General features: G+C 31.9%; 1 protein-coding gene and 1 long non-coding RNA gene across 2 annotated transcripts; one reads left to right on the plus strand and one right to left on the minus strand.

Moving 5' to 3' along the window:
- The first annotated feature begins 35968 nt into the window (after window positions 1–35968).
- Window positions 35969–50212, plus strand: LOC120359731. Its single transcript, XR_005576505.1, has 5 exons — window positions 35969–36211; window positions 36497–36658; window positions 46223–46515; window positions 46997–47152; window positions 48562–50212. It is a non-coding gene; the product is annotated as an uncharacterized LOC120359731 (long non-coding RNA).
- Window positions 40506–44169, minus strand: LOC120359730. The gene is made up of 3 exons (XM_039458531.1): window positions 43870–44169; window positions 40865–41029; window positions 40506–40785 (listed from the first exon to the last, which is right to left on the minus strand). The coding sequence occupies exons 1-3, from the start codon at window positions 44095–44097 to the stop codon at window positions 40549–40551; spliced, it is 630 nt and encodes a 209-aa protein (XP_039314465.1). The 5' UTR covers window positions 44098–44169; the 3' UTR covers window positions 40506–40548.
- Window positions 50213–60948: the final 10736 nt, after the last annotated feature.

Below are 60948 nucleotides of genomic sequence, written 5' to 3' on the forward strand. Positions count from 1 at the left end.
ATATCACTTTCAAAAGAAATTTTTTACATTTTCCTCAGTGTGTGTGTGTGTGTGTGTGTGTGTGTGTGTGTGTGTGTGTGTGTTGCGTGTTTAAATTTATCAATTTAAAACAGAAATGTTTTCACTCTTTTCGAGCGATGTCCTTGCGGACCAAAATAAATATTTGCACTCTTTTCGAGCACCCCCCTGACAGTACAGAAAACTAAAAAAAAATTTCTTTGAAATTCAAGTTGATATCATCAATTTTGAGTCCATTTTGACATGCAAAAAGCTATTTCTGAAAAGTCAGAAAAAGAAATCTTTTTGCGTCACAAAATAAATTCAGAATTAATGACAAACCTGAATTCTTTTTGCATTCTGTATGTTATCTAGAATATCGTTACGGACAGTTTCTTTTACGCACTCTGTTCGGGTATTGTCCTGACAGAAGAAGATGTTATGAAAATATACTATTTTTACGGACAAGGTTTTTTATTAACTTTTTTGAAATTAAAGGAATGTTTACATTTTCTGTTTAAAAAATATGTGTATAAGGGATAAAATAAGAGGACAGTAATATTTATTTTAATATTTTCTATTCATTTATTTAATACGTAAATGTAATTGATATGTCCCCCATCCCTTCCTCTTCCTCCTTCTCTCCTTCACCTTCCTTCTTCGCCCCTTCCTCTTCCTCCTACCTTGCCTCTTTCTCCTTCTCTTCTTGCTCTTCTTATTTCTCCTTTTCCTCTTCTACCTTCATCTCTTCCTTTTCCACCTCTATCCCTGTATGGCTGGTACAGACCTCTCTGTCTGTACCAGCGGGCACGCGCACGCCCATGCCCTAGTCCATTACGCCGGACTAAAAATAAATATAAATAAATATAATAACATTTTATACATATATACATATAAATATTGTAATGAATATTATTGTTACTTTGCTGACGCTCCTGTTGCGGTTGTTGTTACAACTGTTGCTCCTGCTGCTGCTGCAGATGCTCCTGCTGCTGCTGCAGTTGCTCCTGCTACTGCTGCTGTTGCCCCTGCTGCTGCTGCATTTCCTGCCAGCCTTGCACCAGCATGTTTAATATACCCTCCACTTGAGCCTTTGTTGGACTAATGCTGGTCCTTGTCTGTTAAGACTTATGGTCTTTTGATTTTGTTCATCTAAAAAATATGTAAATAATAATAATAATTAACGAAAATATATAAATATATTATGTAGTAATAAAAACACACACACACACACACACACATACTAAGAGCAAAGTTGGCGTAAAATATAAAAAATTTCGTTTAAATAATTTACTTATTATACAAGTAGATAATGCAAGCTATGTAAATTGTTATAAATTAAATAACAGTACAGAAAGTTATAACGGACTAAAATTATTAATATATATCCCAGAGAGAAATGACTTGTCAAATCGATGTCGAATGGACATGGATTCAATATAAAAATCGTTTTAACGTTTATTTAATTAGCTCGCTGAGATTTTAATAGTGATGAAATAAAAACATATAACATGCCAAAGAACTCAAAAAGAATTAAAAAAATATATTTATGTCAATTTTCAGTTTATTTTACGATGTAAAAAGATTTTTGTTTTGGACTGCTTAGAAAAATAAATCTTTTTGCATTTCAAAATAAAATCAGAAATGATGACATAAACCTGTTTTTTCTTAATTCTTTTTAAATTCACTGATATAAAATTTGTATTTATTATATATAAAAATCATATTTCAGCAAGAAGAAATAATAAACTCGATGTCAAAACGAAAATTTGTACATCAAATCAATGTCCATTAGACATCGTTGAATTCGAGTTATTTCTCTCTGGAAAATATTAATAACTTTAGTTCGTCATAACTTTCTGTATTGTTATTCAATTTATAAAAATTTACATAACTTGATACTATCTATTTGTAAAAGATTTGTTTGACATGTACAGGTATACATAACCCCTCTTGATTTATTTTCCTATTCTTTAAATTATTGTACGGCACAACCTTGCCTACAAGAAGTACTTATCAATATAGATTGAACGTATCTAATTGTGTTGATGTTCAATTGTTAAATAATATAATAAAATATTTATAACTAACCTGCCATATCGCTGTTTATTCTTGTCTGTCGTTGTCGCAGAAACTTAAACAATGATAGTGGAGACGCGGATCATCGATAAACGCGCGGTCCGCACGTGTTTTTACCAACGTAACAGTGAGACGCGGCCTAAATGTGGCATCACTGCTCTGAAATATTGTTCTTCAATTGTTTTTTATGCGCTATGGTCATTCTTATCTGTTTGGTCGCAACATCTTGCTGCTGATCAGAGCTGTCTTCAGCTGGCAAATAGATATTTACGGCCAAAAAGGTATTTTTGATTTTTACACAACACACACAACACACACTCTCTCATACACATACATATTTGGTAAGAGAAAAGGCTTTAGTCGATAAATACTGTGGGAGTGACGAACCACAGGATCCTGATCTCTTTCTGTGACATACACCTTCAATATTTATATATATTATTTTTTTATATATATTATTTATACATATTATTTATATATATTATTTATCTCTATTGGAAATGTCCGACAAATCGATCAAAAAAGGAAAGAGAAGCTTCTCAGAAGCTTGGCTTTCTGATGATCGATATAAATTTTGGATACGCGAAGTTCCGTCCGACAGTTCTCTCTACCATTGCACTATATGCAATAAAAATTTGTCATGCAATTCAGCACATTTTTCCCAGACATGCAGATTCTGTGGGTCATAAAAATAAACTTAAAAGAAATTTATTAAATAATAATAATGATAAATTACAACCAACGTGTAGAACATTTCAGCCAAAATGGTTAGAAATTGATGAATATAAATGTTGGTTACGCGAAGTGGCACACGATAAAAGTTTATTTTTATGTTCAATTTGCGATACATATGGAAGTATATCAGGTGGATTATCGCATATTGAACGACACGCAGAATCAAAAACTCATTTAAATAAATGTAAAGATTTGGAAAAGAATAAATCCGATAAAGAATCATGTGTATTAAATAATGAATTACCATTTGAACAACGTATAAAAGAAGCTGAAATGAAATATGCAGCATTAATCGCTAATCTAAATATTCCTTTTTATAATGCAAAACACATTCTCGAATTTTTCCAAAAGTTATCAGATGATCCACATGTGTTGAAACAAATGACAATGGGTCGTACAAAATGCAAGAATGTTGTTACAAATGCACTATACCCAATGATGAGAGAACGTGTCGTGAACAGCATTCAGAACCAGAAATTTAGCATATACATAGATGAAACGTCTGACATTACAAATGAGAAATGGATGACTTTCCTCGTAAGATACGTAGATTTTGAGACATTAGATGTTCGTACGCAACTAGTAAAATTAATTGATATAGATGCCAAAGATTCCAGCGCGGAAAAGTTAACTAACGCATTCAAATGTGAAATGTGGCGATTACAAATACCATTTTTAAATATTGTTGCCTTGTCATGCGACAATGCGTCTGTCATGACTGGGAAACAGAAATCGTTCAAAACAAAATTGGAAGAATTGTGTCCAAATTTATTAACATTTTCGTGTCCTTGCCATTCCGCAGCGTTAGCAGCTCGTGCTGCATGTAAAATGATACCCGATTATTGCGACGATTTTATAAAAGGAATTGCTAAATATGTTAACAGCAGTCCAAAACGTACGGGTATTTTCCGCGAATTTTGTCTGAACTTTGAAAATAAATATATAAAATTAAAAAAATTATGTGAAACACGCTGGCTTTCCCATTATCAATGCGTAGATAGACTTTTGGAATCTTGGCATACAATTGAACTTTTCCTAGTTGAACAAATTTTCAGTGAAAAAAGTAAAACTGGAGAAGAACTGTTAGCCATAATGGGCAAAGCAGATGCAAAAGCTTATTTTTTATTTTTAAAATATATTTTACATGAATTTAATGCTTTCAATGCATTCTTTCAAGCAGTAGAGACGCGAATACATGTATTGCAATCAAAATCGATCCAATTTCTTTTTAAAATATGTAAAAATTTTTTGAAAGATGAACTTATGAAATCTTTTACAGAAAACCTTATGAACATAATATTTTCTGAAAAAGAAAATCATAAAGTTTCTGATGAAATAACTTTTGGACCTGATTGCGATGAGTACCTTACCGAAATAACAATGCAGGGTCACGAAGACGATGTTGCAACAGTTCGTAAGAACTGTTTGTCGTTTTATGTGACTGCTGCAGAAGAAATTCGGAAAAGGTTACCAGTAAACAATATATTTTTATCAAAGTTAAATGTCTTCAGACCATATGTAACTTTATTTAATACAGAAAGAGAAACATCATTCAAAGATGTTTCTTTCATAGCAAAAACTATTGGTGGTTTTGAAGAAGATGGTTTAAAGAAAGAATGGATTGCATTACCATTAGATTTTACGAATGAGGAAAAACATACTCTTTCAACAGAAACATTTGACGAAATGTGGAAAAAAATTTTGCAATGTCAGGACTCGAACAATAAAGCTAAATATCCAAATTTAAAAAGTGTTCTGAATGCTGTTCGGTGTCTTCCAAATTCAAATGCCGATGCAGAGAGAATGTTTTCTTTTTTAACTGTCGTGAAAACGAATATTCGTAACAAACTTTCACCGGCAACCGTTAATGCCATTTGCGTTATTAAATCGGCATTAAAAGCAAGAAACGAAACTTGCATAAAAATGAATATAAAGGAAAGAGATTTATCTCTTATGTCGCCAGACAAATTATATGCAAGCAGCGTTAAAAAAAACCAGACTTCATCATTACATGTAATGAATGTTAATGATATTGATGGTCCATCGTGGGCAGATTGAAATTAAATGTAACAGTTAAAATATCAAAACTTTGATACTTTTAATTTCATATTTATGTAATTAAATTGCATATCATGTCCGCAAGGACATCGCTCGAAAAGAGTGCAAATATTTTTTTTTTTGGTCCGTAAGGACATCGCTCGAAAAGAGTGCAAATATTTTTTTTTATCCGCAAGGACATCGCTCGAAAAGAGTGCAAATATTTTTTTTTGGTCCGCAAGGACATCGCTCCAAAAGAGTGCAATTATTTTTTTTTGGTCCGCAAGGACATCGCTCCAAAAGAGTGCAATTATTTTTTTTTGGTCCGCAAGGACATCGCTCCAAAAGAGTGCAATTATTTTTTTTGGTCCGCAAGGACATCGCTCGAAAAGAGTGCAATTATTTTTTTTTGGTCCGCAAGGACATCGCTCCAAAAGAGTGCAATTATTTTTTTTTGGTCCGCAAGGACATCGCTCGAAAAGAGTGCAAATATTTTTTTTTGGTCCGCAAGGACATCGCTCGAAAAGAGTGCAAATATTTTTTTTTTGGTCCGTAAGGACATCGCCCAAAAAGAGTGAAAATTTTTGTTTTAAATTGATAAATTTAAACACGCAAACACACTCACACACACACACACATACACACACACACACACACTGAGGAAAATGTAAAAAATTTATTTTGAAAGTGATATTTAATCAGTTACATTATTTTGCAATATTATCTAATTCCATTTCTTATGTGACTAGTTAATATTGTAAAACAACATAGCTGATTAAATATTAATTTCAATTCTTATGATTATTACTGTCAAATAGATAAAAATTTTGTACATTTTCCTCCTGACGGAAGAGACCACCACCTTCTCGCGGTTTCCGTTGAGCAACACTATGTACGTTTTGTGTAAATCAAATAAATGAAACAGGTAATACATAGAAAAAAATAATTTCAGTAATAGTCGATATTTATTTCATTAAAAAAAGTGGACATAATTTTTTGTAACTTGACAGATATTTATTTTTACATATAAATAAAAAACGCGCATGGTGGCCAAGAGTGGAGTTAAATATATTAACATGTTTTAATTGCTGTATTAAGTTAGTGCGAGTAAATTATATATTACTTAAAAGCTTGCAGAAAAATAACCGATTCTTAATGACGTCGCCAGAATTACATTGAAGAATTTCGAGATTCGCAATCATGTTACAGCAACAGTAACAGCTGTATGTGATTTCAGATCTGGAGTTGTCAAATTGACGAATGCGGCGCGCGACATTTCCCGATAGGATAATATTTATTAAATTACAAGACGGAATCTTGCATAAATATTGTAATGAGCAATTATGTAGTTGACCTTTTATAAAATAGATAATTGTTCAATTAATTTCAAAACAGTACCTCTATATCTGTTTTTGTAAATGGACTTATATAAGTGCTTATTAAAATTTTTATGCAAGATTTCGTCATATAATTTAATAAATGTATTTTAATGAGATTTTCCTAATAACTTATATATATATATATATATATATATATATATATATTTTATGTATAATTCTAGGTTTATTAATAATTATACATCGCAAATAATTTTTTCTACAATTATTCATATTCATATATATATATATATACATATATATATATATACATATATATATATATATATATATATATATATATATATATCGCGCGTAGCCCCTGTGACTCTGCTCCGCGGCACAAAAATCTAAAATCGTGCAGCTAAACGCCAAGAGCTGTGCTTGTAATACGAGAGAAAGAGAACGCTCAGGTCAGAAGAGGGTAGGTCGAGAAGGAGAGAGACCGCTCGAGAGAGAAAGAGACAGAAGAAGTCCCCACTCGGCGCCTCGGCTGCTCGACGCAGGCCGATAAGTGGGGAGAAAGTGCCAACGGGTGCTCGCGAGTGCTGTTCTTTCTGGCAGCGGTGTGCTGCAAATCGGCGCATCAGCGGCAACTCTGCCCGCGGGTACATGAAATAAGCCGCGAATAAATAAATGAAATCAATACGCGCCGCAGTCCCGCCGGAGATTTCGCTCTCTCGCTGAGTGCCCGATCCGGTCTTACGCGCCTCCTTGCGCTATGCTCAGGCGGAGGACGAAGTGGCGAGGCAGATAAAATTGCCACGTCACATATATATATATATATATATATATATATATATATATCATATATATAAGAGATATATATGAGATAAAAAAATTTATTCTATTTAATCACAGTGACTGTCCATATTTTCTGCGACGTTGAAACTTTCCAAAGTTGTTTCAACATTGCTAGTGTAAGGGTATATATTGATAAATATGAACATTGAATACACATCAAACAAATTAAAATGTTACTTGAAGTAACATTTTAAAGCACTTTATTAGGTAAATATAATAGTGTATTTTTAAATTTTATTCTAATTTTTATAAAATCGTGATACAAGCCTGTTAAATGTCGAAATAAATTTATAAATACGATACACACTCACGTGTACGTACCTATATTTACGGAAACATATATTTTAAACACCCGAAATATTTTTACAATAAGTAGCCGACTTTACGGGACGTGATTCCGGCTGCTTAAATATTTGCGAGCTGAGCGACAGTCTCAAAGGGGCATGAAAGAACGTACGGAATTTAGTTATAATACAGTTTCAAGGTTTTAAGAAAGTATTTTTAGAATTCTTGAAACTCATTAAGGCGATGCTGGACCGGTTTTTATACGCGCATATTTTTGGACAGGCATTTTTCTTAATTGGCTTTATAGATCGCAAAATTCTTCTCCACAATTAAAGTAGTAACAAAAACATACACGGGAAACTATAATTTAATACGAAAAACGAAAGTAAATTAAAAAATTATAGTTTAATTATCAGCTTTTGCAGCCGATTCGTGACAACATGTGCCCCATATAAAAATTTTAGATTTTGTATGTATGAAATAAGTAGTTTACTGCGTATAAATTAAATACGAGGTGTGTTCAAAAAGTATCGCGAATTTTGAATTTTCGCGGGTTACGTATATTCGAATTTCGATCTTTTTGTGGCGTTATGTTGGTACTCATGTCTCTCACTTATGCCGACAAGCTCGGCCATTTTGAATGTTCACTTAATTGTTGACAGCTGCTTTGCTTGCACGTGTTTTGGATCGTCTTCGATTTTTACCTATTCAAAAAAATGGATCAAAGAACCTGTATCAAATTTTGTGTGAAAAACGAAATTAAGTCCGCGGATGCATTCCGAATGTTGACTGTGGCATACGGAGAAGCTACCTTGGACCGAAGCAACGTTTATCGGTGGTACAAAATGTTCTCAGAAGGCCGAGAAGATGTGAACGACGAAGAGCGTGCCGGACGCCCGAGCACTTCAACAACAGACGAAAAAATTAATGAAGTGGAGAAAATGGTATTGGCCAATCGTCGAATCACCGTTAGAGAAGTTGCTGAGGACCTAAACATATCGATTGGCTCGTGCCATTCGATTTTTATCAATGATTTGGGCATGAGACGGGTCGCCGCGAAATTCGTACCAAAATTGCTCAATTGCGACCAAAAACAGCATCGCATGAACATTGCTAATGAGATGTTGGACTCTGTCCGCGACGACCCAAATTTGCTCCAGAGGGTCATAACTGGTGACGAATCGTGGGTTTATGGTTATGACGTGGAAACCAAAGCTCAATCATCTCAATGGAAGCTGCCGCACGAACCAAGACCGAAAAAAGCGCGCCAAGTTCGGTCGAATGTGAAAGTTTTGCTGACAGTTTTCTTCGATTGCAGGGGCGTGGTGCATCATGAGTTCTTGTCACAGGGTAGAACGGTCAATAAGGAATATTACCTGCAAGTTATGCGCAATTTGCGCGAAGCAATCCGCCAGAAACGCCCGGATTTGTGGAAGAACAATAATTGGCTTTTGCACCACGATAACGCCCCTGCTCACACATCGTTGCTTGTGCGCGACTTTTTGGCCAAAAACAACACACTAATGATGCCGCAGCCACCGTATTCCCCAGATCTGGCCCCCTGTGACTTTTTCTTGTTCCCTAAACTGAAGAGGCCCATGAAAGGACGACGTTACGCTACGCTTGACGAGATAAAGACGGCATCGAAGGAGGAGCTGAACAAGATAAAAAAAAAAGATTTTTTGAAGTGCTTCGAAGATTGGAAAAACCGTTGGCACAAGTGTATAATATCTCATGGGGATTACTTTGAAGGGGACAAAATAGATATTCATGAATAAATAAATAATTTTTGAAAAAACACAAAATTCGCGATACTTTTTGAACACACCTCGTAAAAGAACAATACGGCGCTTGCAGAATGATCCTAGAGGCTCTAGTATGAGAGAAATGGATCTCTGCAAATTGTTTATGTAATTTGCACGTGGAATTGGTGCAGAAAGCTATAGTTTAGTTGCTTGATATTCCGAGAGCGGCGCTACAATCAAATTTGCAGTTTTTACGTGTCGATAAATCATGTTGTCACAAGTCGGCTGCAGAAGCCGATAATTAAACAATAATTTTTAATTTACTTTTGTTTTTTGTATAAAATTGTTTCCGGTTTTGTATTAAATTATAGTAATATAAATATTTAATGAAAATTATTGAATATTTATATAACCATATATGAAAGAATTTTAATCAAGTTGGAAATATTTTTTATATTACACTGTCCTTGAGTGATATTTCACTGTAAAGTTATTAACCTGAAGATTACGTGTAAACGATAGTAATTGCGACACAATACTAAATATATTACCATTTTTTAATTTTATGTACAGAATAAACAATTTTGTGTATCGTTTTTAGTGTTTTAAAAAAACAAAGTTTTAAAAAACTGTATATATAATTTATTTTCAAGTCATCTCTCTCTCTCTCTCTCTCTATAATTTTCCAATTTTTTTCGTTTTTATTATTCTTATATATAGCGTCCATTATACATTACTGTCTATACTTTAATTGTGGAAAAGGATTTTTAAATCTGTAAATGTAATTAGAAGAACGGCATGCCTAAAAATTAACGTTTGGTCGGTAAAAAAGGATGACTTTAGCATCCTCTTAACTCACGACGTACATGTGTGCATGCGACTTTGCGTGTGTGCAACAACAGAACACAAGCGCCGAGGGACACAATGATAATGCAGAGCTTAAATGGTAATGGAATTAAAAATATCGATATTATCGACATTTTTAATTCCACTTAGTAGATGGCGTAGGACCTTTGGAGTTTGTGACTACTACGTTGTCGTGGTGGCCAATCACTGACGTATTTCGACTGGCGGGAAATGGAGAGTTATAATGAATGTTTAAGCAGCTAGGCTTTACATAAAATAGTTTGCTTTATTAAAATTGCCAAGACAAATAAACCCCACGAGTATGTAGAAGTGATCGCGTGCTTACAGCTCGAGCCTCAACGGCTATGATTCGAGGTTAGCTCTCGGGAACTTATAGGCTTACTGTACAAGAGTAGTAGAGTCTACGCGAATATGGGTACAGGTTTCTGAGCCAACATCACAAATGATCCCGGAGGATTGATTAGGAAATAAATTAATCTTACCAAATAAAACTTAGGAAATATTACGCTATCGCTTGCGAACGTTCGCATCAGGTACGCCATGCACGGAGAAAGAGCGAGCGAGAAAGAGAGCGCACAAAAACGCTCTCAAACCAGTGCCGCCGCTAGCTGGAACAAACCAGCGCCGCCGCTAGCGCTCGTAACGCCACAAGTTCGACCGTTACTCCAGCATCGCCTTAGGCCCTGTTTCACAACTTTGGGTTTAACCCGAGCTTAGTTGAACTACCGTCAAGTTTAACGTCACGGTTAAACTTCTATCGCGTTTCACAACCAGATTTTAACTCTAAGTTACGTAAACCTATAATCTATGCGAAGAAACTTCAACAGACTTATCTTTCTTCTAGAACAAGTAGTGTGATTGGTTGTTACCGAAGAGTAAGGAATGAGATATTACAGGTTCTATACACCAAGGTAAAAAATAATGAACAAATTTAAAAGTTTTAAGGTTTTCTTCTTACATGTTTCCAAATCAGTTTGAACTAAACAATTAAATTCAATTGTTACTGTAAAAATTTACACTTTATTAAGTACATTAAACATTCGCGGACAAAATTAGAACTAATACACGTGAAACGTGACAGATTGACGATGAAATGTTATCGTGCATGTCATTTTGTTATTATGTGTTTCATTGTAAAAACATTACTTGTCTCGTATTTACCAAATTCGTAAAAATGGACCGCGAGTAAAGATTCTTTGAATTTTATACATTAAAGTACATTTTTCACTCCTTTTAATAGCTATCCGTGTGTTTTCCTGTCTGAATAGACGTCACTTTACGTGCTTTTTACGACTATTTACTGACTGCTAGGCGAAAAAAGGATAGTCGTGACCGATATTTAGAAGTGTTTTAAAGCCATCTGATTAGACTGTTTTATCCAAATTGGCATTTAGAAATGGCACGTCGGACAAAATTATGTGCCCATGTGTTTTCCTGTTTCAATTGCTTCACTTTACATGCTTTTTACAACTATTTACTGATTGTTAAGCGGAAAAAGGATAGTCGTGACCGATCCCTAGCAGCACAAAATATTGGTTCAATATTGGGAAATAATGTAAACCCAATATTCTATATTGGGTGTGAATTGATTTTCAGTATTGGTCCAATATTGCAGAGTATGATATCGACTCTTATGTAACCAATCTTGAAGTTGCAATATTGGTCCAATATTGAAAAATCATGTCAACCCAATATTATCTATTGGATGTGAATTGATTTTTAATATTGGTCCAATATTGCAAAGTATGATATCGACCCTTATTTAACCAATATTAAAAAAAAAAAATAAATACGATATTATATATTGGTTGTGCATTGGGTTTTCAACATTGGTCCAATATTAGAAGGTTGACACTTTAACCAATATTAGTCCAATTTTTTTTTTAACCCAAGCGGTCACCCATCCAAGTCGCGACTCCGGTGAACGTTGTTTGACCTGTGTGATCGCTGCGAACTGATCCTTCGTGATGACCTGTGAAAGCTTTGTGTTGATACTTGTATATAACTGGTAGATCAGGTCAATATACGTTATCAAAAAAATGGAATATGTATAATTAAAGCACATTATTTATATAAACAAATATAAAATTATAGTTTTTTTACAATTTCACAAATGCGGAATAGTATCTGGAATAACTTTTCTGTTATTTGTTTGAGTAAGAATGCAATTAGAAAATATATGTCAATATAATACAAATTAAATATAAAAAATTTTTATAAAAAATTTTTGTAAAAAAATTTTTTTAAACAATTGAAAAATATTGTTTGCTTATTGGAATGTAGATTGAGGTTTCTTCACTTATGGACCTATTTCGTTTATTGATAATATTTACAATACAATTATTGACTCGTAACATTGGCAGCACATTAATCTTTCTTTTATAACCAATATTCGCTTTAGATTTGGCAATCTTGACCAATAATGCGCTTCCAATATAAGTGCAATATTGTACCATTGTTAACTCGTAACATTGGCAGCACATTACCGTTTCTTTAAAAAACAATATTCGCTTTTGATTGGCAAATATTCGCCAATGCACTTCTAATGTAAGTGCAATATTGTACAATTATTGACTCGTAATATTGGCAGTACATTACCGTTTCTTCAATAAACAATATTCGCTTTACATTGGCAAATCTTGGCCAATGCAACTCCAATGTAAGAGCAATATTATAAAATTGTTGACTCGTAATATTGGCAGTACATTACTATTTCTTTAATAAACAATATTCGCTTTACATTGGCAAATCTTGGCCAATGCACCTCCAATGTAAGAGCAATATTGTAAAATTGTTGACTCGTAATATTGGTAAAACATTGTCATTTCTTTAATAAACAATATTCGCTTTACATTGGCAAATCTTGGCCAATGCATCTCCAATGTAAATGCAATATTGTTTATTAATTGGCGAGCAATATTACAAGTACATGTGCAATTGATTCTATGACCAATATTGGCTCTTTATTGGGAAATATTGGCCAATGTACTCCCAACATAACCAATGTTTCGCCAATGTTAACCAATGTAAAGCCAATGTACTGTGCTACTAGGGATATTTAGAAGTGTTTTAAAGTCATCTGCTTAGTTTGTTTTATCCAAATTGGCTTTATTTACAAATGGCATGTCGGACAAAATTACGTGTCATTTCACGCAATTTCTCGCTTCTGACGTCACGACTTCAATATGGCCGCGGCGAGTACTCAGGAACCTTAACCGCAGTTTAACAACGTTAACCGAGGTTTAAGACAGTTGTGGGACACAGTATTTACCGTAAACCAAGTTTAAAGGTTTAAACTCCGGTTAAACTAAGTTGTGAAACTGGCCCTTTTAATGTTCCTTTAACTCTTGTGTGCGCACCCGGTTACCCGGGTGCCCACCACTGCTCATTTTTGCATGTAAGTGGATTAAAAATGAAAATTTTGCTTTGTACGCCCGGATCGTCGTTATTTAACTCATTTTTAAGCAAATGGTGCATTTGGAGATTTTTAAGAATTTTTTTAAGCATAAATAATCTAGTTTAAAATATACATATGCCGCGGACGCACCCGGTTACTCGGGTATCCACCATAGAAAAATTCAGTTTTGAGTGAACTATTAGTTTTTTTTATTAATTTATTTGATTTATGCAGGTGAAATGAGTTGCGTAATAATAGAATACATGAAAATTTATGTAAAAAACAAAAAAACATTTATTTATTGCATTCTATGCACTTGGCAAAAGTTATCGCATGTTCATCGCAAATAGGCCTATCACATTCGGAGCAGGTCTTTCCTGTGTTTTCCTTCTCTTCTTAATTGTTTGTTTGTAACAAATATGGCAGGAACCGATAACTTTCTTTCTTCCTGATGCATTTCGTTGAACTGACGGACCTGGATCAGCCTCCACTGGATTTACTGGCCGACCGATTACACTTTCAATAGCGATCTTGGTGCTATAATTTCTCATTAATTTGCACGTTATGATATCGATCCTCAATCATTGGCGTTTCAAGTTCTTTGCTCAATTGGCGTAGAAATAACCGTCGCTGGTTGGTTTTTTTCGGCAGCATCTTATTATTTTCATAATAAATGAGGTAGGCAGCGAGTGAGGCAACGTCTAATATGTTGAAAAACATAACTACTACCGGCCATCTCAAAGTGCGACGTTGTGTAGTGTATCTACTAATCATTTGGTCCATCGTGTCGACGCCAGCTTTATATTTATTGTAATATGTGATAATATGAGGCTTCTTCTTAGCATCATCGTTCACAGCCATGTCGGAATGCATCGTTGATATTAGAATAACTGCTTTATTCTTCTTCGGTACGTAGGAGCACAGCGTTACTTTTTCGTGGAATCCAAACATAGTAGAGTATAGTTCTCTCGATTTATTCGGAGCCATCACACTTCGAATGTAAGGTTTATTTTTCTTCAAAGTGCCAACTAAAGTTAACTTCCATGAAAGTAAATGTTTGGCAAGTGGTAAGGTTGTAAAATAATTATCCATGGTAATATTTCTACCACTGCCTCGGTACGCGGCTGCAAGTTTTTTTACTATTCTTTCTCCTTGATGTTTCTCTCGAACATTACCTGTTTTGCCTGTGTAAATGATACCATGCAACGGATAGACATTTTCATCGTCGCAAATCCACTAAATCTTGATTTCATATTTGGCTGGTTTCGAAGGTATATACTGCGTAAACTTTGTGCGACCGCGAAAAGGATAAAGTTGTTCATCGATCGTTAAATTCTCCGTCGGCTTGTACATCTTAGATAAATTTGTACATTTTAGATAAATTTTAAAACTCCAAACAGCTAGCTGCCTGGCAGCCTTAGTAACCGCGCGCTACTTGCGTCGACCTCGAAAATCCTGTTTTCTCTTACCTTTGTACGATCTACAGCAGACCAATTTATTTACAAATGCTTCGGCCTCTCATTTTTTATGTTTATTTACTGAGATAAACGTTAAGGAAACCATTTCAATTGCATAAATATTGAAAAAATTGAAAAAATGAGAGGTGGGCACCGGGGTACCGGGTGCGTCCGAACGTTGGTAAAGTTGGGTGCGTACACAAGGGTTAAGCATTATTTTTTCATTTTTATAATTGATTTCTATACTTGTTTGTTCAATATCCTTTAAATCTTGTATAAGAATATCAAAAAGCTTTGACGTTCCAAGTCTCTTCAGATCTTTTTCATACATTAAAGAAACTAAATTAATTTGATTTATTTTAACACGTTGCCAAGCGGGGATATTTGCCAATGTAAACTCCAACAATTTCATGTTTTATCCTGGACGAACCTAAAGGGTTACAAATTTTGTATGCATCTTGATAAATTATAAATTGTAAAGCATTAAGATTTTGTTTAAAAAACTGTTATTTTTAAATAAATTTCCATCTGTTATATTAGAAAATATATTTTCTAAAAAAATCTCTTTGAAATCAAAATATTGATTGGAAAAATTGGAATTTTTGAAAAGATTAATTAAAGTTTTTTTTATTGGAGTGTAATAATATTTGCTATTGTTACTTAAAATAATACACTTAGGTTTAACGTAGTTGAAATTATTTATATAATATTTGTCTCTCGCAAACTTTGATCTAAAGTACCCATTTTGTGAATTATGTGCTATTTTAAATAAGTTATTTTCTAAAAGTGATTTATCAATATTTAAATTATTTAAAGTTAATTTGCTTTGACAAATATTGCACGTTTATTTTGTGGAAATCATTTATATTGTCAATTAAAATTTGCAAAGATTGGTTAGGTAATTGATACTGTGTTTCTAACGATAAATATAAAGAACCTAACAACTTCATACCTAAAGAATTTAAATCTTCATTGTAAATTTCATTTTTATTAGTTTCCTGGTGATAAGGGATTTCTTGTAAATATTCTTTGATTTTATTATTAATTATAGAAACATCATCATCTTTTGACATAAAATCTTTTTGACTTTTGTGAAATTGAGTTAAATGCTGAGCTAATGTATTCTTTTTTTTAAACAATAAAGTTGATTTACATACCTTAAAAAAAGGATATATAACTGGTGTTCCAGAAATTATATGGTTATTGTAGTGTTTAATTATAGCTTTTGAGTTGTTACAAATAAGAGCACAAATTTCACAGTTTATAGGTACTTCAGATACTTGGTTTTTTAACCTCATATTACTTTTATATGTTTTCGGAAAATGTGTTGTCTAAATGCACGATAAGTTTTAAAAGTTATTCTACAAGCACCAGTTAAATATCTATGCATTCTGTTTCGCACCATCACCATGTATAATCCGACATTTATAGTGGTATATTGAGAATAAATTTTAGTTAAAAAGATGTCAACAGAAAATACTGATGAAATACTGAATAATGATTGATGCGAAATAGAAATTGTACAGAAATTACATAATATACGTATTATCAACTTATTATTGAATAAAATTTTACAACTTTTAGTTCTGATGTATAGAAATAGATAAAATAATTTAAGTAACACATTTATAATATTTCTTTATCAGTATCATTGATTTGCCTTTTTATTAAAGTAAGTGGAGGTCCGATTATATTATTCGAAGATATTATAAAAAAATGTCTTAAAATTGTTTCATCAATTTTGTATGCTAAAAAATGTTGCCTATATTGCAACCTTTGTAACTTTTGACAAAAAAATAATACCTTATTGTTTTTAAACAAAATAATATCTAATATTAAGTATATTTCAACTTCAGTTTCAAAAGTTGCTATATAGTTGTTTTTAATATTGTACTCAACATCTTTATACTCAATGCGAGAATACAATTTGAAGTTCGTTTCATTAACATTTTGCATTTTTTTCATAATAATAGAACGATAATTACTTGATATTTCATACTTATTATTGCATTTAAAAGTTTTACTTGCCAGATTTGCAGTTTTCATTAATTGTTAATGCAAATTGTAATTGATACTTTTTACTTAATGTAAGACAAATGTTTTTTTGAGAAGTGATACAATGAGAGTATATTTTAAATTGACGATGCTTTGCTTCATATTTAAAACACCAGAATTTTCTTAAAGGTCCACATTGACGAATAATTGTTGGATAATGAATTAAATTATGAAATTTGGGCTTCAGTGTATCATTAAATAATGTAATGTAATCATTATGATGTTTTTTAATTTTGTTTTCTAATAAAATAATGTTTGCTTCGTCAATTTCAAAGCAAAGTATAATATCAATAATTTCAATAAAATTAATTAAAAAATGCCAGACTTCATCATCAGATGGAACTAAGTTTACAACCATTAGAGGAAAATGCATAATGAATGTCATCATTTTTGTAGCTGACACTTTTAAATGTTTTTTTTTTTTTTTTTTATTGTGATGATTTGATTTCTCCTGAAATATTTTCTTTTAATTTCTTTTGGTCCGTATTCAAAATTTTGTTTTCTTGAATTTAAAATTTGTTAGATCAAAATATTTCATTTTTATCGTGAAATAAGTCATTACATGGCATAAATTGTAATGGCAGACTCCCTCAAAAATATCATGCATAACGTCCACATAATAATTTTCAACTACATGAAATGATGGAATATCATTTAATAAAGAATTGTTTACAATTCCAGTGCTTTGTGAATTATTTAACTTTAAGTCATTATCGTAATTTGTAATTGTTCGCATCAATGCCTTATTTTCCGCGATTAGTTTTTGACAATTCATTTTTTCTACTTTACAAAGTCGACAGAAGAAGTTACTTGAAAACGATTTATTAAAGTTTAGAAATGAATTAAATTCCAAGTTGTCGCAAAGTACCAAACCCAAGATAAAATGAACGCGTAAATTAGAATTTTCATCGATTTTAATAGCTATACCATTTATTTCTAGATATTTTAATTTATTTAGAAGAGATTGAAAACATTTTTCATTTCTATTATTTTTTACATCGGTAGATTTTATAATTGCAGCAAAAAATACGTTTTTTCAATTTAGATTCTTCCACCGGAAAACACGGAAAAGAATAATAAACATTACAAATTGAATTAACCTTGGAGTGAGATCCAATAGTCCGGGAGGTAGCGACAGATTACGTGTCATTATTCCGCCAAGGCTGAAAATTTTTTATTTTAATTATATTTGGTAATTGATTATTTAAACAGCAGTCTTCCACCTCAATGTTACAACGCGGCATTATGGGACGATTTGAAAACCCGCAAAAATTATGGAAAAAAAACTTATACCGCCAAGCGTAAAACTTTTTTCTCTAATTATTTATAATGTTAACATAAAAATAAAACTCGTCTTCCATGTAGCAAACACAGCGTACCACGTCTTCCATCCATATAAACACCTCCAAAAAGGGATAAAATGGATTTATTCCGCCAAAACTGAAACTTTGTTAGTGCATAGTTTATTTTATGTACAAATGAAAATTCATAGTCTTCCAAGTATCAGGTACAACAATAGTCGTCTTCCAAGCATGTAAAGGTACCGCGCGCCGACCTGGCGCTTAGGCGCGCGTACGGCCGCAGCATACTTACTCGCTTGGAAGACGAGTATTGTTGTACTTGATATTTGGAAGACTTTTATTTTCGTATTTCCCATTGAATAAATATTCATCTATAAAAATATATACTTTGGCGGTATCATATTTATGATGTTTTTTCTATAGATCTATTGAACATGAAAAGGAGATATATGAAAATTGTATATAAATTTGTGATTTATTTTCTTAGCTTTCTCAACTACGATTTTAATTTTAAACAGAAAAAAATATTTTCGTCACACAATATTAAAAATCATTTTATTAATTGTTATATAAATAAAAGTTGTTCAATCATCCAAGGACAAAATCGATGAGGTATCAGTGTCGCATTCATCCATTTCATCACCGATATCATCGTCTGAAACGCGGTCATTGTAGGTGTCTTCATCGTCGTCATCTGAAGCTTGCTCTTCTCGCGTAACTGTTTCATCTAGAAATAGAAAAAAAAGATTGAAAAATCATAAAGTACGCATTTTATTGTATGTATATATAAAATATTGTTTCGAAAATATCTATTTTATGGATTTTTTGTTCGTGCATAAAAAGTAATGAAGTTAAAATTTATAATTTGTAATTTAATAAAAAGAATAAAATATTCATTACAATTCGTTACCTTGATTTTTTTCTGCGTCAGGCTCTATACTTATTTCATCTACTGATCGAGGCAATTGATCTCCATCGAACCATTTGAAAGAGTATTTTCCATCTGATTTCTCCCAACCATAATCAAGTGGTGAAAATTCTGTTGGCTGTGGAAGATGGGCATTTCTCCAGAGATTTGCGATGTAAGAAGTGCGCTTTAGATGTTGTAGGATTTGCAGGGCGGTAACGTAGATCCATCAATATTCTTCATTTTGGAGCGAAAGATTGCGTCATTATCAGTAAATTTATAAGTTTTCATGAATACAAGTACTCGTGCTTCATTTAAATCGTTACATGTCTTCAAACCATAAATACGACATACAAATTCTTCTAATATGGCGTAAACTTCTTCAGTATTACAATTTTTTATATTGCTAATTTTCTTGAAAGCATCTATGTATTTTTCTGAATTTTCAAACAATGTTAATGGACGCGTCTTTCCTTTATGGTAAAAAGATGGATTAAAGTCGCATCCTGTTAAAGCATGAAATGCAGGCAGAGCATTGCATAATTTTTCTCCTAAAGTTTCATGTAATTTCGAAACATTGATATATCTCTGAGCATTTCCGACGCCAACATGCATCCATAATTTCAATTTTTTTATAAAACACATGTTGCCTAGCATTATTACGAGGATATCCGTATCTGAACATCGTATGACTACATTAGCATCGAAATCAATTTTGCAGACATTATAAATTATTTTCGTGTCAGCTTCTTCGTGATCTGGGCAAGATAAATTATCATCAAGTGTCTTATTGACTTTTCCATCGTGTACTTCATACTTATAACAGTAATCAAAATTTAAATATATGGTTTTATTACCAATGAAAGGAGCCATGTAGCTATTTTCCCAATCAGTAATAAAAAAATTTACAAGCGCTTTCTTAAAATTAATGTTTTTCAATTCTACATTAAAATTTACTGGGCATCTTTGATCAGGTCCTTTGATGAGGAATACTGATGAGGAATAATCTTCTGTCGTACCTCGTAATAAATGCTCATTATCTTTAATTGATGGTGAAAAATACTGATCAAAATTAATAATGACAGTATGAGCATTAGACATGACACACATTTTCAGGAATTTTTGTGAAACGCCACCAAAATTTAATGGAATATCTCTCATTAAATGAAGTAAAAAGAAACCATCAAAAATAATTACATCAACATTTTGCGGGTGATCAGTACTGATTTTTTTCTCTAAAATCTTTAATAAAGCTGATTTATCAGTTTTACATATGGATCCATCAACGTGACACAATGAAAAAGGAACTGGTGTCAATGGAAACGATAACACTTTGGCAATATCCAATGTTTTTTGTAAAGAAATTCTAAAAAGTTGACCAAATAAATCACGGTGTATACTAACTTCAACGACTTTACTAGATACAGACACTTTCTTTTTTATTAAAGAACTAGCAAAATTCATAATTTTATTCTTCTTAATAACTTTCTCGAATCTTTCTTCACTTTCAGAACATTCTTTAATAAAGTCCTCTCTTTGATTATTGCCATTCTTCTCTATGTTTAGCAAAAAATCTGCTACATGTTCTTGTGCTGCTTGTCCTGTTGATATATTAAATAATAGATTCCTTTGCAAATCTGGTGCAAAAGGATTAATATTTTGCTGTATACTATTTATTAATTTTTTCAGGTGTGAAGAATTAATTTGAATACTACTTTTCTGGAGATCAGCTGTTGACGTGTTCTTAAACCTGCTTTATCCATCACATGACTAATAATCGTGGTTCGAATATTATGACTTTTACACCAACGTTGTCTAGCCGATATTGAATTAGTAGTATTCACGATTCCCGTTAATTTATTAGCAGCATCGGCATTAATAGTCTGTTCGAGAGTCAAATCTACTGGCTGCCGAGAAAAAGGTTTCTTCGTTCGTTTGATGCCAAATGATCCTTTCTCTAATTGTACTCTCAGACCAGGATGCGTTTCATCAATTTTAATCAGATTGTCGTGGTATTTCACCAAGTACCGTGAGTAATTTTGCTGGTTGAATATGAAAAAAATATTTGCAATTTTTGGTAGAATAAATTTGAATAATTCGAAATCTCCCTTCCGGATGGACATATTCAATATAAAAAAATATTCAATAAGTTGAGCATACATCAAGTAAAATTGTGGAGTTTTCCCATGTTCTCCTTGAAGTGTTTTTTGTTTATAATCATCATATTCATCGAATAAATTCTCCAATTCTCGGTTTTGCACAGTTGGTCTCTCTGATCGATGTTTAATAAAATCTTGCAAATATTTTTTTACTTGATCTGTAATCTCAATATTTTCCGAATCAGCAAAGCTCTCAAAATGCAGAATATTAATCGCTAAATAAATTATAGGGTGCAACCTTCTGCATCGATTGAAATGTTTTTCTTCAAGAAAGCTATTAATTGATCCACTAGCCAATAAATCTGAGTTGATCATCACCGTACTGATTCCACAATTATTAATAAATTTGCCTATAGCTTTAAAATAAGCCATCATCACGTGAAACATGCCTACGTGTATGAATAAGTTATCAAATCGCGGTTTTTCTGTACGTTGAATTTGAAGAGCCACTTTAGCAATTGCAAGATCATACGTTACTTGCATATATATTTCACCACACTCATTTGCCACTCTTTGACTCTGTTTCATGGTTTCTACAACGACTGAATTATTAGTTGGCGAATCATTAATTGTTGTTAAATAAGAAACTTGTTGCTCACGGGATTTATCATCAAAAATTAAACTATTATATCCCATCCACATTGGAATATCAGGTAATTTTAGTAAATGAGAAAGTATCCACGTGAAATTAATTTTTTGAAACTGTAAATTATTAGGATCAATAAAGCGCCCCGGATGATCCAACGGTTGTAATATCTCTATTAACCTAGGCTTTTTAGCATAAGCTTCTAATTCGAATGTTACTTCATCAAAAGCTCGCCTGCGTTTCTTAGATTTTTCAGTTGAGAGCACTTCTTGAGAGTTATCTGGATTAATTTCAATTCTACCATCAATTGCTGGATCATATTTATTTTGAAAAATAATGCCAACTGTGTCGTGCAATGTACCTTTCCCACTTAGCGTATCAACAAATCTATCAAAATTATTAAACGCTAAGCCTGTACAAAAGTTTGTTGATTGCAAGATATCTTCTGGACAAATATCCGACTGATTAGTTGAAAAGTACGTTGCTTCCGTTTCTAGTTCTTCTAATACTGTGTAACTACAGCAATGGCCATATCTATTCAAAATATTTACAAGTTTTTTGCTATTAGTTAAGCTTTTCACTGTCATGCCTAGAGCAATTTGTTTCGATGGCTTTACTTTTCCATTTGTTACTGCATAAATCAAATCTGCTGATAAAGATTCGCTAAGTCTTTCAGTCTTAATATTACGTTTTCTGCGATAATTAAGTCCACATAACATTGTCTCAAAAAAATTTTAAATTGAATTTGGGATTTCGCATTCTCCTTTTATCAGATCTGTGCTTGTTAATTTATCTGGCAATTTTTTACGTTCAATTTTATAACATATTTTCCTAATCATAATAGCCGCTTTCCGTAAAATATCTTCTTGTAGGGCAGTTATATCATTTTGCAAAAGAACACCAGTGTACGGTTTAATAATTTTTTTCTTCTGTAACGTAACAATACTTATTTGCATAGGAAATTGCTTTAATAATTTCTCCTCTAAATGTGAACGAAATCTGTCAGGTTCCTGTAGTGTGTCTTGACATTGCGATTCTGTAAGTTTGCCTAAACTATCTTTGTACAAAGTTTCTAATAAACTCAGAAAAAAGCAACTTTGTTTAGCAATAACATTATCTTTTACAAATTTACAGACTTCTTCAAAAGCAATTTTATTAATATATCGTTTTTTATGCCAATCTTTCTCTTCTTGATTTGACACTTTTTGCGAATCTAGTCGATGTTCATAAATTCTTTTACAAATATTATGGTAGAAGTATAAGCAAGCAGTATTGCTTAATTTTTCAAGAAGACTTTCATCTTCCATTTCAATGGCAATTATTTTAAGGTTCTCGATCGCATTCTGTGAACTCAAAGCGTGCAAAGGTTGCCAATGTCCTTTATGGAACTTACGTTCTTTACAACAAATCACGCATATTTTATTGACTTTTGATCCATGTGCTGCTTCAGATGATTGTTCTCGTATTTCCTCAGTGTCACTCCTTAATTCGGAATCACGAAGATCATCCTCATCTCTCTCTGCATTCTCCTTCTCAGCAGGATCTTCATTTGTCGATTCATCTACATCAGTTTTCCGAGATAGGAGTTCATCAGTAGCAAGAGGTGAATCGAGAGAAGAATATGCATTTGGATTCTCTCTAAAAAGCATTTAAAATTACACGTTTGAATATTAAATTATAATATAATGCTCTTCAATAAAAAAATTAATAATTTTATTTTATTTGAAGAACGTTTTATTCAATAATTAAAAATTATACAAAATATTTCTTTGATATATGTAAATACTCTTATAAATATTTCAATTTTGAAATAATACTTAAATGGTTAAAAAAATAATAATTGAATAAGAATATTAGATTCAAAATTTGTTTCAAAATATGAATTCATATTCGTACTTTAGACAGTAATTCAAATTTGGAAACACTTTCTGTTATATCACAGCAGATATATAAGATTCATCGTGTTGTGTCTATAGTTACAAAGTGATTATGTACTTACATTTCTGTAGATGTTGATGACGTACTAGCTATGGGTTCAACAGAAGAAACCTTGTATTTCTTTGTCACAGCAGTAAAATTCGAATAACATTTCGAGTGATATTTTTGATAATTATCCGGTTCTTTAGGCAAAATTACGTTAGTGGAATCTAAATTTCTATTCTTTCGTATCAAAAGAATATCGGTACATTTATCTAAAGTTTTCGATACAAAGTCTTTCAAATCACCACTTTTTTTACCACAAAACACACAAAAAGGCGTGGACATTTTCATATTCTTACGAAATTACGTCTTTTCAAATGCACTGCAACAGCAAAACTGGCCGGTGAGTCCGGTGACACCGCAGTTATATAGTTATGCTCAGTATTGCAGCAGAGTTGAAAATTGAAATTTTATTGGCTCTCTGATTGGCTACCTAAAATGCGTGTATGCTACGGCCCAATCAGGAGTCCGAGACTTACATCGCGACAGAAACAAAAACACGTGTGCCGGGGGGGCCGGGGCCCTACTATTTACGTCCTACGAGACCGACAAAGGCGCCCGAGACCGATGTCGCTAGGCGATCGGATAGGCGACGAGCTTTTCCTTCTCTCTCGGATCGAGAAAGAGAAGCTACCGATTTGCCTTTTCGGCTTTTTTTTATGATTATATGGCCATGTATGTGCATATGTTGTCCATCCATCGCTTATTTTATATGTCGTGCATGACCGGCACAACCTGTATTTTATTATTCTGTTATACGCATAACATAGTCTTCCGAGCGAGTAAATTTTCATATATCTCCTTTTCATGTTCAATAGATCTATAGAAAAAAACATCATAAATATGATACCGCCAAAGTATATATTTTTATAGATGAATATTTATTCAATGGGAAATACGAAAATAAAAGTCTTCCAAATATCAAGTACAACAATACTCGTCTTCCAAGCAAGTATATAAGTATGTTGCGGCCCCTTCGCGCGCCTAAGCGCCAGGTCGGCGCGCGGTACCTTTACATGCTTGGAAGACGACTATTGTTGTACCTGATACTTGGAAGACTATGAATTTTCATTTGTACATAAAATAAACTATGCACTAACGAAGTTTCAGTTTTGGCGGAATAAATCCATTTTATCCCTTTTTGGAGGTGTTTATATGGATGGAAGACGTGATACGTTGTGTTTGCTACATGGAAGACGAGTTTTATTTTTATGTTAACATTATAAATAATTAGAGAAAAAAGTTTTACGCTTGGCGGTATGAGTTTTTTTTCCCTAATTTATGCGGGTTTTCAAACCGTCCTATTATGCCCCGTTGTGTCCATACCGTGGAAGACTTTGACAGTTCAAGTTCTCATCACAAGTACATTTGGTAAAATAATTATTAAGTTTGGCGAAATGAGTCACATTTTTCTGTCGCTACCTCCCGGACTAAGAGGATTATTAATTTCAAGATCATCTAACAAGGAAACACAGGGAAGTGTCCGCCTCAGATTAAAACGAGTTTTTAATATGTTGTAGTACAGATAAAAATAAGGGACACGTATTTTTTTATACGTGCCCATACGCACTTTAAGGGGGTGAAACACCCCTTTGAAGAAAATCGGTTTTTTTCTTTCGAAGTGTATGCCGTCGAAACTATAAGAGATATAAAAAAATGTTTTAAATGAAAGTTGAATGGCTCGAAGAGTAATTTATGACAGCGGAAAAAAAATTTTTTTTTTTATTTTTTTTAATATTTTCCCCCACCACTTACCTATTTTTTTTCAAAATTTTTATTTATTTTATAAGCAAAATAAAGCTTATTTTATTATGAATTCAACGGTATATGATAAAGTTACGATACAACATTCCCATTTTCCAAAAATAATTAAAAATCTCTCGATGCGCACGGTACGCGCACCCGTCCGCGCGTTCGTGCGCTACAAAAGTGACTCCCTTCGATTTCGACGTGCCTTTAATATGTTGTACAGATTAAAATAAGGGACACGTATTTTTTACACGTGTCCTAATACACTTTTAAGGGTGAAACACCCCTTTGAAGAAAATCGGATTTTTTCTTTCGAAGCGTGTATCGTCGAAACTATAAGAGATAATAAAAAAAAACTCTCGACTGCTGCCAAAAGTTGGTTTAATAACAAGAATTAAGATAAGAATAAAAGTTTAAGATTAAAAATTAATTAATAACAAAAAAAATTAAAAATTTTAAAAACAATTTAAAAAATTATAAAGTTAATTAAAATTAAATAAAAATTAAAAAGTTAATTACAAAAATAAGAAAAAACCAACAAATTAATAAAAATTAACTAAATTAACAAATTTAGTAAAAAATTGGAAATAAAAAACAAATTAACATAAAAACAGAAAATCAACAAAACTAAAAAATAATAATAAAAAGATTGCTTTAAAAAGTTTGAAATAAAAATAAACTAAACAATTAAAATAACAACAAAAAGTAAAACTACAGATACTAAGAAATAGTTTTAAAAGTTTGAAATAAAAATTAATTAAAGCAAATACTAATACTTGACATTTTAAATGTTAATTATATTTTTAGCACATTATTGTACCAATTAAAAATTAAAATTGAAATTTACACTTTGTTTAATAAAATACTTTTTTTTTTCAATAATAAATTGTACTTAACCAGCAGTCGGGAGACGCCACGCTAAATAATAAATATAACATTACATTATATCCTGAATAGTTATAACATTCAGCGTGGCGTCTCCCGACTGCTGGTTAAGTACAATTTATTATTGAAAAAAAAATATTTTATTAAACAAAGTGTAAATTTCAATTTTAATTTTTAATTGGTACAGTAATGTGCTAAAAATATAATTAGCATTTAAAATGTCAAGTATTAGTATTTGCTTTAATTAATTTTTATTTCAAACTTTTAAAACTATTTTTTAGTATCTGTAGTTTTATTTTTTGTTGTTATTTTAATTATTTAATTGATTTTTATTTCGAACTTTTTAAAGCAATTTTTTTATTATTATTTTTTAGTTTTGTTGATTTTCTGTTTTTATGTTAATTTGTTTTTTATTTCCAATTTTTTACTAAATTTGTTAATTTAGTTAATTTTTATTAATTTGTTGGTTTTTTCTTATTTTTGTAATTTTTGTAATTAACTTTTTAATTTTTTAATTTTTATTTAATTTTAATTAACTTTATAATTTTTTAAATTGTTTTTAAAATTTTTAATTTTTTTTGTTATTAATTAATTTTTAATCTTAAACTTTTTAATTCTTGTTATTAAACCAACTTTTGGCAGCAGTCGGGAGTTTCTTTTTTATTATCTCTTATAGTTTCGACGATACACGCTTCGAAAGAAAAAACCCGATTTTCTTCAAAGAGGTGTTTCACCCTTAAAAGTGTATTAGGACACGTGTAAAAAATACGTGTCCCTTATTTTAATCTGTACAACATATTAAAGGCACGTCGAAATCGAAGGGAGTCACTTTTGTAGCGCACGAACGCGCGGACGGGTGCGCGTACCGTGCGTATCGAGAGATTTTTAATTATTTTTGGAAAATGGGAATGTTGTATCGTAACTTTATCATATACCGTTGAATTCGTAATAAAATAAGCTTTATTTTGCTTATAAAAACATAAAAATTTTGAAAAAAAATAGGTAAGTGGTGGGGGAAAGTATTAAAAAAAATTTTTTTTTAATTTTTTTTTTTGCTGTCATAAATTACTCTTCGAGCCATTCAACTTTCATTTAAAACATTTTTTTCTATCTCTTATAGTTTCGACGGCATACACTTCGAAAGAAAAAAATCGATTTTCTTCAAAGGAATGTTTCACCCCCTTAAAGTGCGTATGGGCACGTATAAAAAAATACGTGTCCCTTATTTTTATCTGTACTACAACATATTAAAAACTCGTTTTAATCTGAGGCGGACACTTCCCTGTGTTTCCTTGTAAGTATAAGAAATATGGCACCATTGTTTTGTTACGATATATTTTAGTTTTTTGTTTTCATAACTCGCCTTGTACAAAATTTGTGAATATTGAACATTTTTGTAAAAAGTCAATATTATTTAATGTACGCTTTAAAAGTCCTTCCTTTTCAAATATTTTTCTAAATTGAAATCTCAAGGGCATAAGTGTATCCTTTATATGTTTTTCATCATATACAAAACTACCGTTCCGATGAATTGCACTAATTGTGTTATCAATTGTAAATTCTTGTACATTTTCTATATAATTCTCACTTTTCAACACTTATACAACAAATATTCAGTATTTAAAAATTTAAAGGGATTCTACAATTTGATATCAGACTACAAAAATCGTTATGCACCGAACTATTTGATTGCAGTTTATTATTAACAAATAATTTTATAATATCTAATAACGGATCAATTAAACATTTGTTCGCATATTCTTGAATTTTAAAAACATTTTTCCTGGAAAAATTATTATTATTGTGAAGAGTAAGTACAAATTCCGTAACAGATTTAATCATATTTTTAAGTGACTCTTCCATTTGAAATTCAGGAATTGCATTGTTCCCTATTTCACTAATTTCTGATGTTTGCGTTTCATTAATATCATCGTATGATGTATAAACAGGATCATTAGAAACTAAAGATGCAGGAGAATGCTCAATACTTGCATTAAAGTTCGTGTTATTTTGTATATTGAAATTACAATTTTGAATTTCAAATTTAGTATCGTTATCATTAACATGTTTATGCATCATGTGCTTTTTGAAGCTACTTAAATTCTTATAAATTTGAAAACAATTGGGTTTACAACATTTAAATATTGAATTTGTTTTCAAATTATGAGTGCGTTTAAAATGAGAAATCAGTAAATGTATAGACTTAAAGTCTATTTTATAAATATAGCATAACATTTTAATATTTAAAAAAAATGTATTTAAAATTACCGTCAATAATATTATATCTTTCCAACTTTAAATTTGTATTTTGATATAAACAGCCTTGATTCAGAGAAACTTCTAGCTCAATTCGTTTCAAAATTCTTTTCCACACTCCTGACCTGTATTAACATGTTTATTTTAATTCATTAAACAGTTACTCAAATGTAGCATGGTTACTCATGGATGTTACTTACCACAACGCCCTTGAAGTTGAATTTCACAATTTTTCACACAAAACTTAAAAAAATTAATAGTATGCAGCAAAGCACAACTGCATCCTACAGATTATAATATAACTTGTGATCATGTGAGCGCGAACAACTTATGAAAATCGACCACGATCACGCAAAGCGAAAAATATGAAAATCGGTATAAATGAAGTGGCTACATTGTCTCAACGTACATTTCATTCAGCCAATGTCCAGTTTTATTATATAATGAAAAAATTTGTTAATATTACGTATACTATTATTCATACTTTTTATTTATTGTATTAATAAATTTTGTTATTAAAACAATTTTCTTTAATACATTAAATAATTAATTCGATTATTGAGCTAATGTACAAATTTTATTAACTAATAAAACAATGTATTAATACGATGAATGTATTTAATGACTTCTATAAAATTTTATAGAACACATCAAATAAATGAATTTATTGGTTCTATTAACATGTTTATTAGAGGACTGTACTTTTTTATTGGTTCAATTAAATGTTACATGAAATTATGAAACATTTAAATACAGTATATTAACAAACAGTGATTTATTATATTAAATCCACTTATTGGCTAATGAAAAACATTCTATGTAATATTCATAATATTAGTTAAAAGTTTATTGTATTAATAAATTTCAAGTCAATGAACGTCATTGATAATACGACCAACATTTTTTTCAGTGTACATAAGTTGAACCAGACCCGCGAGCGGGAGCAGAAGTACGAGAGGCTGTACCAGTTGCAGTCGATCAACAGTCTGCTCGATTTTTACCATCGCCGACGTCACCATCACACCTTCTGAATTTTTCGCAGGATGCTTCTACCTCTTCGCAATTGCACAAGAACATCAGTACTAATGGTAAGATAGTGTATAATAATAAATTAATTTAATATCTCAATGAGAATTCTATTGTTGAAGTTTCAATGTCTTAAAGTTGTCAATTTGTAAAAAGTTTTTGAAAATTTTCTTAGAAACTACACTGAGAAAAAAATCTAAATATAAGAGTAATCAAATGTTACTTACCACGTTTTCTTCAATATTTATTAGTTGTAAAAAATTTCAATTGTGACAAAATATAAATTTCTGTGAAATATATCTCATTTATACGAAATTTTTTTTTTTTATTTGTTTATTTGTTAATAAAGTTTTATTTTGCCAAAAAATAAAGACTTAAGTTCACAAAACAACGTACTCTTACTTTTCACTTACTGAAGCCAACTCCTTACAGGCGACAGTGCAATCTCAGATATGTTTGGGCTAGGATTGCCCCGAGAATCTCTGATGGGAAATCAATCAACGATTGGCACCCCGAATTATCATAATTATTAATTATATGGCAGTTACGACCAATCTCCTTCACAACAACATGAGGTAAAGTTGTGCAGATTTATGTTTATGGGATTTTTTATAAAAGCTTGAGGTTTCGTGATGCAATTGTTAAAAATAACGAGGAGTTTATTACGGTAAACACATTAAGTGATTGAAAATTAAGTGATATTTGAATTGAGAACGCAGCGAACACACCATACACAATAGAGTTATTTAAGGCAGGATACTACCTTTAATTGCAATTTTGGAGGCATTTTTTTTTCCCCATACAAAAAATACGCAGAAAGAAAATCGGTTTTAGCCATTCATTAAGACAATCTTAAACTGCAATAAAAAATTTTTTAATGTCGAAAAAGTAAAAAATAGCCTCTTGTATGGGGCCAAAGTATACGGCTTTTGAGGAACACCGTCAGTCTGCGTGTCAAATTCCTTCTTCTACGTGGCTCCTAGAACAAAAATCAAAATTTTTTTTTATTAATAATAATTTTTTTAATTTGTACGTAGGAATTTTACAAAATTTTGATTTTTAAGAAAATGGCGGTCATTAAAAAAAAATTCAATTTTTTAGGGTAAAAAAAGTTTATGAAACTGCACCAAAAATAAAATAACAACGCTACAGAAAAAATCCTACGTACATCCTTAGAGTATACCATAGGGAAGAATTATGCAAAGTTAATCCGATGAAAATTGGAAGACTAATTTGACACGCACATTTAAAAAATATCGTTTTGAGAAAAACGCGTTTAAAGTTTTACATACATGAAACTAATAAATATTTTCAACTAACCGTCAATCTACAATACCTGTGCCATACAGGATACCTTCAGCATCTATTTCTTCTTCATTAGCAAGCTTGTGAGCAGAAACACCACTTCTTCTAGCTTCTCGAGCAGCTTCAGTAATTGAAATCTTCGCTGAATACGATAATTATCGGCTTTTATACAAAAATCGTAGCAACTTTGACTTATCGGTAGGTTCAAAGTTTGCATAATGTTCATAATGCTCTGTAATCCATCATTAAAATTACATACTGCAATATCAGCAGCAATGTCGATGATTTTTTTGCCACTGGACATGGTTTTAGGAGCGAGCGCCCACAGAACAGAATTGAAACACTCGTTGCTGTTCTGCGTAAACCCACCCAAGCACCATGTTAATAGTTCATCCTGGCTGAGTTTTTCATAAATGGATTTAATAGCATTGAAAACTTCGTCTTTCATTGCTGATTTGTGTTGATAATTGACGAGTTCTTTGCGAGATTTTGCCTTTTTCCACGAGCACCAGGAATTTTCGCCATCTGAACATCTATCGTGCTGCGGGTTGTCGTCCGTGGAAATCTTGTGATAAAGGCGCGGCCCATATTTCAAGAATTAACAATTGAATTAAGATTTCGACGTATTGCCAGACCAAAATATAATGATAGATCATCAATTAATTTTCCGGTTAGTTTGCCTTTGCCACCAAGACCTCGTACATTTTTTTTCAAATTCCGAAGTCGCGTTTCCATCCTCGTTTGAACGTGGTCGATATATTCTTTTTTCTTGACGTCCAAATTTTCATATGGATTTGAGTCTAAAATACCTTTAAATATTTTACTGTCTCCATCTCTTACGTAATGACTATATTTCAAACCGTGGAGCTCTTCTGATTGTTGGAACATTTCAATTACTGCGTCAACCTCCATTTTTCCTGCCGATTCCTCGTGATTTTTTTCACAGCTATCTTTGCGTGTCTCAGCCCATTCTTCATATTCTGCCGTTCCTTCTTTTTTTCCAATAATTGCATTGGTTACATATTTTCGACTTTACATTAACATCAATGACTTTTCCGGTGCATCACCCTATTAATGATGTAACGCTTAACAAAGACGAGAATCCCCTCTTTTTCCATGTACCGTCGCCGGAAACTACTATCCCTTCTGTGAATCCCTTTTGTACTGACAATTCTTTTTCTTTAGCAGCTGCGTTCTTCATTGATTTTTCTCGTACGTCTGCGGTAGCAATAGAAATAGTCGAAACTATTTTGTTATAAAATGACTGGAATACTGAATTTGGTAAACACATGAATGCACAAAATTTTTTAATGCCATTTACACCAACACCGAGCAATCGCATAGCCAAAACTATACGACGATTTATATCATATGCGTGATTGTTTATGACAGGACACGAGTTTATATATTTCGGTGTGCATTGTTTACAAAGAATTGCAATTTTAAAACCCAATCCACGGATACTTGCTTCTTGAAACTTTATGGGAGATTTACACTCTTTGCACACTAGAAATTCAGAAATTGCTGCAAAAACAGTTACAAAATTGATCACACGATAACTAAAAGTTGCGTCCACATTAATATGATATTCATGTTCACTAAGTTTCAGTTTCTTTGCCGATGTACAGACACTCTCACTTTCTGTTTCTAACATGTATCGATTCAGCAGCTTCCTTCCGCTGCTTCTCGGTTTCGAGGTACGACTAATTCCTTCTCTTGTCCCTTTTTTCTCTACTACTTTTGTCTTCCCCATGATGAACAATGAATAAACGTTCGAAAGAAACTTGTGAAACACAAAACCAAGCAACATGTGAATGATGTTTACACGACTAATTCGTTATGAACTATACAAAACATAAAGTATATGTTCTATTATAATGAAAAAAGTAACTAGCGACATATACTTCACTATTTGGAACTAAAAGGGGCCATAATAAGGTCGGTAAATTGACAAGTAGTAGGATGAGACAGGTAGTCTGTCTGTGCGCACTCGGCAGCCCGAGAAACGCGCCGAGAGCGCTTGCTCCAAACCGGTTTATAACACTAGAAAAAGGTTTTGGTCACATTTCTAATAAATGAATTTCAATTCTATACACTTGAAAAAGTACTTTAAGCCAAAAAAAAATTTTTGATTTTTTGAAAGTATAAAGGTGCTATCCTGCCTTAACGCGATTTTTGTTACAACCAGATAATAGTATTAGAGTAGATGGATCAATAGGAGTCGATACAAAAAAATAACAGAAATATTTAATTTATATCGAGATAGTATACGATCATAGCAAGATCTTACAATTAGTGCTGAAAATAATGTTTCTTGTATGATTTTACATAGAATTTCTAATTCTTTCGAATTGTGTACCAAAAATATTTAAGATAGCATAATTTTGGTATAGGCTATGAAGAAACTTGTGTTAAGTAAGCTTGTAAAATTGAAAACTAATCAGTTAATTAATTTTTGGAATATCATAGAAACCAGTTTGGAAAAGATATAAATATACGTAAAAAGTTTATATTTTAATTTTTTAATTAAATAACTCTTATCGTATTAGTTATTAAAATATCCAAATTTACAATTAATAAAGTATAACAAAACACAAAAATACCCGAAGTTATAAATTTGTTTTTCTTCTACGAAAAAATTTCTATGAATTTTTATTCTATTTTTCTTTTAGACAAATACTTTCTTAAATATCAATTAATACAAGAGAAATTTTTCTTACAAAATTACAGATTGACACCCAATCTGAGAGGCTACGCGGAATCCTTGACGAACGCAATGATAGAGTTTTATCTTGCTTCTCAGGAGAGATTTACTCAGGATATGCAGCCGCACTATGTGTATTCTCCGCGCAAAATGCCACGTTGGGTGCGCGACATTTGCGAGACTATTAGATATATAATTTTGATAATCTCTCCGTACAAGTCCTAGTGCGTTTGTGGACTCATGAGGCCCTTTGTCTGTTCCAAGACAGATTGGTGGAAGAATCCGAGAGAGCTTGGACGAACAGAAACATCAACATCGTAGTTTTGAAACACTTTATATCGGTTGACAGAGAAAGAGCATTAGCCAGACTAATTCTATATAGCAATTGGTTATCGAAAGACTATGTACCGGTGAACAGAGAAGAACCAAAAGATTACGTTTGAGCAAGGTTGAAGGAACTATGAGGAAGAGCTCGATGTACCATTGGTGCTCTTTGATGAGGTTCTTGAACATGTACTACAGATTGATAGAATTTTCCGATAGCATCAAGAACACTTGTTACTTATCAATGTTTCTGGTGTTGGAAAGACGACTCTGTCAAGATTTGTTGCATGGATGAATGCCTTGTCTATTTTGTAAATTAAGGTAATTAGAATTTAAGTTTACAATTTAAATATTTAAAAATACTTATATTTTTGTTATTTTTACGAATATTGATAAAGCTTAGGAATTTATTTTCCAAACATTCTAAGTATTAAAAAAAAGTGTTGTAAAAAATTTATTATTTTGATATTCTAGATTAAAATATTCCTTTAATATTTAAATTCAAGTTTATTTTCTAATTAATCAATACTTTTGATAGGTGCACAATAAATACACCGGTGAAGATTTTGACGAAAATTTATGACAAAAGTACTGAGACGATCCAGCTGCAAAGACAAAAAAATATTTCTTTATTTTCGACGAATCTAATGTGCTGGATTCCGGTTTCCTCGAACGTATGAATACGTTGCTCGTCAACGGAGAGGTGCCTGGATTGTTTGAGAGTGACGAGTACACAATACTTAATTATGACACAATGTAAAAAAGGCGCTCAGTGAGAAGGTCTAATGCTGAATTTCAATGAGAAATTGTACAAATGGTTTATCGGCCAAGTTATGAACACGTCGTGTTCACAATGAATCTCAGTACAGACGGACTAAAGAATCGCGTGGCGACATTGCCCGCCTTGTTCAACAAATGCGTGCTAAATTGGTTCGATCGGACAATGCGTTGTTCCAGGTCGGCAAAAAATTCACTAATCGTCGATTTAGAAAGACCCATGTGGAAATCTCCAGATTTCTTTACAAGTGTTTGTTCGTTGATCCCGCAGCATCCAACGCAGAGGGACGCCGTGATAAATGCGTACGTCTTCAGACTTTGCACAAAGCTAACACGCAACTGGTCAAAAGAGGCGCCAGAACAATGACGATTACACCGCGCCATTATTTAGATTTTATCAATCACTTTGTCAAATTGTATCAAGAGAAAATAAGCGACCTGAAGGAACAGTTGCATCTAAATGTTAGTTTGAGTAAAATTGCTAAAACGGTTGAGCAGGTGGAGAAAATGCAGAAAAGCTTGGCTGTTAAGTCTGAGGTGAGACATAAGCTAAATTGAGAAATATTTTTCTTATTTTTTTGTTTAATGCTTCTTTTCTTCATCTAAAAAAACCCCTTCATTTTTTTAAATAGAAAAAGAAATGAAGGGGATTTACGTGACTTTTTAGTCATACATATCTCTTAACGAAAAAGCTTTTGGCACTGCTATTTTTAAAATAATAACTGAACAAAATTTAAGCAATGATAATTTATTATTAAAATGATAATTTATTATTAAAAAGTATTTTTTTATAATATTGATAAATATTTAAAAAATTTAAAAAGATAAAAGGATTTTAATAATGATTTAAATACGGTAATAAGCATAATTGCTATATTTTCCCTAGTATGACGTATTTAAACAAAATTGTATAATTCATAAATATTTCAGATCCTTATATGAAAATAATATGGTAAAATTTTATTTTTTAATTTTACTAAAATTATGAGCGTGCCTTTTTTCACAGCGATTCTTTTACAAATTTATATAATAAATATTTATATTAATTAAATAATTAAACAATTATTAAATTAATAAATTTACAACAAATCAGAAACGTGGAAAATAGATTTTAAATTAAGTGACTCTAAATTAGATAACATGCCAATTTTAATATAGGAAAATGGTTTTTAAACATTTTTTTTATTGACCTTTTTACACACTTTATATTATTTTGTTTTTCAACAGGAACTGCAAGCTAAAAATGATGCTGCTAACGCAAAATTAAAATAAATGGTCAAGAACCAATAGGAGGCGGAGAAGAAGAAGGTGCAGAGTCAAGAGATTCAACAACAATTAGCTATTCAAACGGTGGCTATAAATCAGAAGAGGGACGATCTTGCCTTGGTGCAACCAGCCGATTATCGATGCTCAAAATGGTATGTATTTTCAACGATATTCTTTGTAGCATTACCAAACAAACTTGTTGACTAGTATTTTTTTAACTGATCGAATAATTATAAAATCTTTTAAAATTTTATTTGAAAAATAAATTTAAATTTTTTTATATTTATTGTAATATATCAGTTAGAATCACTACACCAGTCAGTCAATGAACAAATAAAAACAATTTGATTAAAGTTTCACATTAAAACAATGATATTCAAATCTATGTGAAAATTAGATCTGAAAAGTATATTATTTATAATTTATTTTTTTTCCAGCTGATGTCCAGTATAAACCGTACATTAGCAGCGAGCCTGAGGTCCGATGCGTACTTATGGACGGTAACGAGGATTTTCTCATAATTGCCTGCGGATTGTGGGACTACGTGGATCAGAGAACCGCGGCGCTCTGCGTCTACCGACAGGTGCAACAGAATTCCTGTGAGTACAACATATTTTCACTTGACTCAACAATTGATAAGCATATCTATAATTAGCGTAAAATGTTGACGGCATCAGAAAATAGTTTTTTAAAATAAACCTTTTGTCGAGATCAGTTCAGTTTAGTCAAATGTGAGATATGTTTGATTCTCATGTACAAATTGTGACTCTAATGAACAATATAATTCGAGAGATTTCAAGTTGACGAGAATAGCGAATGCAGGGAATGAAAAGTTACTTTTTAAAAGTAACTCGTTATTGTTAATCGTTATCAAATCAAAAAAGTAACTACTTATCGTTACTCGTTACTGACTCTTAAAATAACTCGTTACCGTTACATAGAAAGTAACGATTCGTTACTTTTTCATTACTTTTTTAATTTTAAAATAAAATTAGATTATGTTTCAAAATTTTTATATAATTCTAAACCTACAGTTCTTAAAATAAATAAAATTACAGAAATTATATAGGATTTTCTGAATAATATTCATATAGAATTTATTAAATATAAACTACATAAACTTTTTATGGATATTTTTAATAGGAAGTTAAATAATTACGACACAAGGTTGATTATATCACAAAGGTTTGACTTTCAACTGAAGATTTTACTTTGTAATGTAATGTAAAAGTTAAACCATCAAAATGTTTTACTTTAATATTATATTTTGCTATTAATTTACTATTTACTTTTAACAAAAGTTGAATAAAGATTGAAAATTATATCATAAATTAAAAAGTAATGATAAAAGTAACTTTGACTTTTATTAGAAAATTATAAGATCTCAAGTTTAAAAAGGTATAAATTGGAAAAAATTATATTATAAATTTATTCGAGAAGCAAAAAATTTTAATTACTCTTTAATACCACCGACGAGAGACTATTAAATACCGCTAACCTCACGGGAGTTTGTGACTGTTAAATTTTTAATGATAAACTGACAATACAGTACTAATTTTATAATTTATTGTTATCTTGAAGTTTCATAGATATGCTTATGTATTTGTAACCTGAAAATTCTCGATTTTTGTTAAAAATTACAATTTTGATGTTAACATGCAAGTTTGATTATCGACAGAGATAACTGATCAAAAAGAATTACAATTTTAAAGCAATATACAATGATGTTATTAAATATAAGTATGCATACTTGCTTATGAAATATTTGTATAATAAAAAAATCAAGATTTTAATAATGTATTACTCAAATATTTGTATTAACAATTATATAGTCAATAACGTCATCGCTCTTCAATTACCGCTGGGCCCCTGGGGCCTCAGTGACGGCCCCGAAAATTTACCCAGTGTTGACGGTCTTTAATAGTCTCTCGTCGGTGCCCTGGTGTATCGCCGAATACCAATATGTACGTTCAAATTGAGCGCGCAACGGCCGAGGGTTCGCGCCGGCGCGCTGCTGCAGGGGGCTTGGCTTGCGGCAGTCGCGGCCATTTTTACTTCTTACTCCCACCTCCTACCACGCTTGCGGCCGCAGTTTCTCCCTCCTGGTTCCTCTCGAGCATGGTGGAAAGGATGTTATACTTCCACCATGCTCTCGAGTCTTTCGACAGTGTCCGAACCGAACGAGTCTCTCGTACGGTTGTGATTGCGCGTTTTCGAGTTTGGGTTTTCACGAGGTATTATCGTGATGCCGATCTCACCGATCTATACCGCCGTTCTAGTGTTGCACCGTTACCGACGCTCTTTGTGCTTCACGAACACGCATGAGGCACGGACGAGAAAGGTTCTTCCAGGTACGTTGCCCGCGTCCCCTTTTGCCGTCGCTTATATTGAACCCTGGGGGCACCCTGAATGTCGTGTTTAAAATTGGAAGTGACGCCATCGCTGACGTAACGTGTTCGGAATAGATTGCCGCGTTGACAGCGGGTTGCATTGTTGCCGGCTGGCAGCGATCGCCGATCGAGACCGGCATATGATCTCAACGTGCGCGTGGTTCTCGATCCTCGGCATGGACACGAACACGTCCTACGTCATGATAATTAGCTACGCTGTTTAATCTGCGAATAAGCGTAGAGATTTTTTCCGTGTGCGTATGTGTTCACCTACATTTCTACGGTCCGCCATTTTTAGTTCTCCCCTCCCCGCTTCCTTATTCTTTGCCTTCTCACTGCCAGAGTCGTGTTACTTTCATTTGTTTCTTTTTCCAGCCGATGTCCTGTATAAACCGAAAATATTCCTTTTTGTGCGTTTTAAATGTGCTACTTTTAACTTGCAAACAGTGATGGGTAAGATACATTTAAAATGTATCTAGATACTCATACAGATACATGTGAAAAAACGTATCTAGATACAGATACAGATACACAAATTAAAATGTATATAGATATAGATACTCAGATACTTTAAAAGTATTTCAGATACACATGAGATACTTTTAAATTATACTATACGCAATAATAATAATAATAATAATATGCACCTAAAATATACTGAATAATTTTTATTTTTTAATATTTTTTTGTTTACATTATTAGTTGTGACTTTATACATTAGTCTTACACACCAAAAATGCCTCAAAGATATCATCACTCAAACGATTTCGACGTGGTACTAAAATTTGACCACCAGTGCTAAATAATCGCTCAACCGGTGCTGATGACGGTATAATTGTGTTGTACTTTAAAAACAAATGTTTTATATGAGGAAAACGTGCTAGTGATTCGATATCTTTTTGCTTGTCTGACAAATAAGATAAAACCTCCATGCCGATAGTATTGTCAGTAGTGTCAGTTGTTTCTACGTGGTCTTGATCTTTTAATAAAAATTTAAAGAATTGGTCATTTTCCACGGAAGACGCTGAAGAAACATCAGAAGATATTGTGGTCTCATTTTTTAACAACGCACATTTTTTTGCTTCTGTAATAAGCAAGTTTTTGCAATATTCGTGATCTAGAATCGTTTTTGAAAAAATCGCTGCTTCTGGTATCAAGTTTAGCCATTTTAACTTAAGTTTAGGAACAGTCACGGATGAAATATTGTAAGGTTTGCTACATGTACTGTCAAAATTTAATACACTATTACTGAATCTTTTATTAATGCCATCTATTAGAGCATTTCTCAAAGGTTCGCAATTAGGTAATTCGTGAAGAGTCTGCAAATTAATTTTAAGTTGTAGCAAAGCTGGCAAAACGTATCCTAAATAACAATAGTTTTCTCCCTGTAGCAAATCAATCGTGCATGCTAAACTCTTCATTACCAAGGCATATTCTTCAAGAAACTCAATCTCGATCATTTTAAACTTTGGCTTATCTAAACGGTCGCAAATTTCGTTTAAGTGATTTTTAATCGATAGTAATTTACAAACTGCATCATAACTTGAATTCCAACGAGTGGGACAAGGAACTAGTAGTTTAATATGTGCAATTTCTTCAATAATATCTGCAGCCTTCGTTGATCTATGTATTGTATTCCACAGTGTATTTGCTTTAGAAAATGAAGAATTATATAATTTCTTGTATTTGATATTAGATAGGGCTATACGTAAATCTGTTGTTGCAATTAAATTCAATGTGTGTGACATACATTTGTATTGTGTTGGCAAAGAAAAATCTTCGAAGTCATCATCAAAATTATTTGGAAGTTCAAATTCATGTATAACAATGTTATCTTCGTTTTGCAAATATTCTGGCTCCTCTTCAATTTCGTTTTTATCAAGTGAAAAAATACGAAATGCTTTTCCAAAATTTGTAGCATTATCCGTGACTGTTCCTACAATCTTATCGACAGATAATCCAAATTGTTGATGAACATTACTTAGCATTTTTGCTATTTCAATGTACGTGTGAGCAAATTTCATACGGCGACATGCCAGAACACATGAATTTCTTTTTAATTTATCATCAAGGTAGTGACAAGTAATTCCCATGAAACTTCAATTTGTACAACTCCAAATGTCTGCAGTAGTGCAAACAAACTGAGTTTTGGAAACTCGAATCTTTATTTCAGCAATCGTCGATTCAAATTGTTCTTCGATTTTTTTCTTCAAAGTTTTCCGTGTTGGTAGCTCAACGTTTGATATACCAGATATAAGATTTCTGAATGATGGTTTCTCAACGATTGCAAGTGGTCTCATTTCATTGATTATGTACGATAACACAAGTTTAATGACCTAGAAACAAAAAACACAACACTTTTTATTTATATAATTGTAAAATTCTATGTTGAGTACAATGTACAATTTTGCAAACCTGTTCTTTTGAGACAGTGTTTTTCACTAACATATTTGTATTCATCAGTTTTGGTTGCTTTGCTGGTATTAGTGGTTTTAGATTGGATGTTTCACATGAAGATGCATTTTTGTATTTTGCTTCTTTCTTTTCTAATGCTTTTTTTAATAATGATAAATGTTTTCTCTGTATAAAAAATATATATGGACATTATCAAGTTATTAATAAAAAGAATATCACAGTAAAAAAAAAGTATGTGATATTGTGATATATACAGGGTGTTTCAGACCACCCGTACACCCCTTTTCTCTTCGCAGGATTAGGACCAATCAAAAATATGTTCAGACGAAAGTTGTAGGGTTTCAAAAGATCTATTCAATGATCTTATCAGTTTGACCTTGGATGGCGTCGCCAAGGTTAGATCGAAATCACATTAAGTTTTTTAAATGAAACACCCTATTTTTGATTCCAGAATCTAATAACTGGTGTCAAGACCTTTCCAAAACACTACAAGAAAGTTTATTTTCGTTGATTACTTTCCGAGTTGTGCGGCTTGAAAGTTACACTACCGCCAACACCATGTAAATAACAATATAAAATCACGCGTTACGCAGAAAGCCGTGCAGCCGACACAAAGAAAGTAAACACGCGAGCCGGGCCAACAAAAACAGATCATGAAAAATCGTGAAAGTTAGCTGTCGCGACCGTAGATAGTCACATACATATGTATGTCATAATATTATGTAATTACATTATTACTTTAACGGTAGCACACGAGCAATAACGAGCGCGGCTTTCTGCGTAACGATGTCTAACTCGTGATTTTATACATATTGTTATTTGCATAGGATGTAGTAGAGATGTATTCACCACAACGCTATCGTGACTCAACTCAACACGAGTGACAATAACTCTCTCAAACTTGTCACCTACGTCTTCAATAACCGTCATATCAGTATCAATCGCGCAACAAAAATCCGACCCTCTTTATTAGTCTAGGTTTATTTAGCCATGTCCTATTCCAATGAAGAAGCATATGATATGCTGCTAATTTTAGGTGAGTGTCGAGGTACATTCATTGCAGCGGAAAGATTGTGGCGGGAACGTTATCCTGATCGGACTCCTCACTCGCGAAATGTTTTTTCACGTTTGGCTAAACGAATCAAAATTAAAGGTGTCGTTCAGCCTCAACATAACAAAGGTACACAAATTCGTCGTCCGATTATGGATGAAAGAACAGTGGAAATTCTTGCATCGACAGAATTGAACCCTTATGATTCTTTAAGACGACGAGAACAAGATTCTGGTGTTAGTAAAATCAGTGTTTGGCGCATTCTAAAAAATAACAAATTTCACCCTTACAGAATGTCTGTTCATCAAGCGTTGAATTATAACGATATTAGACAGAGACTTGTATTTTGCAACTTTATAAGACAGCAACCACTTGATTTCCACTTGAAAATTTTATTTTCTGACGAATGTACACTTAAAAGTGATGGATCTGTTAATACTTGGAACTCTCGTTATTGGGCACAAAATAATCCTCACTGGTTGAGAGAAGTAGATCATCAAACCATTTGGAAAGTCAATGTTTGGTGTGGAATTATTGGAAGTCAAATCATAGGTCCTGTTTTCTTTGACGAAAATCTAAACGGTGATAGATATTCCGCCTTGATAATGACAGATCTTCCTGTCTTACTAGAAAATATTCCTCTGCAATTGCGCCTGAACATGTGGTTCCAACAAGATGCATGTCCGTCTCATACATCGAGAGTTGCTCGTGCGGCATTAAATACTATGTTCCCCGACAAGTGGATAGGCAAATACGGTCAATCAATCAATTATCCACCCCGATCACCAGATCTCACCGTCCTTGATTATTATTTCTGGGGAAGGATAAAAAACTTGGTCTATGAACGTCCGACTACGAGGGATAATATGATTCGTAGAATAAGTGAAGCAATTCGATCCTTACGTGCCGAGGAAATTCTTCGAGCAACCAATGATTTTCAAAATAGAGTTGATGCTTGCATTGCAGAGAATGGTGCTCACTTTGAACATTTAGTCGCTTAACAAAACATACATGAGAGGCAAGGGGACTCACGTGAATCAAGCACCCCAATGGGATGAAATTCTCGTCACGTCCACGTCGTTCATTCTGGATAATGCTAAGCACGGGAAAATGCATACAGTCAATCTGGACATGATTGATCATCAAACATAATCAATCCAGTTAATAAACAAAAGCAGAGTACATAAAACTTTGACTCCCCTTTTCCTCCCCCATACACATACGCATGCACGTATGCACACCCACACACAAGATTAAATCCGACTAAGTAACCACCACATGGTACATCTTGAGTAATGCTGATGCTGGCGGTAGTGTAACTTTCAAGCCGCACAACTCGGAAAGTAGTCAACGAAAATAAATATTCTTATAGTGTTTTGGAAAGGTCTTGACACCAGCTATTAGATTCTGGAATCAAAAATAGGGTGTTCCATTTAAAAAACTTAATGTGATTTCGATCTGACCTTGGCGACGCCATCCAAGGTCAAACTGATAAGATCATTGAATAGATCTTTTGAAACCCTACAACTTTCGTCTGAACATATTTTTGATTGGTCCTAATCCTGCAAAGAGAAAAGGGGTGTACGGGTGGTCTGAAACACCCTGTATTATCTAGGCATCTAGCTATCGTTCCAGCTTAAAATAAGATTTTAACTATATATTTTATTAGATCATTATTTCAACAGTCATTTACTTTGTGTATTAATTGTTATAAGAAAATTTTAATTAGCTAACAATATTGAGTCTCTTTTTTTCATTCCTGATTTAAACTGAAAAAATCAAAACGTATATTGCGTAAAATCGTACTTTCAAACTTATTCACAGTTAGAGGTTAGAGAAAACAATTATCAAAATGACAAAATGCATAGCTGGAGACTACTATATTAATTACAGTAATTATTTAATTTAATAATTATTTTAATTTTCTATGCTACTATCTTAAAAAGATACTTGCCTTAATATGCGTATAAAAATTTCCGGTTGCATTTAGTGCACCACTGTATTTGTTTCCACATGACACACATTCGGCAATTACTTGCGTCGAGTTTTCCTTTCTATTCTGAGAATCGGGAATTATTCTAAATAATTCTCCATCTAAGATTCCAGGAGTTGACATCTTTTTAATTTTCAATATTTTTAACAATTTTGAAGTTATTATACTCAAATGACAAGTACTTTGCATTGTCCACAAAGGTTAACTACATTTATAGACTAGATAATCGTTTTATATATAAAGCCTGTCACAGCGCCGGCGCGGCGCCTCGCTGACCCCGTTGTGATTGGCCAGATGAGAGTCGGTATGTCGCTAATGTCGCTAATCGTGATCGACAGTCAGGGCACGTATTATGCATTTGTTCGGAATCGATTCCGATCGGAATTATTCCGTTTTCCCTAGAAAACACAATAGAAATTTAGGGGAAAACGGAATAATTCCGATCGGAATTGATTCCGAACAAATGCGTAATACGTGCCCTGGTCGGCTTATGCAATTGATAGTCTCAGGGTGCAGTCCCATGGAGCGTATCAGGCGTATCGCGGATTGCGCGTATCGAAAATCTGACCAATCGCGAACGTTCCGCTGCTTTCGGTACGTGAACGTTTTGTTCCTACGGTCCCATGAAGCGGAATTTGCGTAAGCGTATTAAGCGGATGCTCAATCACGAAACGAATTTTGTTATTTCTCTCATCCAAACAGTCTTGTGATTGGTGAACCGCTGATCCGCTTACGCGAATTCCGCTTCATGGAACCGTAGGAACAAAAGCAGACGGAAGAATAGTAGAATATTCACAGTATATATAAAGTGAATTTTATTTAATTTATTAATTTATTTAGTATAAGTAAATAAAACATTTGACTTTTAACAGGTGCAGAATGAAATCGAAAACAATATTGCTTTCAATTGCTTTATTAATAAAACGTTTAAAACGAATAAATTACGATGTTTTTACCAGGCATGAAATACATCGTAAAATTATTAATCTTTATGCGCTTTATTATTTAGCATTAAAAAACGAGAGAAAAATTGCGAATAAAGGAAAACGGAAATATTGGGTCAGACCAATATTTGTAATTTGCAATTTGTAATTTGCAATTCATAATACAATATTTATATCCGTATTTATATTAAACTGAAATAATCAGTGTAGACTAATCAAAAATATGCTTCGTCAAATTCTAAACTAACCTTAAAATATTATAATTAATAAGTATTACAAAAATAATATTTTAAAATGCTATATGCTACTCACAGGACTTATATTTCCTTTGTTCATAATTGTTTTAATTGTATCAATTACAAGAAACTGCTATTTTTCTTTATGTTAACCTCAATCCGCTCTGATCCGCTCGATTGAATACGCTAAAGAATAACTTCGGCGGAACGGCAGCGAACCAAGAACAGCGGAAGCAGCGGAACGTTCGCGATTGGTCAGATTTTCGATACGCGCAATCCGCGATACGCCTGATACGCTCCATGGGACTGCACCCTCAGTAGTCTCGTAGTCTGATATGGGTTTTAGTTACGCTATGTCAGACTCTTCACCTTCACGAATTACTCATAGGCAAATAAAAAAGAAATATACTTTTTTCCACTACAGACCAAAAATACGTAAAAATTATCTGAAAATGTATCTAAAAGACAGTTAAGATACTATGTTTTGTATCTAGATACAGATACAGATACTCCAATTTGAATATATTTCAGATACAGGCTCAGATACACAAAATGTATCTAGATACTACCCAACACTGCTTGCAAATGATATTTAAGTAATCTCGTTTGCATTAAATTTTATTATTTGCGGGCGTACATTCATCATAATAATGTAAACTTGAAGATTTTACGTCTTCTCGACAAGTTAAATACATTTGATAAGTTAAATATAGCATATTTAAAGTGACAGATAGAGAGAGACAGAAAATTGTTTTTCTATTACGGCGATAGTCGCTCGGTGATTTCAAGGTTCGGGAATCGAAATTCGGCGAAAAGCTGCAGAATGTGTTTTTCAACGGCCTCCCTTCCCCTCCCATCTTTCCCGTCATACCTAAAGAATTTTGTTTTGCGAATTTCACTAACGCGTCACGCGCCATGTTCTTCGTCAGGCGCTCTGTTTTCTGTTTACGCCCGACCAAGCAGTCCGTCAGTGTTGTTCACACGCCATGCATGGAAGTTCTGGTGAAATATATTTGATTTTCGACGTAAGGTGAACTGACTGCTTCTCTCTCTCCTCTCTCTCTCTCTCTCTCTTTCTCTCAACGTATTTCGAAGGCAAGAATTTCGCGATATTTTATTACGAGTTTTTTGCAGCTTGACTTCACACTGGTGAGCGACGAGACCGATGAAACAGACGTCGGATTCGACTGCGTTGCATCGATGCATCATCAGGATGCTACGCAGAGTTGAGAACGTAACAAGCTGTTATTACATAAGCCAAGCCAGACCCGCGAGCGGGAACAGGAGCACGAGAGGCTGTATCAGTTGTAGTCGATGAACAACTTGTTGCTTGATTTACCATTGCCATTGTCGCCATCACACCTCTCTGAATTTTTCACAGGATGCTTCTACTTCTTCCTAGTTGCAGAAGAACATCAGTACTGATGGTAAGATGGCTACAAAATAAAGAATTATTACCTGAAGTAAGATATAGTAGTAATTTAACATATCTAGTATCATCAAGATTATTTATTATATGTATAATAAATAAATATATATTATAACGAAATGGAAGCAATAATTAAAACCTAATAACAAATATTTAATATTTGAAGGTGAATATTTTTTTCTATAAAAAGTTTTAATTAATAAGAAACATAACTGTGCGAATGTACAATGAGGTGCATTAATGAGATCTCTTTTTGGTGTGGCTAAAATCACAGCAATCTTAGTGAATCGGACAACCTCACTAAGCGAATGGCAACACAAGATTGGTTAAATTGCTAGAATTCCTACACTGAAAAAGGACCTTATTAATGCACCACCTCATTGTACCATTGTATTCAACAATGCTTGAATTATTGTCTATGTTTTTAAATATATGGCTTATTGATGCGATATTAATTATTATATTTCTTTATGTTACAGGTCCCGATTCTCAGAGGTCAAAGGAGCACCTGTGGCAAAGAAACTTAAATACAGTAAGACTAACATGGAAAAAAATTTCAAGATAATTTGACAGTGGCAATGCGTTCTACAGAACAAGTGGATTATTGGGGTAGATCTATACAACAAATCTTGTTGGTGAGTAATTTGTCAATTATTGTATTTGGTTTCTAAATGAAGATAAAAGCAAGAAAAATATTTAGCTCTAAATATCTTTTGGTCGTTCCTAAACCTTTAATTTTAAAATTTGTCATTAATTATTCCTTTAACTTTAACTTCTCATATTCATTATTAAAGAAATTTTAAAAATTGTCAACATACAAAGCGATAATAATAATAAACTTTTCAGTAACTTTAAGAAATATACAGGCTTCAAATTTCGATTTCTTAAAATCTAAATTCAAAAGTACATCTTCTATCTTTTTATTCCATACTCTTGAAGACTGTTTTAATCCATATATAGCTTTCTTCAATAAGAATATCTTATTTTCATTATTCGAGTCAACAAAGCCTTCAGGTTGATACATGTATCTTATCATGTATGTTATAGCTTTTAGCAGCATGAATACATAATGATAAAATATTGTGTAAAATGATTAAATAAGTTTATATTGTTATATAGTTTTGCGTTGAATGGCGCACTTTTTATTATTTTATGTTTTGTAGCTATTTATATCATTAAAAATTTTATATTTAATCAACGTTGCCATTCAGTCACTGAAGTTTTGTTACTTTTGTTACTTTATTTTTCACAAGTCACTAAAATATCACTATTCTTCAAAAAGGGTTACTATTATCACCTTTTTTGTCCTTTTTTGTTGTTGAGTTGACAGGAAATTTGTAAAATATGTGCGGGAGTGGTTTATTGACGAACAAATCAAAACTATCCTATAGCAGATTCTTATTTTAGGGTTTTTAGTTTCTAGTGTTTCTAACCAAATTCACTATCAACATCTACATTATCTATAGTTGTCTTTTAAAGTCTACAGTTATTTTTCATATATTCAAAGAATATCTTTTTCTTTGTTGCATTTTTAAAAATGTATTTATTATCTTATGAATAATAATGTTCATTTTTTATTATTATAAATATCTTGTTTAATATCTCTTTTGTTCAATCTTTATTTTAGTATGTTTAATAAAATACTTTATTTATATTATCTAATAAAACTGCAACAAAAATTATTGTACTAATATTTTGTCATTTAAGCTTCTCTCTGCTTTTTATTATTATTATAAAAAATATAAATTTTCAAATCACGCTATGAAAAGCTTTTGCTATATACATGAAAAGCTTTTGCTATATACAAGCTATACAAAAATAGACCTTGGAAAATGAAAGATTTTTTGCTCAAATGGTTTTAATTACACTGAAAATTTAATGAAAAGTGTCACTTTTAGTTACTATTTTCTGCCTGAAAAATTACTATTTGTCACTTTCTGTCTAAAAGTAATCACTTTCACTTTTTTTGAGCCACTATTTTGATAGCAGCACTGTAATGTTTGAAACTTTTCTCATGTTAATGATGTTACATTTGCCATTACAGTTTATTTTCGTCATAAGGAAACTATTATTTATCTCGACGATGAAAAGAAGCCACCAGTCTAAATCGAAAAGTGCAGTCACCTGGTACTAGATGTAGTCACAACATGAAAAGCCGCTGCATAAGCTGATCACAGATTTGCAGCGATTTGCCGCAATGAATTACGAAGAGTAATTGCGCAGGTTGTCCGCGAATCATGACACCTACTTTCTCAAGTATCGATCAGAGACTGGCTGGTGGGTTTTCAAAGTTGACCACTTTTCCACGATGGCATGTTCGCCGACCTATTCGATCACTGATGCTTTGAACTACTACGGGACCTTGTTTAACACGATGGAAGCTCAAGTGTATACAGCGATGCCCAACCTGAGTATAGAAAGAACTACTACGACATCGAGTACGGTAAGCGAATAGCCGATTTCTGCTGTTATTTTTTGAAGCTAAATTGCTCGGGAAATTGTGATCTGAGCGAGCTTCTAAATCCGTTGCCAACCTCTTAAATAGATTAATGTTATTTCGTATTGGCGCTGTCTACTGAATTTTAATTTTTAATGGGCACTTCCAGCAAACAAAAATGGATTCAGAATATTTAAAATGGATAGAAATGGATTTAAAAAATCATCAATTTGGATTCGGCAATAACTACTCGAATCTATTTCTATTTAATTAAAGTTTAAGAATTTGTTAAATTCATTTTAAATCTGTGAAGTGAGATTGAAATTACGGGTTTTTTTTATCATCAAAAAAATTGTGCGAGCCATACAATCCATTTTGATCTATGAAACGGAATTGAAATAAAGCGAGAAATAAAGTGATTTTTATTTTTTCCGATCTAAAAGGAGTTTCGGCAAGTCATTTAATCTATTTTAATCCATGACATAGAATTGAAATGACTTAATTACTCTTTTTAAATCCAAAATGTATTTAAATGAATTAAAATGGATTACATATTTTCAATCCATTTTTGTTTGCATTTGAGCTGCTATGTTATGACCCACGAATATGCGACAGTTCAAATAGATGCTGCTTCTCTTTTACAGAACATAGTCGACACTTTTAACACAAAGCGATACACTTCGCTTTTTATTTACAAACTCAATCGACATTTTTTAATTCTATTCAGAAGGAGAGTCTGAGACTGTAATCGACTGTGTTAACTTGTGTCGATTTGTGTCTTCTAAAAGGAAAGCAGCCAGATTAGACATTGTAATTATCAACAAATTAAGAAACGGCAATACCGCGTATGAGAAAAGAAGCGGAACAGTACACCATGGAAAACTTTATTTGTGGCGAAGAACGCTTTCTCAAGGAGTTTTCAAGGTGTTTCTCCCGCTTTCTTCGTACATGTGTAACTAATAGCGAATTCAGTTGGATTGCACTAGTGCGCACTGATGCACATTAAAATCGCCGTACACTAATCGACAAACGATATGTATTAATATAAATATATAAACAGATTATATATAAATTGTGAAATCTTTAATCGATATTTTATTATGCTATTTAGTAAAATATTTATTTTTTTCATTCAAAATACTTATATTTTATTTTTAAATGAGATTAGATTAGTATACAGGCTTTAATATATACCAACCGAATTCGCTACCAACACTTTTGTCAATGCCTATCTATGAAGAAAAAATAGTTGTTACACTTCAAAGTTAAAATTTTTCTTGAATTACACAGATAATTCTTTTTAAATTTTAATCGAATTGATTTTTTTAATCAATTATTTTGTTCATTCCATTTTCTAAATTTATGTAGCTCCTGCTTTATCGCAAAGGTAAACTAAAAGTAGGCCAAGGTAATACATAAGACTTTGTGCACGAATTTAATTTAAATGTATACAAATGTAATTTATATATTTCTGTTTTCAAATAGACGGTGACTTAACCGTTGAATACAATTTTGTTTGTTCATGTTTCAAGGGAGTGGCTATTGATATACAGACTTTAAATTTGCCTGAAATATTAAGTATGTACAATAATTAAAAAAAACACGTTCTATACTAAACTTGAACTTTTAAAACTCAAGTTTTAACAGTAATCATCAATACAAGGTTCATAAATTTCTCTATCAGTTTCTATATATTAAAATTATTACAGGATTAACAGAAGTTAATCAGTTTTAATGTTAATAAATTAATAGTTATAGAGTTGGTTATCTAAAAGAAAAAAATTTTAGATTTACCTTCCTGTTTACAATTTAGACTTTCCCGGTTTATATCAGAGCAGATTAAACAGATAACAAGCTCGTGTTTAAGGAAACTGAAAAGTATAGTGCATTTTTACATTTATAAGCGGGTATAATTGAAAATTGATACACATACTTTTTTTAAAAAAATCTCTTAATAAATTAATTACACGAGTTAAGTTTAATCAAGTTTTTCGCCATGTGTTTAAGATTAACTTTTTTGCACTTACATATATGCAGTTTTTCACGTAAATTTGATTAATTATTTCTCAGAAATGACTTGTCGTATCGATATCAAAATTGAAAACATTGATCGAAAACTAATCGAAATACTCATCGATTTCGATGAATTTATGACACACTTTTCGATGAAGTATCGACTCTAGAATGATTCGATTTCAACTCGATTTCGAATACTGTTTTCTTACTGTAGCTATATTGAATTGGGTTACTAAAGCCTTATTTTTTAAACTTTAATCTAAGTACATATGAATGACTGTCGCATACGAAGATGATAGTTTTTCGATTGTGATTAGCCAATTATATACAAAACTGCTATTTTTGTATGCGAAAGTTATTCGCATGAACTTAAAAATTGGTTCTTAGAAACAAAAAACAAACTGTTGGCTTGTATCATACAACAAGAATAATTGACTTATTTCACTATTTATATATTTAATATTAGTAAAATAATTTCATATAAAAAAAACATAACGTCTCATATAAAAATTATTCTATAAAATTTTGAATAAACTTTATAAACATTTTTATAAGTTGCATAAGTGACAAAAAATATTAATTGATATATTTATAAAAATAAGTTTTATGATTTTATTTAAAAAAATTGAGATGATTTTAACGTGATTTTAAAATTTTTATTCAAAATTAAATAAACATTATAAAAGTCATTTTTCACACATACATTATAATTATTCTATAAAATTTTGAATAAACTTTATAAACATTTTTATAAGTTGCATAAGTGACAAAAAATATTAATTGATATATTTATAAAAATAAGTTTTATGATTTTATTTAAAAAAATTAAGATGATTTTAACGTGATTTTAAAATTTTTATTCAAAATTAAATAAACATTATAAAAGTCATTTTTCACAATACATTATAAAAGAATTGTTTTATTTAAAAAGTTATAGGATAATAATTGGATAATAATTAATAAAAAGTTAAAACTCAAATAATAAAGTTAAAAAGTTAACTTTTAATTTAAGTGAATTTTAAATTACTCAGGCCCTGTGCACAATAAAGCAATGTTAGATATTAGAAATAAGAATTAAAATTTTAGAATTTGTTTCTTAATGAATATTAAACGTAATATATAATGGATACGTATACAATTTAAGAAATAAATCTTTTACGATTTGTATTATACAAGATACATCATAATTTATTATTTGTATACATTGGGGAAACTGATTCTAAATTTTAGATTTCAAAAATTTTTAATTTTATTTCTAATAGTATTGTGCGCAGGGACTTTGTTTTTAACTTCAAATAATTATTTTTAAAACGCATCTTCAACTTATCAACTTTTTTTCTTAAATTAAAAATGGTTATAAAATTAATAGTTATAGAGTTGGTTATCTAAAAAAAAAATTTTTTTTAACACTGCCACGTGGAGTGTGAAAGCTCGTTCGCTAGGCGGAGAGGAGGGGGAAACTCGTTCGTCGGCAGGGGAACTCTTTTTTTTGATGGGGTGGAGAACTCATTTATTGTCCAATTTAGACAAATTTGAATTTTTTTACCTGCCAAATATAAGAAATCTTTATAATATTAAAAATTTTATTTGTCTATTGTGCACAACCAATCTTGTTCGGGAATGAGGTGAGAATGAGATATATTGTTTTTCTGGGGGGCGGGGGACTTTTTTTTAACAGTTGTAATACTGTTATCGCAGATACTATATTAATTTTTCTGTTTTTATTAGAATTTGTATATTACTTAATAAAATAAATATAGTAATTATTAATCACTCGCTATCAATCTGCAACATACGGAATAAAATTAACATCGCCAAAATTTGCGTTTATTAATTTTGCTATTTGTTCTACTGATATGTTATTAAGTCCATCAATAAATATTGATCCGGGATATTTTTGGAAAATTTGAACGAATTGTTCTCAATGGTCCATAGAATTATTTGCGTCTAAAATAATAAAATTGTTTTACAGTTCTAATACTGTTGTTGCAGATACAATATTATTTTTTCTGGTTTTATAACAACTTTTATATTATTTAATAAAATAAATAAAAATTATTATTAATCACTCACTATTAATCACTGCAACATATGGAATAGCTCCTTCATGTCTACGTTTTCTTAGTTTATGTCTAAAATGGAGTAATGACCCTCAATTAGAGGGATTTGTCAACCAAATACGGTTATCAATAACAAACATATTTAGAACACAATCACAAAATACCCAACACCCTTAATTAGAAAAAACTAAGTCAATTAGACTGTAGTTAAAATGTTTCTTTTTATATGAAACTGATAACAAACATCACTTAGAGGAAATATTAAATAATATTATTAAGGCTCCTGAGTACTCGCCGCGGCCATATTGAAATCGTGACGTTAGAAGCGAGAAATTGCGTGAAATGACACGTAATTTTGTCCGACATGCCATTTGTAAATAAAGCCAATTTGGATAAAACAAACTAAGCAGATGACTTTAAAACACTTCTAAATATCGGTCATGACTATCCTTTTTCCGCTTAACAATCAGTAAATAGTTGTAAAAAGCATGTAAAGTGAAGCAATTGAAACAGGAAAACACATGGGCACATAATTTTGTCCGACGTGCCATTTCTAAATAATGCCAATTTGGATAAAACAGACTAATCAGATGGCTTTAAAACACTTCTAAATATCGGTCACGACTATCCTTTTTTCGCCTAGCAGTCAGTAAATAGTCGTAAAAAGCACGTAAAGTGACGTCTATTCAGACAGGAAAACACACGGATAGCTATTAAAAGGAGTGAAAAATGTACTTTTATGTATAAAATTCAAAGAAACTTTACTCGCGGTCCATTTTTACGAATTTGGTAAATACGAGACAAGTCATGTTTTTACAATGAAACACAATAACAAAATGACATGCACGATAACATTTCATCGTCAATCTGTCACGTTTCACGTGTATTAGTTCTAATTTTGTCCGCGACGAAATGTCGCTACCATCAACGCGGAGTTCTCGGCTGAGGAGTCAGGAGCCTTAAATTTTAAACTTTTCTTAACATTTCCTGAAGAAATGGGTCTCCAGAACGAGATGATGAAATAAAAGCCTTGGCTTTTTGATTAGCTTCAATAATTTCATCAAGGAATTTAGTATCTTTTACTGTTCCCGGAGTGAAATTAGTTCTATTACAAATAGCCCAATTAGCACACATTTTTGCTTTTACTGGCTCAGTAGTAATATTGGAGTTGTAAGAAGCCAGAAAGAATGTATACAATCTGTTTAAAGGAGTTTTTGTATCAACTTGATGTAACACATTATCAGTCTTTATAGCTATAGCTAATAACAAAGCAAGAGGAGAGTCTGGTCTTTTGACTAAGACAGAAGGCATAGAAGACATCATTGCTAATGATATAACAGTATCTCCAGAAATTTCAGAAGGTTCAAAAATATATCTTCCGTAGCCTCTATGGAACAAATTTTACAGTCGTGCAAGGGAAACTAGCTGCTATTCTAGCATAGGTTATAGTGGTAGAATCAAGTTGAGAACCAGCTTTTCTTTGAGTTGTAGAGGAGAAGAGGGTATTATGGCTACTGTCGACAATATGGTTACCCCTATTATCTCCGTTATTAGATGACGTATTCTAACAATTGCTTATGGAGTTATTCATTTAGTAGCCTGCCGTTTTTTAGTGATATTAATATGACAATACATAATAAGTGACAATTGTTATAAGGCATTTTTACTTTTGAGCACTTCTAAACTTTTTCAAGGTTCACCTTTAACCTTTAATTACTCATACTTTCTCATTATTCTTAAACTTGAGTGTATTATCACACGAATATACATACACTTGAGTGTTTTTTTATTATTTACCTTTTTATTCAGCTATACACATTTTGAGTTATACAAAGTTAAAACAATAACATGGAATTTTATTAATATGGCTTTTTAAGCAAAATTTTTATATTGAAATATTTCTTCAATAAATCGATCGTCATTCTAGAGAGCGGTGTTTAGAAACATTAAAAACATTATTTTATGCTTGTTGTTTAATGTTAAACAGGGATAAAATGACATTTCTAACTAAATTTCTAATGGTATTTTTAAAGTTACTGAACGCAAGAAAATTCTATATTAGAAAAATTCTAAACAATGGAAAATTAAAAATACATAATTTTGTAACAAGATACTGTGTTTCTTCTAAACTAAACTAACTTTTTTAAATTATTCTTATAGATAGCCATATTACAATCACTTTTTTTCTGCCACCGATTATGCAGAGCATTAGATTTTTATAAATCACGTCCTAAATAATAAATATCTCATTATTTTGAGCCTAGAATCTGTCAAACAACATTTTGACGAATGTAATCGTTCAAGTTTCAATAGAAAATATTAATTATAAACAAAATGATTCAATAAAATGAAAATGGGTGCCATATTACCCTCTTCTCCTCTATTGATGTCATATTTGGCATTGAGAATGTTCATACAATCTTGCATGTGTTTAGCACCCTTTTTTATAATCTTTTCAAAAGCAGCTTCCCTTGTGATGAACATTGTGCAAAGAAATTGAACATCATCTCCAAACTCCATTGTGTTTGTAAATGATCTTGTTACCTGAGTACCTTCAACATCTAATGTAACATCACATGAATCAATTAATTCAGGATTAACACCACATTCTGCAACAGTGGCCCTTTGTTTAGACAGCATTATTGATGCTATCTCTCTGGAATTAAATCTCTCATATTTAACTATTTGTAGAACAACTTTAAGAAAAGCCACATTTCTATCAACATAAGTAGGATTTAAAGCTTTGAAAAGCTCTTTAGCTTCATCAGTGGAATAACCCTTTTCAGATATAAGTGATGACATTAAAGTAGCAAAGTCTCCATCCTTTGTCACTAATCTAACTGTCTAAAACAGTTGTGAAAACATAAATTAATCTAGAGCACCTTCATCGGTCGTTATAAATTTGATTCGGACACTGATTTCTTTTTTAATACAATATAATATTTTACTCACCGATATCATTTAATTTCACAGGGATCATTTCTCCGGCGAGTGGTTATTTTTTTCTTACAGATGGGGAGAGTTGGAGTAGACCACAACTCTTCCCATTTACTTGTTCGGTTTTTGCTACACTGGTATACGTTTGTATACCGGGTATCTCGATAGTATGTATATTCGTTATAGACATATATCTTAAACTTTTTTCTTTGGTTGAAAAATACTTTAATCTTTAATGAAATATGCTAAAGTTAATTTTCACTTATTCTGGCTCTTTTCCAATTTTGTCAGGGTTACCATACCTTGATTCTTGTCTAGAGTTTTATCTAGAGTACTCAGGACAAGGCAAATGTCTATTCAGAATAATAATTATTTATCCTCTGGCTATCTTCTGTATTAATTCGTCAAGAGTGTGCATCTCTAATACTGGTATTTTTTGAGAGTTCCGCTGTTAAGAGCAGTTGAGAGACACGCGCTCGCTCGAAAGCTTACTATAGGCGGGAACGCGAAAAGCGGAAAGGAATGTTCAGCTCCGAAAGTATGCGATTAAAATTGGCGGGGAGACAACTGTTACAGTTTACACATTGGTAAAGTCATAATTCAAATATTTTACACGTGAAAACCGTGTGAATTCACGTTTGTAAAGGACAAACACGGACAAAGATTGAAAACTTTCAAACGGGCAAACAAGGACGGCGAGAAAACTCGCGACTTGCTACTCTTCAATAAATTTCACACATGTGAAATTTAACATTTAATGACCAATTCAATTTAAATTTCATAATTTTTTTTACCTGCCAATAATAAGAAATTTTTATAATATTAAAAATAGTACTATTTGTCTGTTGTGCACAACAAATCTTTTTTGGGATATGGGGTAATGAAATATATTGTTTTTCTGAGGATTTTTTTAACAATTCTGTTGTCGCAAATATTAGGGTTAGGCGTAAAAGAGTGTCGAAATAAACGTAATGCGAACGTAATAAACTATGTATGTATCTTTATATTTGTTTCACGCAACCATTTTTCTTGCAGTCTTAGTGAGACCTTAACGGCCGCGATTGTGCAAGTTCAGATTGTTTTTTAGTCGTCCCTTTTTTAACCTTAAAAAGAAAATGTCAAGACTAGTTTTTATTCAGCTTTTAGTAAGTTCTTTAAAGAAAATAAAATGGTATTAAACCACTTTCTTTTCTTCTTTATAAGCAAATCAATATGATTGTAATAAAGAATATTCTTAGTTTTTAAACTAATTTTAAATTGTTGATATTCTTAAATGACAATTTTTTTTTAATTTATTTACTGTCCAATTTAGACAAATTTGAATTTTTTTCTTATCCGCTAATATTAAAAAATCTTTTTACTATATTAAAAATAGTATTATTTCTCTCTGTCATGCACAATGGATCTTCTTTGGCATTGCGATGTATTTTTCCGGAAATTTTTTTTAATCGTTGTAATACAGTTGACGTGTCTGGCGTCAAACGTTGAAATCTTTCCTTATATTCCTTATATTCCTTATATATTTCTCATTAATCTTTAATAATTTAAATTCTGGGTGTTTTTCTCGATTTCCATTTCTTTACATTTTTTATTAAATCAAATATCATACGCGGAATCTCAGGAATTCATCTTGCGGTACTCGCGCACATTTCCTTCGCTCCTTGCGGCTTCCGCAAGCACTGTGAAACTCATGCGCACTGTTTCCTTCTATATTTCTGGCACAAATAAGATTAATTTTTCGATATAACAACAATAAAATTATGAGTTTCAATCTGAAAACTTATTGTGCGTGCACTCCGCATTGTGCTCGCAAAATCAAAATAGCGATAAAATTGGTGCCATTAAAAATCTTAGAAGATCTTAAAATCAATTAATTTTTCAATCTGTAGAATTAATTATAAATTAACAATTTTTTAATCAGAAACATTATACGTGCACATGCCACAATAGAATTGTGCACATATTATTAAGATAGCTTGAAAATTGAAGTCGCTAAAAAAATTTAAAGTTTTGAAACAAATAAAAATAAATTCTATTATATTGTTTATAATAGAAATATTAAATCTTCAGCTTTTTTATAGAAAAGTATTTGTTGATAAGGGGAAGATCCGACGTAGTTTCTACGTGCAAGCCATTATCGCGCCATGAGTATGAAATTAAGAATTCTGCTAAAATTATATTTTATTTCTATAAAAAGGCATTTTTAAATTCCCTCATTTTTTAAAAATAACATTTTACATTAAATAATTAAAAACGGTTTAAAAATTATATGTAACAATTAAAAAATATAAGATTAAAAGAATCGCATCCGCGGGAATCGATTCTGGAATTCCAAGCGCACCAGACAATTTTGAGAATCGTTCTTTTGTAACGGTACTTATACAATAGATGCTGGAAATATTTAATCGTCATTTTCTCGAGAATGCCTAAGTTTCGCAACTAACGGCTTTACTACAATAAAGGTGTAAGTGAATAGTACACACCCATAGAATTTTACTAAAATCGGCGAGATCATTGTCGGATCTTCTTGTCAACAAATACGAGAACTTTCACTTAAATTATAATCCTACGCACACTCATTCACGCAGTTAAGAATTCAAATATTCTATACAAAATCATCTCTCGAAATCTTTCTATTTCCTTTATCCATTATTAATAATAATTGTTGTTGTAATGGCGGGCATGGCACCTACCCTTATACTAACTTGGTGACAACGGCCAATAATAAAAATAAAAACCAAAATAAATTACGCCGACCTATTTCCAAACCAGCGGGCGTAACTATATATACAGGGTGTCCGTCCATAAATGTCCGAGCAAATATCTCGTAACTGGTTGAAGTTAGAAGAAAGTTTAATAAGGAAAATTTACATGGTTTTTAGTCGGCTACAAAATGCACGTAAAGAAATTTTTTTTACTCGTCACCTTTTTGAGTTATGAAGGTCAATGTAGGTTTTTTAAATGGGTACCTATAATTTTTTTTGCATATTTACATAGTAGAGGTAATTTTCAATCAAAATTATATTAGGAAAAAAATTGCTACGACGCATCGTTTACGAGATAATCGGCATGCAAAGTATTAAAGTAATAATTTGGATCGAGTATTGTTGAACAAATTTGGAATATCAAATAGGTTGAGAAAGTAAACATTGTTTTTTCATGAAATATTTATTAACAAATTAATTAAGAAATGGTTCGAAATTGTTACCATCATGATCGATACAGCATTCAACGCGTTTTATAATGTTTCTTATTGTTAACTGCAGCATTTCTGTTGTAATACTTTCAACAGCTCTAGTGATTTTATGTCGTAAATCTTCTTTATTTTCAGGAATAGTTGCATAAACAATATCCTTAATATACCCCCAAGGGAAAAATCGCAAGGTGTCAAGTCCGGAGATCTCGGTGGCCATCGTACAGGACCATTAGTACCCATCCAACAATTAGGAAATCTATTATTTAAAAAGTTAATTACAGCACGTGTATTGTGTGCTGGAGCACCATCTTGTTGAAAAATAATATTTCGAAAAACTGATAATGGAAGATCGCGTAAATAATCTGAGAAAGTTGTTTGCAAGAATTCCAAGTATTTGTCACCATTAAGATGACCATGGAAAAAGAAAGGTCCAATAATTTTTGTTCCGATGATTCCGCACCATACGTTCACCGAAAATCTGCGTTGGAAACCTTTATTCTCTTTTCGCATGTGGATTCACATCGGACCAAGTATGCACGTTATGTCGATTTTCCATACCACAATTGGAAAAACAAGATTCATCAGACCATAATATTTTATTAAGAAAACCAAAGTCAGTGCGATAATTAACTCGAAGCCAGTGGCAGAACATTAATCTGCATCTCCTTCATGTAAAGCTTGTACTAAATTATCACGAAACGGTTTGAATTTGAATTTTTTTAGTACAGCGTGTACGTAACTTTTCGATAATTCTAAATTACGTGCTACTGTTCTTATGGATGTACGTCTGTTTTCAATAAAACTTAATAGCACACTTGTCTCTTTTTCTTCATCTGTTTTGATTGTACGTCGTTGTCTTGTTAGCGATCCTGTTTGACGCAATTGATCTTCAATTCGTCGAAATGTACGATTATTTGGTATTCTTCGTTCTGGATATTTTTGTTGATAAAGTAATCGTGCTTCATTTTCATTACGCATACTTAAATACCAGATCTCGAGCATATCACACTTTTCCGTAATTGTAAACATTGTTCTCACGCGCTCGTATGTAGACGATTGACTAACAGACTCATACTACCCTGTAATTCATATTACGTGCTATACAAATACTTTATTTACAAATCAAACAGTCGTGTATTTTGAAAAGTTGAAGGTCAGCGATCCTGTTCGATATAACAGACTTCATACGAGCGCGTGAGAACAATGTTTACAATTACGGAAAAGTGTGATATGCTCGAGATGTGGTATTACAACAGAAGTTGGGGGTATATTAAGGATATTGTTTATGCAACTATTCCTGAAAATGAAGAAGATTTACGACATAAAATCACTAGAGCTGTTGAAAGTATTACAACAGAAATGCTGCAGTTAACAATAAGAAACATTATAAAACGCGTTGAATGTTGTATCGATCATGATGGTAACAATTTCGAACCATTTCTTAATTAATTTGTTAATAAATATTTCATGAAAAAACGATGTTTACTTTCTCAACCTATTTGATATTCCAAATTTGTTCAACAATACTCGATCCAAATTATTACTTTAATACTTTGCATGCCGATTATCTCGTAAACGATGCGTCGTAGCAATTTTTTTCCTAATATAATTTTGATTGAAAATTACCTCTACTATGTAAATATGCAAAAAAAATTATAGGTACCCATTTAAAAAACCTACATTGACCTTCATAACTCAAAAAGGTGACGAGTAAAAAAAATTTCTTTACGTGCATTTTGTAGCCGACTAAAAACCATGTAAATTTTCCTTATTAAACTTTCTTCT

Source organism: Solenopsis invicta, chromosome 16 (assembly GCF_016802725.1).
Source record: "Solenopsis invicta isolate M01_SB chromosome 16, UNIL_Sinv_3.0, whole genome shotgun sequence".
Classification (NCBI taxonomy): domain Eukaryota; kingdom Metazoa; phylum Arthropoda; class Insecta; order Hymenoptera; family Formicidae; genus Solenopsis; species Solenopsis invicta.

Coding starts and splice junctions, on each gene's coding strand:
- LOC120359730 (XM_039458531.1), bottom strand. CDS start 44,097: ATGCAAAGTACTTGTCATTTGAGTATAATAACTTCAAAATTGTTAAAA. Junction 41,030..43,869: donor ATTTTTATACGCATATTAAG/GCAAGTATCTTT, acceptor TTTTTTATACAG/AGAAAACATTTATCATTATT. Junction 40,786..40,864: donor ACACTGTCTCAAAAGAACAG/GTTTGCAAAATT, acceptor TTTTGTTTCTAG/GTCATTAAACTTGTGTTATC.